The 64,965-nt window shown below is 35.5% G+C and overlaps 4 protein-coding genes, 1 long non-coding RNA gene and 1 pseudogene across 6 annotated transcripts; 4 read left to right on the plus strand and 2 right to left on the minus strand.

The window, feature by feature from the left end:
• The first annotated feature begins 13,854 nt into the window (after positions 1-13,854).
• LOC309840386 (olfactory receptor 5T3-like) lies at positions 13,855-14,383 on the plus strand (annotated as a pseudogene). Its single transcript has one exon. The product of its transcript is annotated as an olfactory receptor 5T3-like (transcript).
• Positions 14,384-15,884: 1,501 nt separating this feature from the next.
• On the minus strand, positions 15,885-16,871 carry LOC309840387 (olfactory receptor 5T1-like; the record flags this gene model as incomplete). Its single annotated transcript, XM_082682437.1, has 1 exon — positions 15,885-16,871. One exon carries the CDS (start codon positions 16,869-16,871, stop codon positions 15,885-15,887), a length of 987 nt encoding a protein of 328 aa, XP_082538563.1.
• A 13,424-nt stretch (positions 16,872-30,295) lies between these two features.
• On the plus strand, positions 30,296-31,243 carry LOC309872849 (olfactory receptor 8J2-like; the record flags this gene model as incomplete). Its single annotated transcript, XM_082747818.1, has 1 exon — positions 30,296-31,243. One exon carries the CDS (start codon positions 30,296-30,298, stop codon positions 31,241-31,243), a length of 948 nt encoding a protein of 315 aa, XP_082603944.1.
• A 984-nt stretch (positions 31,244-32,227) lies between these two features.
• Positions 32,228-41,440, minus strand: LOC309873046. Its single transcript, XR_014316171.1, has 3 exons — positions 41,394-41,440; positions 33,232-33,458; positions 32,228-32,306 (listed from the first exon to the last, which is right to left on the minus strand). It is a non-coding gene; the product is annotated as an uncharacterized lncRNA (long non-coding RNA).
• Positions 41,441-42,875: 1,435 nt separating this feature from the next.
• On the plus strand, positions 42,876-54,652 carry LOC309840388 (olfactory receptor 8K3-like; the record flags this gene model as incomplete). The annotated part of the gene is made up of 2 exons (XM_082682438.1): positions 42,876-43,740; positions 54,485-54,652. Exons 1-2 carry the CDS (start codon positions 42,994-42,996, stop codon positions 54,650-54,652), a joined length of 915 nt encoding a protein of 304 aa, XP_082538564.1. The 5' UTR covers positions 42,876-42,993.
• A 5,011-nt stretch (positions 54,653-59,663) lies between these two features.
• On the plus strand, positions 59,664-60,611 carry LOC309872853 (olfactory receptor 8J2-like; the record flags this gene model as incomplete). The annotated part of the gene is made up of 1 exon (XM_082747821.1): positions 59,664-60,611. The coding sequence occupies one exon, from the start codon at positions 59,664-59,666 to the stop codon at positions 60,609-60,611; it is 948 nt and encodes a 315-aa protein (XP_082603947.1).
• Positions 60,612-64,965: the final 4,354 nt, after the last annotated feature.

Genomic DNA, 64,965 nt, shown 5'->3' on the forward strand with positions numbered 1-64,965 from the left:
CAATTTTTAGGCATACCTTGTTCAACTAAATCTGCAATGGTATGGTTGCAGAGTGTGTATCTATCTGATGCATTAAATCTTTTGTATTAACTTGAAGTGTTAATTATATGTGAAAATGCATACACATGAAATATGGCCTCCAAATAGTATTTAGTTTGAATAAAATGAATAGACATTATAAAATCATTTTTTAAAGTAAAAGTATTTTGCAATTAATGGGTCTCAAACAGAATCAAAGTACTTCTTTAAGTTATACATATATTTATTACACCACACTAAATATATATTAAAATAACTATTCTATGGAGATTAAACCCAGTGAATCCCAATATTCTGTGCCGTAAGAAACTTTAAAATCCATGTCAGCCACTACTTTTTGCTTGTGGGCATGCCCCTAAAATAATACTCTGTTTACTCAAATTCTTCTGATATACTTCTCAATATGATACTCTAGTAATCCTTGATGTCTCTGCTCTCGCCTGTAGAATAAGAAAGTGTTCTATGAATGAAGCTATTTTTTATTCCAAATCATGTCCCATTAGAGCATTTACCTACTTTACTATAGGAAACTGGGGTCATGATAGAGAAAAAGTATGAGTGTAGTTGCTGCATCCAAACTGCTTTTCAAACAGGCATTTCCATTAAGCAGTATTTAGGAAAATTAGAACTAGTTGTGTTTATATCTTGCTGTTTCACTTTGGTAGAGGCCAACAAGACAAATATATAGATCCTAAATTATTAACAAAGCGTGATCAATCTGGAAGACTGAAATAAAATCAGTTCCCCAGCACTCGTGGTCAAAAAATATAAAGTACCAAACACTCATGGAAACAGTATTGCACTCAGCTCAGTAAGGAGGAAGACTATGATTGTAACTACCATGTATCCTTAACTGGTTACTAGAAGTTAGGAATTTTGTGCACATTTTCTGATACAATCTACATAGCAATCTACAAACCAAATAATCCATGTCATTTTATAGATTAGTAAATTCCCTATCTGGGCATACGACTTGACCGAGGTCATAATTTCTAAGACATTCAGGATTCAAGCCTAGTTTTCTCTGATTTCAGACTCTATTCTATTTCCACTTGACCATATTACAAATCCATTGTGAGATGCCATAATTCTGGAAATGTAATCACTTAGAATCCATGAGATGGCATCCTTGCACATTGGAATCTTTTTCTTTTTTAATCAATTAAGCTTGAATAAACCATGAAAAAAAATTGCTTCTAGATCAATTAGCTCACTAATAAAATAAATTAAAAATTTCTATCCCTCCACTAGAAAAGAAAATATATCGATTTCAAAGTTGTATATACACAATAGCTGGTTAATAATTTTTCTCCATTTAATACTTCCCTTAAATATCAAATAGAGCCCGTTAATTCAACTATCTCTAAATTGACCATAATCTTTCACCAAGAACATTAAAGCAAATTTCCTGTTACACCTCTAATGATCAAAATATGTGGGAAGTACTCTCTACCTTCCCTGCTGTATTCCCTGAAAGCCAAATGATTAGTTGTTAACATAATTTTGAGTTAACTAATTAACTATAATCTTCTTTCTTAAATACAAGTATGAAAGCATGCATTCTAGTTTGAAATTCAAATGTCCAGTAACCAAAATATTTTGTGAGTTACAAAAACCCTTCCTCTTACCTGTGGAAATGAACCATCTGTTCATGTACACTATGAATATAAATGCATTTAGACTCTTATACCATCTTGAGTTCTTTAAGTACACAGTGATGTCCCAAGAGGAAAATAAACTAATTCTTTTCTGGGACAGAAAACTATGAAGATGATTTGTTTTTTTTTATTGTAAGCAAGTCAATAGTTCTGGATAATGAACTACATGATGAAAATGATTACATAAACGCACTTTGGCCTCTAGTTTAAAATGATTCCTCAGTGGAAAAGAAAGCTAATGAAAGAACCGTCGTCTTGGCTCTAGTATTGAGTAACTCTACGTCACTAGGTTGATGACTTAACTTCTCTGAAATCCAGTTTCCTCCTTCTGGAAATATAAGCTGTTTACTTCCCTCAAAATCCTATAAACAGGGGCGCCTGGGTGGCTAGGTGGGTTAAAGCCTCTGCTTTTGGCTCAGGTCATGATCCCAGGGTCCTGGGATCGAACCCCACATCGGGCTCTCTGCTCAGCGGGGAGCCTGCTTCCTCCTCTCTCTCTGCCTGCCTCTCTGCCTACTTGTGATCTGTCTGTCAAAAAAAAAAAAAAAAAAATCCTATAAACATCAGGACACCTGGGTGGCTCAGTTGGAATCTGCAACTCCATCTCAAGATTGTGGGTTTGAGCCCCACATTGGGTATAAGGATTATTTAAGAAAACAAAAATAAATAAAATCTTTTAGAAAAAGAGGATTTTTGAAAAGAAGAATTAAATTGGAATATTCATACACGCCCAGCTAAATAATCAGAGATATTAAAAAGAGGCATCAATGTCAATGGAACAGAACAGTGTTAAGAAATAGATTTGCCTGGGGCACCTGGGTGGCTCTGTTAAAGCCTCTGCCTTCGGCTCAGGTCATGATCCCAGTGTCCTGGGATCAGGCCCCACATTGGGCTCTCTGCTCAGCAGGGAGCCTGCTTCCTCCTCTCTCTCTGCCTGCTTCTCTGCCTGCTTGTGATCTCTGTCTGTCAAATAAATAAATAAAATCTTTTAAAAAAAGAAAAGAAAGAAAAAAATAGATTTGCCAATAAACGCTCAATTGGTTTTTGTCAAAATTGCTAGGAAAAATCTATATAGGAAGGATTTTTTAGTGACATTTTATTTATAGAATAGCTTTATGCCACAAATAAACATTGACTCCTCATTTTCACCATATGTAAAGCTTTTCTCAAAATGAAACTTATACCTTAATATAAATTTTATTGCTATAATTTCCTAGGAAAACTTGGGCATCTATGTGACCACGAGTTAGTCCCAGATTTTTAGATAAATCTCAAAATATATGAACCATGGAAGTAAAAGGTGATAAATTATATTTCAACACAATTAAAATCTTTTGCTTTGACAGACATTGTTGAAGAAATAAACCAGAACGTTATACAAAATATTCGCTCAACAGTTATCCAATAAAAACTATGTATCCAGAATATATGAAAAACTCTGAAACAAAACAAAGCAAAACGAAAACCACAGCCAAAGGGCAATAGATTTGAATAAACATTTCACCACAGAAGACACACGGGTGGTAATTAAGCTCTTGAAAAAGTTAAACACAATTTGATATTAGGGAAAGAAATGCAATTTAACACAATAATGTGGTCCTATGCTATATACCTACCAGAATGAATCAAGTTTAAAGTATAGTAATAACTGATACTATATCATGTGTTTGGATGTCAGAAAGTAATATTTTTTGGCCAATCGGTAAGATTTTAATGGGATTTGATATAAAACATCTAGGAAAGCCTGACGGGCTCAGTCAGTAGAGGATGAATTTGATCACAGGGTTGTGTGTTTAAGTACCCTGTTGGGCTTGGAAAAACTTTAAAAAGCATGAATTCAGCTAATAGAATAAACTTACTATTGTATTTTACTAAGTTGTTCCTGGTTTTTTTTTTTTTTAATTTTCAGTTAATTTCTGGGTTCTCTTACTTGTGTCTTCAAATCCTTCCCATATCTAGACTTCTCATTTATAATATAATAATATATTTTGGTATTATATATTTTAATAAAAATTGAAATAAAATCACTGAAAAGTTATCAAATTAAGACAAAAGTGAAAGATAATAACCCCACAAAGCACTGCTCTTTTTTTTTTTTTAATTTAAATTCAATCAGTCAACATATAGTACATCATTAGTTTTTGGTGTAGTGTTCAGTGATGCATTAGCATATGACACCCAGTGCTCATCCCATCACATGCCCTCCTTGATGCCCATCACCCAGTTACCCCATCCTCCACCTTCCCTTCCACAACCCTCAGTTTGTTTCCTGGAGTTACTAGTCTTTCATGGTTTGGCTCCCTCTCTGATTTCTTCCCATTCAGTTTTTTCCTCCCTTTCCCTATGATCCTCTGCACTATTTCTTGTATTCCATAGGCTGAAACTAGATGATAATGGTCTTTCTCTGACTGAGTTATTTCACTTAGCGTACTATCCACCAGTTCCATCCATGCAATGTAAATGGTAGGCATTCATCCTTTCTGATGGCTGAGTAATATTCCACTGGAAATATGAACCACATCTTCTTAAGCCAATCATCTTTTTTTTTTTTTTTAAGATTTTATTTATTTATTTGCCAGAGAAAGAGAGAGGGAGCACACACAGAAAAAGTGGCAGGAAGAGAGAGAGAAGCAGGCTCCAGGCTGAGCAAGGAGCTCAATGTGGGACTCAATCCCAGGACGCTGGGATCATGACCTGAGCTGAAGGCAGCCGCTTAACCAACTGAGCCACCCAGGCATCCCTAGTCAATCATCTTTTGAAGGACATCTCAGTTCGTTCCACTATTTGGCTATTGTGGACATTCCTGCTATGAACATTAGGATGCAGAAGCCCCTTCTTTGCACCACATCTGCATCTTTGGGGTAAATACCCATTAGAGCAATTGCTGGGTCATATTTTTAATTTCCTGAAGGACCTCCATACTGTTTCCCAGAGTGGCTGTACCAGCTTGCATTCCCATCAACAGTGTAGGAGGGTTCCCCTTTTTCCACATCCTCATCAGCATCTGACTTCCTAATTTTAGCCATTCTGACTTTGTGGTTTTGATTTGTATTTCCCTGATGACAAGTGATGTAGAGCAATTTTTCCATGTGTCTGCTAGCCATTTGGATGTCTTCTTTGGAGAAGTGTCTTTTCATGTCTTCTTCCCACTTCTTGACTGGATTATTTGTGTTTTGGGTGTTGAGTTTGAGAAGTTCTTTATAGATCTTGGATACCAGCCCTTTGTCTGTTATGTCACTTGCAAATATCATCTCCATTTCCATACATTGCCTTTTAGTTTCATTGAATGTCTTAACTATTAATATAAGTTATTATTTTGATAAAGCTTTAATTATTTTTTTAAAAAATTGTTAACATTATTCTAAGATACTAAATTATTATATTAGTGTCTTACCTTATTATCTGATTTAATTAACTTTGAAACACTTTATTTTTATTCCTTCACAAATTATTCTTTCACACTACAGTCGACCCTTGAACAACATAGGTTTGGATTATGTGGGTCCACTTATGTTTGGATTTCTTTAGATAAATATAGAGATTTCCCAAATACCCTTTATCCCCATGCAGGGATGCATGGACACATCATAACTACCTGTAGTCTGCCATTCACCTTAAGGTTCAATCCTGATGTTGTATATTCTATGAATTTCAAAACAATGTATAATAACATGAATCCATCATTAGAGTCTCATACAGTGTGTTTTAAGTACTCCAAAATTCCTCTGTGCCCTGCCTCTTCACCTTCCCTTTCCAAACCACTGGCAATCACTGATCATTTTACTGTCACAGAGTTTTGCCTTTTCCACAATATCATATTTTCAGAATCATATTGCATTTAGTATTTCAGATTGGCTTCTTTCACTTAGTAAAACACATTTGTTCCCTTCTCATCTTTTCCTGGCTTGATAGTCTTTCTGTCTTTCTTTTCTCTCTTTTTTTTTTTCTTTCTTTCTTTTAGCACTGTGCAATCATTCATTGTCTGCAGTACCACAGTTTATTTATCCATTCACCTACTACAAGACTTCTGGATGCTTCTAGATATAATTCTGACAATTACAAATAAAGCTGCTATGAGCATCTGTGTGCAAGTTTCTGTGTGAACCTACGTTTTTGGCTCTTTGGGATAAATACCAAAGAATGTGATTGCTGAATCACATGGTAAGAACATGTTTTGCTTTTTAATTCCTTCTTCCTTTCTCTGTTACTGCTGGTCATACATTTCCCTTAAATGTAATCATACATAATCATGTATACATATAAGTTATATGCACAAGCATATACAATCGAGTACATTGTTCCTACTATCATTTCATTACTTTCTCTTCTTGTTGGATGTTTTCTGAGAAGTTGGATAGGATTCCTACCTGTATTCCTCCATAGGGGAGTTGTGTTTTTCTCTAGCTTCTTTCAGAAATTTTTCGTTTTTATGTTTTATTTGTATCCTTGGATCCTTTGTATCCTTGATTTGTATCCTTCATTTTATTTGTATCCTTGATTTTTATGTTTTATTTGTATCCTTGATAGTTTGAAAATGATATATCACTGTATAATTTTTATGGCATTTATCTCGCTTGGTGTCCTCTGAACCTCTGACCTGAATCTGTGGTTTGGTGTCTGAAATTAATTTGAGTAAATTTTTTATTATTATGGTTTCAAATTTTCTTCTTTCCTTTTCTACAACCTTTGGATATTCTGTTTTTTTTTTTTTTTTTTCAGTCTCTGTTCTTTTTGTTTTTCAATTTTTGAAGTTTCTATTAAGATATCCTGAAGTTCAGAGATTCTCTCTTCTGCTATAACTAGTCCTCTAGGAAGCCCATTAAAGGAATTCTTCATTTCACTTATAGAGTTTTGCCCTTCTAGTATTTCGTTTTGGTTCTTTCTTAAGATTGCCATTTCTCTACTTAGGTTGCTCATCTGTTCTTTGGTGAATTCTACATGATCCATTAGAATACTTAGCATGTTAATCATAGCTGTTTTAAATTCCCAATCTGATATTTAATTCCAATGCCCCTGCCAAACTTGGTTTTGCTTGTGCTTCAAAGTGCTTTATTTTGCCTTTTAGTATGAAACATACTATTTTTTTGGATAGTCAGGCATAAGGTACTGGGTAAAAGGAGCTGCTGTAATTGTACCATCAGCAATGATGTGGTGAGGTATGGGAGTTGCGGACATGCTCTATAGTCTCAAGATTGGAACTCAGTCTGTTTGTGAGGCTGTGCCACCAGATTATAAACTTCACAATTGTTCCTTAGTCTTTTTCTTCCCCCTTAGGTGGGTCTAGATGACTAGGTTAGGCTGGAGTTGGGTATTTCCTTCCCTCCTTGTTACTTAGGTTCTGATAATACACCAGCAGGCTATGCACTAGGTTATTAATTTCTCCTGAGGACAGGCTTTGGCATTATTTGACAACAGTTCCTTCTCTCTTCTCCTTCTGGAAGCAAAAGAATATTTTCTTCAATATTTACCGTGGGAACCTAGTCCTGAAAGTAAATCTCACAATATTGGAGTGGGGAGACCTTGTCTGGATACCTCTGAAATTTTTAACTCCCAGAGATGATCACACTCCACCTTCAACAATTTTTCAGTTATGGTTCGGGTGTTCTTCTCTAGGCGCTCAGCCCCATGCTGTTTTCCCCTCAGGTAAGATCTGACTCCCAGTCTTGGCCTCTATATTTCAATCTCGGAGGCTGCTACTTGCCCTGTGCTTCCTTCTCTTTAAGGATCCAACAAGAGTTACTGATCCTGTGTGTGTGTGTGTGTGTGTGTGTGTGTGTGTGTGTGTGTGTGTGTGTTCAGCTCTTTTACTTGCTGATAAGACAGAGTGGCATCTTCCAGTCTTCTCACCAATGGAGCTAGAAACCCAAAATTTCTAATTCTGTTTGTTACTTATTTCTTTTGTTCTCTTCCATAGTAGAAGATGTAGTCAGATGTCTGATAACTTATGTTGCCTGTCCGTTGTTACAGGAAGGTCACTAAAAGGAATTCTTAAGGTCATGTGCATCACTTCATTCAAATTCATTTCCAACATCAACATAGAGACATACTACACAACCTCTAAAACACTCCTCAGCCCCCTTTGTTGCTCTCATTTCATAGTAAAAACAGAATAAAATTTACCCTCTAGGCAGATTTTAAGTACACAATGTTGCTAATTATATGCCTACCCTTAGTTAAGTTGAGTAGTTAAAACATTGCATCCTTTGACCATAACCGCTCCTTTTCTCCCATCCTTCAACACCTAGAAACCACCATTATATTCCCTGATTCTACAAGTATCTCTGTTTTAAATAACTCACAGAAGTGAAATCATGCTTGGTCCCTCTGTGTCTGATCTATCCACTTAGCAAACATCTTTCAGGTTCATTCATATGGCTACAAATGACAGAATTTCCTTCATTATGAAGTTTGAATAATATTCTGTTGTACCTTTATACCACATTTTCTGTATTCAGTGTTTCATAAATAGATATTTTAAGGTTGTTTCCATATCTTGGGCATTGTGATTAATGTTGCAGTGAACATGGGACTGTTCTTCCCTGATCCTGATTTCAGTTCCTTTGGATACATACCACAAAGTGATTAAATGATTACTAGATCAAATGGTAGCTTTATTTTTGATTTTTTGAGGGCTCTCTATACTGGTCTCCATAATGATTATGCCAATTTCCATTCCTTATAAACAGTGCACAAGTTTCCCTTACTTCACATTTTTCTTCTTTTTTTTTTTTCTTTTTTTTTTTTTTTTTTTTACATAATAGCCACCCTAACAGGTCAGAGGTTATAACCAACTGTAGTCTTGATTTGCATTTGATAAAATATTCATACTATCTGAGGAAATCCAAAGATTCAGTGCAATCCTTATCAAAATACCAAAATACCAAAAGAAGTAGAAAAAAATTTCTAAAATTCATGAGGAACCAAAAAAAAAACCTCAAAAAGCAAAGAAATATTGAGCAAGAGGAACAAAGCTGGAGTGATCATCCTTACTGATTCCAAAATATATTACAAAGCTAAAGTAACTGATCTGTTTGTTATTGGTATAAAAACAGACATAGAAAGGAATGCAGCAGAGTGAAGAACCCAGAAATAAACCTGCACACATATACTCAATTGATCTTCAACAGAAGCATCAATACTTCACAATGGGAAACAGTCAGTTCAACTAATTGTGTTGGGAAAGCGGGATAACTACATCCAAAAGAATAAAATCCAACACTTGTCTTACACAATGCACTAAAGTCAAACTCCTAAAAGAACATGGGAGGGTGATGCTTCATGACATCGGGCATGGTAACAATTTCATGGATAAGACACCATAAACTCAGGCAACAAAAACAAAATCAGTTAAGTGGGAATACATCAAATTAAAAATCTTCAGCACAACAAAGAAAACAATCAACAGAGGGAAAGGACAGGTTACACAATGGGAGAAAATAGTTGCACATCAGTTGAACAGACATTCTCCAAAAAAGACATACAACTGGCCAACAGGCCAATATGAAAAAAATACTGAATGCTACTAATCATCCATTAACGCAAAAATAAAACATTATTATAAATTAGACACCAAAGAATTCTATGTATGCAATAAATAATAACATGTAGTGAATTATTCCAGACTCATTTTCTTCTTTATTAGTGAGTAAATCACCATGTATCTATTTTGAAAGAGAAGATAATTGGGACATATTCACCTTGGGGCATCTCCTGTGGTTTCAACAACAGTTGAGTTAGTGGATATAAGCAATCTAAGTTAATCATATTTGTGGTGCATCTAACCTTGAGTTTGCTTTTGCACAGATAAAAGAAAATTTCAGGTCCATTGCAGAATGTTTTTAGAGATGGGCTCTAAAATATCAAAGGTCAAACATCTTATGAAATCTCTAGTACTAAACCCTTTAGGTTGTTGCCTATTGCACAGGCGAATGAATACAACAAAGAAAATAGAAATTAATGAATTTATGTTTGTAGAGTTAAATAAGAGTGCTCCAAATTGAATCTATGTTTTCATTTTCCTCACAGAAAACAGCAGTTTAAAGCAAGAACAGTCAGAAAATGTGTCACTAGAGGCAAGAAAACATTGGACCTATTCACTTACCTGGGAGCTTATATTTAGCTATAATGAGAAAGAAAATCAATTATCTTTTTATTTTGCCTGCTTTGTGAGGTCAAAACCACCTCGAATTCATAATGTTTCTCTAGTCTTGATGTTTAGACATTATCTAAATATTTATCAAGAATCATATTTACTTCTACTGGAGGTGGCATGTGAGGAGGTCGGTTCCAGGATGAAGCTATGGTGTAACCAGAGATTGTGGAAAATGATGAAAAGTGCATGTATGCTGTGTGGCAGGTGGGAGTGAATCTGGGTTTTGAGAATTATTGACTGTGAGAATTGTGATAAGCCTGAAATAAAGTAATACACTCCAAAGTCTCTTCCTGCTACATGTGTTCAACACATAGTTGATACTTTTCTCTCTCCTGCAAACACTGTTTCAATGTTGAGCCAAATAAATTTGGAATCTTGTGCCCTCTTATTCCAGTCATATCTTTAAACGTGACTTTACCTTAATTTTGACAGTGGAAGGTGTATTAAATTCTTCAAGAATCATAGTCATTTTCTCTAGATAACTCTGATTCTTTTCAAGATATTCTAATATTGACTTACATATATCCAGTGTGAATTTTATTTAGACATCTAGTGGAAATCCCTGTTTCAAGAGAAATCTAGCTGAAGTTCTTAAAAGTATCATCTTTCCCTATCTTATCTACCCAAGTAAACTTAAACCCACAGTAATGTAGCTAATTGAATCATGGTGAGGTGTGTGCATTTTTGGTATAAGCAGATCCTACAATTCACAAAACTTTTTTACTCTCTAAGGCATAATCCACAGACTTAAAGAGTAAGAAAAAAATATTAAAATGAGAGTTATTGGTTTTAATCCTGAGACAATAATGATTTGTGTGTATTAAAAATAAAAAAAAGAATATATCATATGTAGCTGAAGAATGAAATAGCTGGCTTAGGGTTCTAGAAATGTTTATTTCCCAGTGATGATATAAAATATGAATTTCATGACACGATACTTGCTAATGTTTCAAAATAAGTCCATCTGATTACAAACATGCAATTATACAGCCATCCTATATTTGCTTTATGTATTTCTTGCTTTATACATTTAATTAGCCTGCCCAGCTGTATATTATTACATTATTTTGTCTGCTTCATCACTCAAGTGTATTCCTGTTTTGAAGAGGAGTAAAGTTTAGAAAGAAAACCTAACATCACACCTGTCTTTTAATCATGAGTCTGGCTGATGAACACACAGTTTCAGATTCTAAATCTTGTGTTGTTTTGAACAGGATATATGGTTGAACTGACGTCACGAACTGTACTGGGGCTGAAATTCTTCCAAGTTTGTATTTCATTTCTTTTGTTCGTAGGTTTTACCTCATAGACTCTTTTCACCCTTGTCTAAATAAACACTAGTCTCAACCTCTGTTCAGTTAATACTCAGGTCATGCTGTTCCTTATGGCTTTTTAAATAAGAATAAAAAAATATATGGTTTTCCCAATCAAGTTATTAAGACATTTTAATTAAAGTATGCATTTAAAAGAATCTTGTTATAGAGCCCCTCAAAGTATTCAGTTAGCGCATATAGCTTGTGGGTTCTGATTTATCAGTATTTTTATTTTTAATACATAAGATTTCATCTAAAATCTGTATTCTTTTTTTTTTAAATATTTTATTTATTTATTTGTCAGAGAGAGAGAGGGAGAGAGAAGGAGCAAGTGCAGGCAGAGTGGCAGGCTAGAGGCAGAGGGAGAAGCAGGCTCCCCGTCAAGCAAGGAGCCTGATGTGGGACTCGATCCCAGGACGCTGGGATCATGACCTGAGCCGAAGGCAGCCGCTTAACCAACTGAGCCACCCAGGCGTCCCTAAAATCTGTATTCTTGATGTTTTATTTCAGTACTTTTTTTCTTTGTCTTTAATCTTTCCAGTAACTCTATGAAAATGTTTTCTGCTGACACTGACAATTTTTTTAGGCTTTCCTGATTTTGTCTTTTTCAGAAGGTTGTTGTGCCTCCTTCTGCTTCCATCACTATTTCTAACCCAAACAGCACTTTCTCTTATTGACAGGATCCATGTCAATATATTGCAATAAGGGTTTGACATACATTATGGATTTAAATAGAGTACACATTTTTATTTTCAGTAGAGCATACGCTCTCAAGACTGACTTAAATTTCATATGAATGGGTATGTTATAAAAACAGGAGGGAAGGAAGGAAGGAAGGAAGGAAGGAAGGAAGGAAGGAAGGAAGGAACTGAAGAGTGACTCAACCTTAGGAAACAAACTGAGGGATGTTGGAGGGGAGGTGGGTGGGAAGATGGGGTAACAGAATGATGGGCATTAAGGAGGGCACATGATGTTATGTGCTCAGGGTGCTATACACAAGTGGTGAATTACTGAACTCTACATCAGAAATTAATGATATACTATGTGTTGGCTAATTGAATTTAAATTAAAAAAAATTTACCCTCTAACTTGTGAAAATAATTGGCTAATAATTGAAACTCTGGATTCAGGTATAAATTTGACTTCAAATTTTTTACAACTGGATTATCCAGGAAATATTTCTGCTGTTTCTTTTTTTCATTTTTTCCTACTTTTTTACTCTTGAATATTTTATGTCTTTGTGTAAACATTGTTTACTTCTGATGTTATATTTTATTTACTTTTTTTTAATGAGCAGCTTACTTGTAACACTTAGATAATAAATATATAGTTGTTCTTTCACCAGGTAATAAACAATAACTAGACAAGAATAATACTTAAAGAAATACAGATTTTCAGAATAATTCTTTCCCTTTTCACCCCAGTGTTTTTTTTTTTTTTTTTATTTGACAGAGAGAAATCACAAGTAGATAGAGAAGCAGGCAGAGGAGAGAGGGAAGCAGACTCCCTGCTGAGCAGAAAGCCCGATGCGGGACTCGATCCCAGGACCCTGAGATCATGACCTGAGCCGAAGGCAGCGGCTTAACCCACTGAGCCACCCAGGCGCCCTCACCCCAGTTTTTGAAGGAGTCAAAAATCATATAGAATTTAGATATCCAGAAGTGTTAAGTATGACCACCTATCCAAGCAAAACAGGACAATGGGATGTTAAGTATTTGAGAAATAGATCTGAGTGAAATATAAGTGGTCATATAATTGTGTAATTCAATCACATCCCATCATCCTGAAAAAAACATTGGTTTTGTCAGATACACTCAAGATGGTACAGAGTTAGAAAACTTTTAGAGATTAGCTCATGAAATGTTATCACTCAGAAGTTTGCTACTCTGTAGAACCAAATTAATTAACACATCCTATACTTTATGTAATTTTATTTTATTTAAAAGATTTTATTTATTTGTTAAAGAGAGAGAGACAGAGCACAAGCACAAGCAGACAGAGTGGCAGGCTAGAGGCAGAGGGAGAAGCAGGCTTCCTGCCAAGCAAGGAGCCTGATGTGGGACTCCATCCCAGGACTCTTTTTGGGATCATGACCTGAGCTGAAGGCAGCCGCTTAACCAACTGAGCCACCCAGGCCTCCCACTTAATGTAATTTTAAATATTCAATCTTATTAACATATTTTGTCTTTCAATATTTGCCCCAATATTGCAAAATAAATATCAACATTTCCATTCTACAGACAAGTAGTTTGTAGCAGATTATTTTACACAACCACCAAAAGGTCTAGAATGCTGGGATTTTATTTCAGTGTCTGTATGTTGATATACTGTTTCACATGTATAGATGTCAAAGGAAATTATTTTTAGCCAATCATACAGTGAATTTGAAAACAGATAATAAAATGCAGTGGCAAATTAACCAGTTGACCTGATAGTTTTAGCAATAAAAGGAATTCACCACTGAGTGAACACCTGTGTTTCCCCCTTGATTTTGCAGTAAGTGGCATGAACACTTGAGTATCTTGTCCTTGTCTGCTGATCCACCACTGGGAAATTGTATATTGCCAAAAAATAAATATAAGGATACACTGCCTGTTCCCTTGAGTTAAAATATTGAGTCACAAATTGTTTTTCTTAGTTAAGAGATTATAATTTTATGAACATCTTCAAGTCTGTTCCCTGAAGTGTCAACATGAAAAATGTCACTGAAGTTACCACATTTGTACTGAAGGGCTTTACTGACAAACCTGGACAACAGATGGCCTTATTCTTCCTGTTTCTGACAATCTACCTCTTCACCCTGATGGGAAATTTAGGACTGGTTGTATTGGTCATTGGGGATCCTTGGCTTCACAATCTGTGGATGCCTGCTATTCTTCAGTAATTACCCCAAATATGCTAGTAGGTTTTGTGTCAAAGAATAAAGTATTTTCATTCCTTGGTTGTGCCACACAGATGTTTCTTGCTGTTACACAGAATGCTTCCTCTTGGCTGCCATGGCTTACGATCACTACGTGGCAATTTACAACCCTCTCCTCTATTCCGTGAGCATGTCACCCAGAGTCTATGTGCCACTCATCGTTGCTTCCTACGTTGGTGGCATTTTGCATGCTTCTGTACACATGGTGACCACATTCAGCCTGTCCTTCTGTGCATCCAATGAAATTAGACATGACTTTTCTGAAATCCCTCCACTACTTGCCATTTCTTGCTCTGACACCCACACAAACTACATTTATATATATATATATATATATATATATATATATATATATAGAGAGAGAGAGAGAGAGAGAGACATATATATAATGCATATGTGTATTATATATAGGGTATTATGGTGTGTATATATAGTGTGCATATATATTCTATGCACATATATTTATATAATTAACCAGTTCTCTAAGTTCAACTTATTTGTTCTTCCTGAGCTTAAGTACATCAATAAATGCTCTATCTAATACTTACCAGTAAAACTTTTGGAGTTTCATAAATGGATCTTACCATTTCTGTGATTGAACAGTAGTAATGAGGAAAGATTTTGATAGTAGAATAAAAATACATATATGTTATAAAAAATAAAAAAATTAAAAAAAAATTTAAAAAAATACTAGTGTTGGGCCAAATAGTGAAAAAGTCATGGCCATTAGCCTTGATGGATTTTACTCTGAAAGTACATGAAGAGCAAATGAAACAATTTTCAGGAGGTCTGGCTGAGGGAACTCAGGATGGAGAAGTAACCTCATAACGAGTGGGAATGACTTTCTATAAACAGTGTGATGATGCGTCAATCTGTAGAACCCTGAGTACATAAGCTATAGTAGCACTGAGTGAAGAAAATTCCACAGTGACTGACAATAGCAATACACTTGCATCACCAAATACTTAATATGAATCAATTTGAAACACAGTAAAAGTAAATAGATGAACCCAGCAATTGCACTACTGGGCATTTACTCTAAAAATACAAACGTAGTGATCTGAAGGGGCACATGCACCTGGATGTTTATAGCAGCAATGTCCACAATAGTCAAAACATGGAAAGAACCTAGATGTCCATGAACAGATGAATGAATAAAGAAGATGTGATATATATTTATATATGTATATACATATATATATATAAAATATATGATGGAATACTATGCAGCCATCAAAAGAAATGAAATCTTGCCATTTGTGTCGATGTGGATGGAACTAAAGGGTATCATGCTTAGTGAAATAAGTCAATCAGAGAAAGACAATTATCATATGATCTCCCTGATATGAGGAAGTTGAGAGACAATGTGGGGGAATTGGGGAGAAGGAAAAGAATCAATGAAACAAGATGGGATCAGGAGGGAGACAAACTGTAAGAGACTCTTAATCTCACAAAACAAATGGAGGGTTGCCAGGGGGAGGGGCATAGGGAGACGATGGTGGGGTTATGGACATTGGGGAAGGGATGTGCTATGAAGTGTGTAAACCCGGCGATTCTTAGCCCTGTACCCCTGTGGTTAATAATAAATTATATGTCACTAAAAATTAACAAAAAATAAATATATAGATAATACAAATGATCATATTTGTAAAATACTATGTTGGAGGGCTGATAAAAGCTTTATTTGGAAATATTCTAGGATATACAGACAGTATGACTCACTAAAACCAAGACACTTTCTTTAGTTTCTGAACATAGAGACATAATTTGATATGCAACATTCCTTGCAGATTAACTCAGTGCTAATAATGTGTTTTACATAGGAACCAATTTCTCACAAACAATTTCTTCATTGCCTCTTTTACATCTTTGTTCCTTAAACTGTAGATGATGGGATTCAGCATGGGAATCACAATTGTGTAAAAGATCGACACGATCATGTCATAGTCCAAAGCATAGCTGGAACTTGGTCTCATATACATGAAAAAGATGGTTCCATAATAAATTGTCACTCCAGTTAGGTGAGAAGCACATGTAGAAAAGACTTTCCGCCTCCCCTCAGCAGAATGCATCCTCAGAATGGCCAACAGAATGAAACCATAGGAGATCAGAACAATCATGATAGTGACTATCTCAATAGTGCCCACAAAGTAGAAGAGCAGCAGCTGGTTGATGTGGGTGTCAGAACAAGAAATGGCAAGTAGTGGAGGGATGTCACAAAAGACGTGTCTAATTTCATTGGATGCACAGAAGGACAGGCTGAATGTGGCCACCGTGTGTACAGAAGCATTCAAAATGCCACCAACGTAGGAAGCAACGATGAGTGGCACGTAGACTCTGGGTGACATGCTCACGGAATAAAGGAGAGGGTTGTAGATAGCCACGTAGCGATCATAAGCCATGGCAGCCAAGAGGAAGCATTCTGTGGTCCCAAAAGTAACAAAGAGGAGCATCTGGGCTGCACATCCAAGGTAGGAAATGGCTTTATTCTCTGCTAGGAAATTGACCAGCATATTTGGTGTGACAACTGAGGAATAGCAGGCATCCAGGAATGATAACGCACTCAGAAAATAGTACATGGGATTGTGGAGCCGAGAATCCCCAATGACCAATATAACCAATCCCAAATTTCCTATTAGAGTGAAAAGATAGATCACTAGAAATAGAAAAAACAGGAGAACCTGAATCTCAAAATCATCTGTGAAGCCCTTCAATATAAACATGGTGACCTCAGTCACATTTTTCATCTGAATCCTATATAAATCTAAATCTGATGGAAACCCTGGCATTTCACTTTTTATTTATAAGTGCTAAAGGCAACATGAAAATAGTCTACCTAATTACATCCCCATATTTGTTTCTTAGCAGGGTACAATGATTTCCTTGGCACTGATAAAAATAGGCAGCAATAAAGATGTTGGTCCCCAGTCATTGCATTTTGCTGTTAAATAAAAGGAAGAAATGATTTTAATCAGTCATTGATTACACATATCAGGTTAAAAAATAACCTGTTGACTTAAATAGTTTATTGTCTATATCATTTTCTGTTCAATTCTTTATTGTCTTTTTGCATATCACATTAATCTTAAAATTCACAATGACGAAACAACATGAATATTTGAGTCTTAAAATATTATAGTGGAAAGTACACATCTGAATACTAGTTCTGAATTGGCTACAATGGACATGAAAGCCCTTTCTTTTATATTTGCAACTGTTTAGATGGGAGTAAGTACACTTCTGTCACAAGCTTGTGTTGGATTTTAATGAGAAATTCTAGGGGCAAGTAGATGGCTCTGTAGGTTGAACAAGCAACTCTTGGTTTCGGCTCAGGTCATGATCTCATGGATATTGGGATGGAGCCCTGCATGGGGCTCTGGGCTTAATGGAAACTCGGCTCAAAGGTTCTCTTTCTGCCCTTCCCCTGCCTTGCACATGAGCACACGCACACACACACACACATGCTCTCTCTCTAAAATAAATTGCTAGAGTAGTCAAGTAGTTTACAAAGACTCAATGAATAGTATAAATATGATTAATGCATTTTGGGGTATAAGCAAAAATAGATTGTTCTTTAAAAAAACTTCTATTCTCTCTCTTTCTTTCCCACACTTTTCTTCTCCTCTCTCACTCTTTCTTTCAAATCCATGGAATACATACAAAAATATTTACTAAAGAGACTCGGACACAAAACAGGAATTAAGCAGATAAGAATAAGTACAGCAAAAACAGAACATGCAAGCATATTTTGAAATATGTACCGATAGGCAGTATGCCACAGGCATCCACAACAAAACACATGTCGTCTGCTGATATATACAGGAGAAGGGTTAGTGACATGACAATTCTAACCTTCCCGTAACTAATGTGCCTAAGATAAGACAACTGTAGAAGGTTAAGAACATTATATTTGGAATCTAAAACCTCATATTACAGCGGTTCCTGGGAGGCTCAGTCAGTCAAGTGTCTGACTCTTTATTTTGGCTCAAGTCATGATCTCAAGACCCTCAGGCCCCAGTCAGGCTCCAAGCTCATCATAGAGTCGACTTGACCCCCTCCCTCTGCTCCGCCCCTTTCAAATCTTAAAAAAAAAAAAAAAATGGGGGCAACATTTTAAAAAAATTAATAAAACCTCATATGAGAACCTTAGAGTTTGCACCTGGTAACATTGTGAACTTGGAAAAGTTACTTCTTGTAACTCCAAAGAATAACTAAGATTGGCCCCAATTTTTAGACATACCTTGTTCAACTAAATCTGCAATGGTATGGTTGCAGAGTGTGTATCTATCTGATGCATTAAATCTTTTGTATTAACTTGAAGTGTTAATTATATGTGAAAATGCATACACATGAAATATGGCCTCCAAATAGTATTTAGTTTGAATAAAATGAATAGACATTATAAAATCATTTTTTAAAAGTTAAAGCATTTTGCAATTAATGGGTCCCAAACAGAATCATAGTGCTTTTTAAAGTTATGCTTCTGTTTGTTACACCACACTAAATATATATTAAAATACTGTTCTATTGAGATTAAACCCAGTGAATCCCAATATTCTGTGCCATAAGAAACTTTAAAATCCATGTCAGCCACTACTTTTTGTTTGTGGGCATGCCACTAAAATAATACTCTGTTTACTCAAATTCTTCTGATATACTTCTCAATATGATACTCTAGTAATCCTTGATGTCTCTGCTCTCGCCTGTAGAATAAGAAGGTGTTCTATGAATGAAGCTATTTTTTATTCCAAATCATGTCCCATTAGAGCATTTACCTACTTTACTATAGGAAACTGGGGTCATGATAGAGATAAGGTATGAGTGTAGCTGCTGCATCCAAACTGCTTTTCAAACAGGCATTTCCATTAAGCAGTATTTAGGAAAATTAGAACTAGTTGTGTTTATATCTTGCTGTTTCACTTTGGTAGAGGCCAACAAGACAAATAGATAGAACCTAAATTCTTAACAAAAGGTGATCAATCTGGAAGACTGAAATAAAATCAGTTCCCCAGCACTCGTGGTCAAAAAATATAAAGTACCAAACACTCATGGAAACAGTATTGCACTCAGCTCAGTAAGGAGGAAGACTATGATTGTAGCTACCATGTATCCTTAACTGGTTACTAGAAGTTAGGAATTTTGTGTACATTTTCTGATACAGTCTACATAGCAATCTACAAACCAAATAATTCAGTGTCATTTTATAGATAAGAAAATTCCCTATCTGGGCATATGACTTGACCGAGGTCATAATTTCTAAGACATTCAGAATTTAAGCCTAGTTTTCTCTGATTTCAGGCTCTGTTCTATTTCCACTTGACCATATTACAAATCCATTTTGAGATGCCATAATTCTGGAAATGTAATCACTTAGAATCCATGAGATGGCATCCTTGCACATTGGAATACTTTTTTTTTTTTTTTGTTAATCAATTAAGCCTGAAAAACCATGACAAAAATTTGCTTCTAGATCAATTAGCTTGCTAATAAAACAAATTAAAAATTTTTATCCCTCCATCAGAAACAAATATTGATTTCAAAGTTGTATATACACAATAGCTGGTTAATAATTTTTCTCTATGTAATACTTCCCTTAAATTTTAAATAGAGCCCGTTAATTCAATTATCTCTAAATTGACCATAATCTTTCACCAAGAACATTAAAGCAAATTTCCTATTACACCTCTAATGATCAAAATATGTGGGAAGTACTCTCTACCTTCCCTGCTGTATTCCCTGAAAGCCAAATGATCAATTGTTATCATAATTTTGAATTAACTAATTAACTATAATCTTCTTTCTTAAATACGAGTATGAAAGCATGCATTCTAGTTTGAAATTCATATGTCCAGTAACCAAAATATTTTGTGAGTTACAAAAAACCCTTCCTCTTACCTGTGGAAATGAACCATCTGTTCATGTACACTATGAATATAAATGCATTTAGACTCTTATACCATCTTGAGTTCTTTAAGTTCACAGTGATGTCCCAAGAGGAAAATGTACTAATTCTTTTCTGGGACAGAAAAGTATGAAGATGATTTGTTTTTCTCATTGTAAGCAAGTCAATAGTTCTGGATAATGAACTACATGATGAAAATGATTACATAAATGCACTTTGGCCTCTGGTTTAAAATGATTCCTCAGTGGAAAAGAAAGCTAATGAAATAGATGTAGTCTTGGCTCTGATATTAAGTAGCTCTATGTCACTAGGTTGATGACTTAAATTCTCTGAAATCCAGTTTCCTCCTTCTGGAAATATAAGCTGTTTACTTCCCTCAAAATCCTATAAATATCAGGACACCTGGCTGGCTCAGTTGAAATCTGCAACTCGATCTCAAGACTGTGGGTTGAGCCCCACATTGGGTATAAAGATTATTTAAGAAAACAAAAATAAAATCTTTTAGAAAAAGAGGAAATAATTTTTAAAAGAAGAATTAAGTTGGAATATTCATACACACCCAGCTAAATAATCAGAGATATTGAAAAGAGATATCAATGTCAATGGAACAGAACAGTGTTAAGAAATAGATTTGCCCATAAATGCTCAATTGGTTTTTGTCAAAATTGCTAAGAAAAATCTATAAAGGAAGGATTTTTTAGTGACGTTTAACTTGTAGAATAGCTTAATGCCACAAATAAACATTGACTCAACATTTGCACCATATATAAAACTTTTCTCAAAGTGAAACTTGTGCCATAAAAAAAATCTTATTGCTATAATTTTCTAGAGAAACTTGGGCATCTGTGTGACCATGAGTTAGTCCCAGATTTTTAGATAAATCTTCAAAATATATGAACCATGGAATTAAAAGGTGATAAATTGTATTTCAACACAATTAAAATCTTTTGCTTTGACAGACATTGTTGAAGAAATAAACCACAACATTACACAAAATATTCGCTCAACAGTTAGTTATCCAATAAAAACTATGTATCCAGAATGTATGAAAAACTCTGAAACAAAACAAAGCAAAACAAAAACAACAACCAGGGGCACCTGGGTGGCTCAGTGGGTTAAAGCCTCTGCCTTCAGCTCAGGTCATGATCCCAGGGTCCTGGGATCAAGCCCCACATCGGGCTCTCTGCTCATCAGGGAACCTGCTTCCTCCTCGTCTCTCTACCTGCCTCTCTACCTACTTATGATCTCTATCTGTCAAATAAATAAATAAAATCTTCAAAAAAAAATCTAAAAAAAAGAAAAAACCAACAACAGCCAAAAAGCAGTATATTTGAATAATCATTTTACCACAGAAGACACACTAGTGGTAATTAAGCCCTTGAAAAAGTTAAAAACAATTTGATGTTAGGGAAAGAAATAAAATTTAACACAATAATGTCGTCCTATGCTATATACCTACCAGAATGAGTCAAGTTTAAAGTATAATAATAACTGATATTATATCATGTGTTTGGATGTCAGAAAGTAATACTTTTGGGCCAATTGGTAAGTTATTAATGGGATTTGATATAAAACACCTAGGAGAACCTGACTGGCTCAGTCAGTAGAGGATGAATTTGATCACAGGATTGTGCATTCAAGGTCCCTCTTGGGATTGGAAAAATTTTAAAAAGCATGAATGCAGCTAATAGAATGCACTTAATATTGTATTTTACTAGGATGTTCTTGATTTATGTTTTTTTTTAAATTTCCGTTAATTTCTGGGTTTTCTTACTCATGTTTTCAAATCCTTCCCATATCTAGACTTCTCATTTGTAGTATACTAATATATTTTGGCATTATATATTTTAATAAAAATTGAAATAAAATCACTGAACCGTTATAAAATTAAGACAAAAGTGCTTAAGTTCACAGTGATGTCCCAAGAGGAAAATAAACTAATTCTTTTCAGGGACAGAAAAGTATGAAGATGATTTGTTTTTTTCATTGTAAGCAAGTCAATAGTTCTGGATAATGAACTACACGATGAAAATGATTACATAAATGCACTTTGGCCTCTGGTTTAAAATGATTCCTCAGTGGAAAAGAAAGCAAAGCACAATTTTTTTTTTTTTAATTTAAATTCAATCAGTCATCATATAGTACATCATTAGTTTTTGGTGTAGTGTTCAGTGATGCATTAGCATATGACACCCAGTGCTCATCCCATCACATGCCCTCCTTGATGCCCATCACCCAGTTATCCCATCCCCCACCTTCCCTTCCACAACCCTCAGTTTGTTTCCTGGAGTTACTAGTCTTTCATGATTTGGCTCCCTCTCTGATTTCTTCCCACTCAGTTTTTCCTCCCTTTCCCTATGATCCTCTGCACTATTTCTTATATTCCATATGTTGAAACTAGATGATAATGGTCTTTCTCTGACTGAGTTATTTCACTTAGTGTACTATCCACCAATTCCATCCATGCAATGTAAATGGTAGGCATTCATCCTTTCTGATGGCTGAGTAATAGTCCACTGTACATATGAACCACATCTTCTTTAGCCAATCATCTTTTGAAGGACATCTCAGTTCCTTCCACAATTTGGCTATTGTAGACATTGCTATTATGAACATTAGGATACAGAAGCCCCTTCTTTCACTACATCTGCATCTTTGGGGTAAATACCCACTAGTGCAATTGCTGGGCCATAGGGTAGCTCTATTTTTAATTTCCTGAAGGACCTCCATACTGTTTCCCAGAGTGGCTGTACCAGCTTGCATTCCGATCAACAGTGTAGGAGGGTTCCCCTTTTTCCACATCCTCATCAGCATCTGACTTGCTAATTTTAGCCATTCTGACTTTGTGGTTTTGATTTGTATTTCCCTGATGACAAGTGATGTAGAGCATTTTTTCCATGTGTCATTCTGCTGAAGGGAGACAGAATGTCTTTTCTACATGTTTCTCACCTAACTGGAGTGCCAGATTTCATGGTACAGTTCTCCTCATGTATGTGAGACCAAGTTCCAGCCATGCTTTCGACCACGACATGATAGTGTCGATACTTTACATGATTGTGATTCCCATGCTGAATCCTGTCATCTATAGTTTGAGGAACAAAGATGTAAAAGAGGCGATGCAGAAAATGTTTAGGAAAAATTGATTCAATAAACTGTATTTTTATAGGAAAAAATTGAATTTAAAAACTGAGAGTGACATTCTGTACTTCAATATCAAGGAGCTATGATGAAAATGTTTGCTTTAGCTTATTAATGTATTTCTGTTCTCCCTGGATATTTTATTTTATTTTTATTTTTGTTTTTTTTGAAATAACATTCATGGATATTTTAAATATCTGGATATTTTAAAATAAAGATCATAATCAATCCTCTACTCACACTGTTTTCATAAATAGAAAATGTGTATCATCCATTTGCTTTTTCATGTGCTCCTGCTGATATATGTATACACACACACACACATATTCATATACACACGTATGTTTTTGTACAAGCCTTACTGATGGATACAACATGAATGCACACAAAGGCATATATGTATGCAACCTTTATTTTAGAATGTTGTAAGTTATTTTCTTTCATCTCCGTATTACTTGAATGCATAGGTTACAATATTTGCAATTGTAAATAACATAATTATATCTGATTAACTTGATCAACTATCACCTAATTGGTAGCACAGCCATATCTCATATAATCCTAATCCAGTTTCCGTGGAGTGTTTGGTTCAGACTCTACTCCAACCCTAGATCCACACATTGGCATCAAATCCCAGACTGTGGTTCAAGGATCACAGATAATATGTTCAAATCCCTGGAGTAACTAACATGCTGCTTGTGAGAGTGTATTTCTCCCCTTTTTGCTTTTGTCCAGAGCATGGGCATTAAACCTGCTTTAATTTCTTATAGAAAACAAAGTCTAAGCATTAGCATGTATGAAGATCATACTTACACTCAAGAATGGCAATAAGAAGCACAATTTAGAAATTAAGGCATAATTGGCTGACACATTTGGTTCTTCCCCCAACTAAACCCAGCTTATCCCTATGGAATCCTTGAAAGCTTGGTCCCAGCTCAGCTTTTAGCTCTGTTTTCCTTCGACCTTCACCCTCTGATGGCTTTGCAGATGCCACGACTCAGTGCCCAGGACCAAGAACCAAGGTACAGAAAAGAGCACCTTCTGTTGCTTGCTTTGTCTTCCTTTCAGCAGACGTCATTGTCATTGCAAAGATGTCTCCTTCAAGGACAAATTTTATGTTGTGATGTTCTCCCTTCTTTCATTTTTATATATATTTTTTATCATTATTTTGTGAAAACTCTTTTTTCAAGGAGTGTCTGTATTTTATAATCCCAATGAGACCATCTCCTTAGAATTCGAGTCCTGCTTAAAGATATTTCTCTAAAGTGGGATTATTAGGTCTAAATGACTGCTCACTAGTTCTTATACAAAGCATCTCTTATCATCGTATATTCCCACCTCAATTTTTCTGCATTTATTTTCTCCTGTTTACAAGGCTCTTTCTGCTGCTCTTCACATAGTTCCTTTCTCTAAATTCAAAAACTAAACTATAGCTACTGATATTCGTTATCCTTCCATATCTGAACCATGCAAATGAAGAGTTACTTTGTGTGTGTGTGTGTGTGTTTGATTCAGCATTAAAGAGACCCTTAAACACAACTTATAACCACAAAAATAGATTTTATGATTTTTAAAATTGTAAAGGTCTAAATGAAAAAAAAAAATCACAAATATAGTGAAAGAAATAACCGTAAACTCAAGGAAACAAATGTAATTATGTATCTGGTTGAATTAATAAAGGACTAAAATTCCATAGAATAATGAACAAAAACTATACACAGATAATTACAAGAGAAGAAAATTCTTCAGGCCAATGAATATATGTTACCTTAATAACAATTAGGAAAATGTGAATGTAAAATGATATAAAAACACTTTTACACACTCATATCACTGACTGACATAGAAAAGTCTGGGACTGTCAAGTGATTGTGAGCACATAAAGGAAACATTAGCATTCTGCTGGTAAGAACATGTGTGAGTGCCTTTCCTACAAATATTTGAAAAGGTGAAATTTTGTGATCCAGTAATGGTCTTATTCTGTCTTATAATTTTATCTACTTGACCGAAGAATGTTTTTATATAGCATAGTCAGAATTTAGGGTACAGAAAATATATGTTGTACAATAAATAATAAGGTTCAAATGAGAGATTAACTGTAAAATAAAGCATTAATAAAAATGGAAAGTGTAAAACTAATTTTTTTTCAAAAATGGAAAGTGTGAAACTATTTTTTTTTTATTTTACAATGATACAGGAACACTAAATAGATGAGGAATTTCACAGAACTGATGAAGGAATGAAAGTACTGTTAACTGAGCAAGGTTCAGACTATCTTTAAAGCAACAACACAAGCTTCATGTGAACACTTGGACCCTAGAAGGAACCTTAAGGATTTCAATTCATTCTCATAAGTAACATAAGTTGTATAAAAATCTTTTGTATTTACTCTTTACGATCCACAACTTGTCTGTTACTTCTAAAATGTACCACACCCATGTTAGATTTTAGGAATACCAGAATGAAGGAACAGTGTGTCCTGCCCTAAAGTGTGAATATTCTAGGGAATGATAACCAAGCTGTCACTGTTTCTCTATCAAAGTTAAAATCACATTAAAGATATATGACACAGCTGAAGACAAGACCTCATATTTTATTGCAGAATATGGATAGTATATTCCCTCATTCACTTATTCTTCATTCATTGTCTCTGTCAGCAAGTCACCAAATATATTTTGAACACCTACTCTTTCTTGGGTATTATTTTACAAGCTATTAATACAAAGACAAATTATTTAGACATACCTTTTTCACTTATAAAACATACAGACCAGAAAATCTGACACAAGAAGTAAAATAAAATGTTATCAATATTTAATTGCAATATTTATACATGCGTGAGGAACGATCAAAAGATCATATGCAGGAGCACCTGCGTGGCTCTGTCGGTTTGGTGTCTGCTTTCAGCTCAGATCACTATCCTGGGGTCCTGGGATCCAGCCCTGCGTGGAGCTCCCTGTTCAGTAAGGAGCCTGCTTCTCTCTCTCCCTCTGCCACACCCCCTGCTTGTGCTCTCTTTCCCTGTCTCTCTCTGTGTCAGATGGATAAATAAACTCTTTTTTTAAAAAAGATCATATGAAAAATGCATTTTCTATCAAATAATTTTAATTAAAAGCCAGCAATAAAACCAGATATATGATGGGTACCTTCAAATTTCAATAAAACAATTGATAGTCTTCTTACAATAATGCACATTTTATGTTTATCGTGGAAATCATATGACAAATACATCAGGGTTTGTTCTTGATCAGAATGCAAGCTTTGCCTTCAGGTCTATTCCCAACATTCACAGGAAAGTGGAACATTGGGGCCAGAATCCTGGGCTTTCCAACTGTTGGATTTTCTCCACCCCAGGGTCAGCAAGCACACTTCCCAAACATTACAGGGGACAATTCAAAAGAAACAAACACCCAAAGGGTGGAATCATTGCACAAGATTGTTCCTCATTGGATCATCTAAGCAAATCCTAGGCTGGCCCCACATTTTCACTTTCTGGGTGCAGTTCTTGTGTGGAAACCTACGTAATTGGTATTTCTTTCTCTGGGGAATCAGAACTTTGTCTGGGAATTCCTGTTTCTATGTGTAGGGACTGAGCCCATAAACAAGCTTATTCCTGTGTGCAGGTCTTCAGGGACATCAGACCAGGTAAATTTCTTCAGCGTGCCTCCTGAAGAACCTCCACAGTGGGTCTCAGCAGATCTCTGGACAGGTAAGTTCACCCCAACCATTTACTTAGTACTCATCCGGGATGTGAAGACTACATATCTAGGGAACTTTATGGATTCAAATCAGACTCAGGAATAAAATATCTTTTCTGCTTTCTTCTGGGGACTTAACTCCCTGTTCTCTGAAGCCTCAGTGGAAGGGACAGAGAAATGACTCAAAGCATGGTCCCCAGCACCGCTTCTGGTAAATTAGACAGTGTGAGCATTTCTGCAGATAAATGAAGAGTCATTATGAGGATTCTATTCCACCTTAGGATGATTTCTGTGTTAGAGATGGCAGAACTGATATTTTAGAAAGCCCTCTCTACAGACAGGAAGCCTCTTAAGTGATTTGAAATATTTGATTTCTCGGGACGCCTGGGTGGCTCAGTTGGTTGAGCAGCTGCCTTCGGCTGAAATATTTGATTTCTTCTCCTAAACAGACCTACTAAATTGTTTAACATCAAGAAAAATAAGTGTCTCCCCTCCTGGATGTTCACATTGTCCAGGTGACAAACCCTAAGATGGAAAGATTCCCTGATGCTGACTGGTGGGCTTGCAGATGCTGGTGCTGACTGGTGGGCTTGCAGATGCTGGTGCTGACTGGTGGGCTTGCAGATGCTGGTGCTGACTGGTGGGCTTGCAGATGCTGGTGCTGACTGGTGGGCTTGCAGATGCTGGTGCTGACTGGTGGGCTTGCAGATGCTGGTGCTGACTGGTGGGCTTGCAGATGCAGGTGGACATCTAGGGCACTAGCTCCTGTCACGGTGCAGTTTGTCGGAACACAACTCAGGTTTAAATAAGTTGAGGACAAGTTGTCCAGGTAGAGATCAATAGAATACCACTTGAAATCATTTCAGAAGATATTTATATTTTCACTCTTATTCTTCAGCCTAATTTTAATATAAATGATTAATATTAGATAAATATTTTTATTTATTTATTTATTTGTTTGTTTGTTTGTTTATTTATTTATTTATTTATTTTAGAGAGAGAGAAAGCATGAGTGGGGAGAGCAGAGGGAGAAGGAGAGAGAATATCGATCAGACTTCATGTTGAGCACATAGCCCCACTCAGAGCTTGATCTCAGGAACATAAAATCATGACGTGAGTTGAAACCAGGCCCCTCCACATTATGTATATCTTTAAATTTCTTTTTGACATGTTATTATTTGGTAGGCTTATAAAATATTTCTTTTCAAAAACAAACTTGAAAAAATATGTGTAAGAAACTAACATAGCTTTATCAGAAACAAGTCAGAAAATTTCTGAGTAAGAGAAAAAGTCTTTATTTCAGTAGCATACTTACCAAGATCAAACAAAACAAAACAAAACAAAACAAAAAAAGCCTAAGCTTTGCTGTTAGTGATATTTCATTAGAAGAATGAATTAATAAAAGAAATAACTGGTAATGATATATGCAAATATGTTTTTTCAAAGCTAATTGTATGATTTCATAATACACAATCCACAGTTACTATTGTTGGTACTTTTTGTTTTCTCTTGTTAAATTAAGGATGTTTATTGAGTATGTTATATCTCTGAGTGAAATATGCACTGAGCTGCTTTATGTACAGAAAACAAACCAGTAATGTTTTGTGTAAAGTCAGTGTGACCATTCCATTTTCTACCATGAACTTACCTGTAAATTTCTTTTCAGATGTGGTGGCAGGAGAAAAGAGATATAGGATATCTAGTGCAACACAATCATATAACCTCATCAGACATGTTTGATGTATGGAATAAAGTATCTTAGATTCAGCAATCACCATACATTAAAGAAAGAATCAGGTTGTGGGAGAACATAACCTGCATTGTTTGTTAAATATATAGCCAGATATCACGTGTCCCAGTTGCTTAAATATGCAAAATTATAATACACTTGTTATTTCACATTTCAACTATGAAACTTAGTGAGATAAAATGAGTAACTGGGACACAAACAGGAAACCACATTTAAATATTATTCAAAACATGCTAATAAGAACAGCTGGAACCAATTATCCTGCGTTCATTGTTAACAGGCTCTGTACTAACGCATGTTTGTATATTGTTTCATTACAGTCACACAACACAAGAATATAAATACTTGATAAAAATCACACAGCTAATAATTGGTGGCCTAACATCCAATCAACCAAGTGACCAAACAAACAAAACACATAAAGCAAAACTGAAAAACCATAGCATTAATCAATATTGTACACAGACTCTTTGTATGACTTAATCTCATCAAGCCTCAACTGTCTCATCAGACATATAAATAATTATGTTCATCTTGTAGGACACTCCTGGGAGATAATGAGAACTTTATTTTGAAATGGCTAACATTGTTCTGGGCCCAGAATGCCTCACATAGCAAATAATGTTAACAGTCTTCTCTATGCCTTTCTCTGAATAAGGAAAACAAAATGATCAAACTTGAGCAATTCAAAACTACAGGTAATATTTTTCAAAACATCAAAACAGGTTTTAAACAATTTAAAGAAAATATCTATAAGATGGATGAAATAATAGAGAACATAATAATAGAGAAGTGTCTGAGCAGGTAGAGGTCAGAGGTAGTGGCAGGAGAAACATAATTATTTAAAAAAAAAAAAATTCAGTTTCTGGATAACCCTAAAAAGGAAGACTAAGGAGGTAGAGTCTCTTGGTAGGCAGCTGAAATAGCATAGTGTGATAGAAACTGTTACAGAAAACCCAGCATTGTCACAGTATTTCATGCAGAAAAATAAAATTTCCAAGCGTGGTGATAAGATGTGGATTGAACAGACAGCCACTGGCAGCTAAGTTAAAAATAACTGAAAGTCACCGGAAGTCACTCTGGTTCATCAGCTTCTTATATGTATCTATCATTTATCATGGGAAACCAACACAGAGGCATGAATGTGTATATGTAAATATATATTCATGCAATATTATAATTAATATGTTTAATATACATATAAATATTAATGTAAATACTATAGTAGATTAAAATATATTCAATGAATATAAATTATATTTAAAACACAATTGAAAAATTAATATCTTGTTACAACTGTTCTATTAACCTGAAACTGAAAAGATAGGGGTTGGGAGGATGGGTGAACTTGGTGATGGGTAGTGAGGAGGGCACGGATTCCATGGAGCAATGGGTATTATACACAAACAATGACTCATGCAACACTACATCAAATTAATGATGTGCTATATGGTGACTAACATGAGAAAAAAAAAGAGAAAAAAAAAAGTAAAAAAAGAATTTTTTTAATGAAACAGGACTTTAAAATGTTTGTATTTCTCAATTTTGTTAAAAGATGTGGAGAAATACAATAAGGTCTAACATTTTTTTTTTTTAATTGTGAACAAAAATAATCTGATTTAAACGAGACAGTCTAAAATCTAGCATCTACCAGGAAAATCAACCTCATCATCTACTAATCTCCTCTCATTTTCCCCCCACAAAAAGATGAGAACAACAAAATAAATGGCCTCAGAAAATCTCACCCAGGTGACTGAGTTCATTCTCATGGGAGTCTCAGATCGCCCAGACCTCCAGATTCCACTCTTCTTTGTTTTCCTGCTGATCTATGGGCTGACCATGGCAGGGAACCTGGGCATCATCACCCTCACCAGTGTTGACTCTCAGCTCCAAACGCCCATGTACTTCTTCCTCAGGCACTTGGCTATCATCAATCTTGGCGATTCTACTGTCATTGCCCCCAAAATGCTGGTAAACTTCTTGGTTACAAAGAAAACCATATCCTACTATGGATGTGCAGCCCAGCTGGGGGGGTTCCTAGTTTTCATTGTCGGGGAGATTTTCATGCTGGCTGCAATGGCCTATGATCGTTATGTGGCTATTTGCAACCCTTTGCTCTACATGGTGGTGGTCTCTCCACAGATGTGCATACTGCTGGTGTCCCTCACTTACCTCTACAGTCTGACCACAGCACTGACTGTCTCCTCCTGTGTGTTCTCCATGTCATACTGTTCTTCCAATGAAATCAACCATTTTTACTGTGATAACGTCCCTTTGTTGGCATTGTCCTGTTCTGATACCTATCTTCCAGAAACAGCAGTGTTTACCTTTTCAGGGACCAATTTGTTTTTCTCTATGATTATTGTTCTAACATCCTACTTCAACATTGTCCTTGCCATTTTGAGAATACAGTCCTCAGAGGGCCGACGGAAAGCCTTTTCCACCTGTGCCTCTCACATGATGGCTGTCACTGTGTTCTATGGGACGCTTCTCTTCATGTATTTGCAACCAAGGACCAACCACTCCTTAGATACTGATAAAATGGCCTCTGTCTTCTACACCTTGGTAATACCAATGCTGAATCCCCTCATTTACAGCCTAAGGAACAAGGATGTGAAGGATGCTTTGAAGAGATTTCTAAAGAACCCTTGTCAGGCTTTCAAATTAATGTAAATTTAAAGCTTCAATGGTCTTCATTTAAGACAATCTCAGAAAAGTTAACCTGCTCCCAAAAAACTAATCTCTGTTAAATACAGAGGCAATAGTTAAAAATTACATGGATTTCAAAGGGAAGATCTTAACCCTTTCTATTCTGTCCTCAAATATCCAACTTTCCCCAGCACAAAGATGTGTTAGTTGACCAAGGAAAGTATACTTATTTAAGTAGTAAACAGTAGTTTCAAAATAAATACATTTTAAAGTGTAACACAACTTGCTACTGAGTTTTTGTAATTTCTAGCCTTGGATGAAAAAGTCTGAGACCCGAGGAAGGAATGTGAGAACACTTCTTGGACTATTGTTGAGTGAGGTCATCCTACTTGCCATAGATCTGTTCTTTTCAACTATTAAAAGTTTTATTTTTCCTTTTTGGTGTATTTTGTGTTTCAATTTCTTAACTTTTTTGAATCCACTTTTACCTTGCACTTAATATAAATTTGAATAACAGAAAAAGAAGTCTTCGGGTCAGAAGAAAAACTAAATAATGCTTAGGGGCACCTGGCTGGCTTGGATGGTTGGGCTTCTACCTTCAGCTCAGATCATGATCTCCTGGTGCTGGGATTGAGCCCTATGTCTGGCTTTCAGCTCGGCTGGAAGTCTGCTTCTCCCTCTCCCTCTGACTCTGCCTCTCCCCTTGCTTGTTCTCTGTCTCTGTCTCTCTTTAAATGAATAAATGGAATCTTAAGAAAAAAAAGCTTATACATAAACTGAAATAGAACATTTAGCAAAACAGAAAAAGAAAGCATACAAATGAGGATTCTACTTTTTAAATGCTCTCATGTGCTATATGTACACAAAGCAAAATGTTGATATTTATCATGATATGATATAAAATTAATATTCTCCATGTCATATTATCATAGCAAACACTATGGTATAGAGGTAATTGTCTGTGTTATGGATTCATAACAGCAAATTTCATTACTTTTAGCATTTTTATTTAGTGTGTTTTGGAGTAAAGTGTTATTAGAACAAAAATAAACCATTGTCTTCAAAGTGACACCAACTCTCAAGGACACTGGGATCAAAAAACAGAAAAAAGTTAACAGTCATCATGTGCCATAGCTCCTTCTGTACATTTAAAATGCTCCTAATTTATAATAGAGTAAGGGAGACTAGTCAAGGCATGCAAGCCAGACAATATCTGGAAATAAACTAGGTGTGAAATTTTCAGGGATTCTAAAAGAAGGCAGATATAGGAACTAGGACACTCAGATCCATGAATCAATTTCTAATTTTAGTCATAAATAAACAGCAAAGCTGAAAAGAAAGTCACACTATAGGATAGACACTTCTGGTCTCTTTTTTCTATGAAAGGCAGCATGTTCACAGTTCTGGGGATTTGGACATGGGCATCTATGGTGGGTAAGTGAGGGCACATTATTCTGCCTAAAACATCTACATTTATATTGACATATATTCTATAGCTAGGCAATCTAAAATCTTGCACCTGTCTCATTCATGAGTACTCCATGGGATATTCTCTCAAAAACTTGCATACTATATACCCTTTCTACATATATTAGCTACAAAACTTATCCTAAACAAACTATACACAAAGTCCTCTTTGATTGAAGGATAAACTAAAATCATTTGGTTCAAAGGTAACAAACTGTAGGCACACATACACAAGTGCTTGCATATCACTAGAACACATTTATCAGAAATAAATCAGCCCAATCCACCAATCAGGCAGGCACATCAACCCAGTACTAGTTGTCCATGGAGTAAGACAGGGAAGATAATTTATATGGCAACTTTGATCTCCAACAGATCAAACTTACCCTGTCAGATGTTAAGGCACCTGTACTTCTAGCTTATCCCTGACTAACTGCTCTGGAGGTTGCATGGCTTTTGTTTCCATATAGTGACAACAAAAGTCCCCTAGTGGTGAAGGACAGAGAAGATGCATGGCATAGCCATAAAGCAAGGTCTGAAAATACCTGTGAAAGTTAGGGCACTTCAAACAGGACCACAGGACCAGACAGAAGCAGTCGCTTTGACCTGATTCCATGAATAGGGATATTCAGTTGGTTAAGTGGCTGCCTTCAGCTCAAGTCATGATCCTAGCATCCTGGGATCCAGTCCCACATTGGGCTCCTTGCTTAGCAGGGAGCCTGCTTCTCCCTCTGCCTCCATCTGCCTGTGCTCTCTCTCTCTCACTCACTCTCTGAAAAATAAATAAATAAAATCTTGAATAAATAAATAAATAAAATATAAATACAAAAATATCTTCTTCTTGAAAAACATATACAATGTAGACATTGCTGCTATAAACATTCAGGTGCACGTGTCCCTTCAGATCACTACATTTGTATCTTTAGGGTAAATACCCAGTAGTGCAATTGCTGGGTCGAAGGGTAGTTCTATTTTCAACATTTTGAGGAACCTCCAAGCTGTTTTCCAGAGTGGCTGCACCAGCTTGCATTCCCACCAGCAGTGTAGGATGGTTCCCCTTTCTCCATATCCTCGCCAGCATGTGTCATTTCCTGATTTGTTAATTTTAGCCATTCTGACTGGTGTAAGGTGATATCTCATTGTGGTTTTGAGTTGTATTCCCCTGATGCCGAGTGATGTGGAACACTTTTTCATGTGTCTGTTGGCCTTCTGGATGTCTTCTTTGCAGAAATATCTGTTCTTGTCTTCTGCCCATTTCTTGATTGGATTATTTTTCTTGGGGGGTTGAATTTGATAAGTTCTTTATATATCTTTGATACCAGCCCTTTATCTGATATGTCATTTGCAAATATCTTCTCCCATTCTGTCAGTGACTTGTGGTTTTGTTGACTGCTTCCTTTGCTGTACAGAAGCTTTGTATCTTGATGAAGTCCCAATAGTTCCTCTTTGCTGTTGTTTCCCTTGCCTTTGGGGACATGTATAGCAAGAAGTTGCTGTGGCCAAGGTTGAAGAAGTAGCTGCCTGTGTTCTCCTCAAGGATTTTGATGGATTCCTGTTTGACATTTAGGTCTTTCATCCATTTTGAGTCCATTTTTGTATGTGGTGTAAGGAAATGGTCCAGTACCATTCTTCTGCATGTGGTTGTCCAATTTTCCCAAGACCATTTGCTGAAGAGATTGTCTTTTTTCCATTGGATATTCTTTCCTGCATTGTTGAAGATTAGTTGACCATAGATTTGAGTTTCCATGTCTGAGTTCTCTATTCTGTTCCATTGATCTATGTGTCTGTCTTTGTGTCAGTACCATACTGTCTTGATGATTATAGTTTTGAAATATAGCTTGAAATCAGGCATTGTCATGCCACCAGCTTTGGTTTTCTTGTTCAACATTCCTTTGGTTATCTTTTCTAGTTCCATATAAATTTTAGGATGATTTGTTTCAGTTCTGTGAAAAAAGTTGATGGTATTTTGATAGAGATTCCATTGAATCTGTAGATTGCTCTAGGAAGCATAAACATTTTAACAATATTTATTCTTCCAATCCAAGATTTTTCTATTTCTTTGTGTCTTCCTCAATTTCTCTCATGAACATTCTATGGTTTTCTGAGTACAAATCCTATGCCTCTTTGGTTAGGTTTATTCCTTGGTATCTTGTGGTTTTGGGTGCAATTGTAAATGGGATTGACTCCTTAATTTCTCTTTCCTGTTTCATTGTTGCTGTATAGAAATACAATTGATTTTTGTGCATTGATTTTATACCTTGCCACTTTATTGAATTTCTGTATAAGTCCTAGCAATTTGGGGGTAGAGTTTTTTGTTTTTGTTTTTTTTTTCATGTCATCTGCCAAAAGTAAGTTTGACTTCTTTGCTGATTCAGATTTCTTTATTTCTTTTTATTGTCTGATTGCTGAGGGTAGGACCTCTAGTACTATGTTGAACATCATTGGTGATAGTGGACATCCCTGCCATATTCCTGACTTTAGGGAAAAAACTCAGTTTTTCCCCATTGAGAATGATATTTGCTGTGAGTTCTTCATAGATGGATTCATGATATTGAGGTATTTACCCTCTATCCCTACACTGTGAAGAGTTTTAATCAGGATAGGATAAACAAGAAAGGATGCTGTACTTTTTCAAATGCTTTTTCTGCATCTATTAAGGGAATCACATGGTTCTTGCACTTTCTTTTTTTATGGAGTGCATGATATTGATTGATTTACAGAAATTGAGTCAACCTTGCAGCCCAGAAGTAAATCCCACGTGGTTAAATTGAAAATCCTTTTATTCTACTGTTAGATCCTATTGTCTAGTATTTTGGTGAGAATTTTTGCATCCATGTTCAACAGAGATATTGGTCTGTAATTCTCCTTTTTGGTGGGGTCTTTTTCTGGTTTGAGGATAATGTTGACGTTATAAAATGTGTTTGGAAGTTTTTCTTCCATTTCAACTTTTTGTAAAGATTCAGAAGGAAAGGTATTAATCTTTAAATGTTGTGGTAGAATTCCCCTGGGAAACCGTTTGGCTCTAGGCTCCTGTTTGTTGGGAGATTTTTGATTACTGCTTCAATTTCTTGCTGCTTATGGTTCTGTTCAGGTTTTCTATTTCTTCCTGGTTCAGTTTTAGTAGTTTATATGTCTCTAGGATTGCATCCATTTCTTCCAGATTGCCTAATTTGTTGGTGTATAGTTGTTCATAATATGTTCTTATAAGTGTGTGTTTTTTTCATCAATGTTGGTTGTGATCTTTCCTCTTTTATTCATGATTTTATTTAATTGGGTCCTTTTCCCTTTCTTTTTGATAAGTCTGGTCAGGGGGTTATCAATTCTATCAATTCTCTCAACTAGGAACCAGCTCCTAGTTTTGTTGATTTGTTTTACTGTTCTTTTGGGTTTTATTTCATTGGTTTCTGCTCTGATCTTTCTTATTTTTCTTCTCCTGCTGGGTTTAGGTTTTATTACTGTTCTTTCTCTAGCTCCTTTAGGTGTAGGGTTATGTTATGTATTTGAGACTTTTCTTGTTTCTTGAGAAATTCTTGTATTGCTATACACTTCCTCCTTAGGACTGCTTTTGCACCCCAAAGATTTTGAACAGTTGTATTTTCACTTTCATTTGTTTCCATGAATTTTTAGATTCTTCTTTAATTTCCTGCTTGCCCTATTCATTCTTTAATAGGATGCTCTTTAGCCTCCATGTATTTGAGTTCTTTCCAAATTTTCTCTGTGATTGAGTTCCACTGTCAAAACATTGTGGCCTGAAAATATGTAGGGAATAATCTCAATTTTTTGGTACAAGTTGAGACCTGGTTTGTGACCCAGGATGTGATCTTTTCTGGAGAAAGTTCCATGTGCACTCGAGAAGAATGCATATTCTGTTGCTTTAAATAAAATGTTCTGAATATATCTGTGAAGTCCATTTGGTCCAGTGTGCCATTTAAAACCCTTATTTCCTTTTTGATATTCTGCTTAGATGATCTGTTCAATTCAGTGAGGGGGTGTTAGAGTCCCCTACTATTATTGCATTATTATTGATGTGTTCTTTACATTTTGTTATTAATTGGCTTATATAATTGGTTGCTTGTGCATTAGGAGGATAAATATTTGCAATTGTTAGATCTTCTTATTGGATAGATTCTTAAATTATTATATAGTATCCTTCCACATCTCTTATTACAGTCTTTGGTTTGAAATCTAATCTGTCTGACAAAAGGATTGCCATCACAGCTATCTTTTGATGTCCATTAGCATGATAAGTGGTTTTTCACTCCCTCACTTTAAATCTGGAGGTGTCTTTGGGTCTAAAATAAGTCTCTTGAAGACAGAATACTGATGGCTCTTGTTTTTGTTTGTTTGTTTTTTAATCTAATCCAATATGCTTTGTCTTTTGATTAGGGCATTTAGCCCATTCACATTCTGGGTAACTATTGAAAGATTTACACTTAGTGCTATTGTATTGTCTGTGACTGTTACTGTATATTGTCTCTGTTCCTTTCTATGTTACTTTTGGGCTTTCTGTTTACTTAGAGGACCTCTTTCAATATTTCTTGTAGGGCTGGTTTGGTAATAATAAATTCTTTCAGTTTGTTTGCACTTGAACTTTTTTCTTACTCCGTCTATTTTGAATGACATCTTATCTGGATAAAGTATTTTTGGTCACATATTTTTTCTAGTTTAGTGCACTGAATATATCATGCCAGTCCTTTCTGGCCTGCCAGGTCTCTGTGGATAGGTCTGCTGCCAATATAATATTTCCAACCTTGTAGATTATTGACCTCCTGTCCAAAGCTGCTTTCAGGATTTTCTCTTTGTCTTTGAGAATTGAAAGTTTCACTATTATGTGTCAGGGTGTTGACCTATTTTTATTGATTTTGAAGAGGGTTCTCTGTGCCTCCTGGATTTTGATGCCTATTTACTCCCCCAGAATAGGGAAGTTCTACACTATCATTTGCTCCAATATACCTTCTGCCCCTCTCTCTCTTTCACCTTGTTCTAGGATCCCAATTATTCTAATATTTTTTCACTTTATGGTGTCACTTATCTCTCAGATTCTCCCCTCATGATCTATTAGTTGTGTACCTCTATTTTTTCTCAGCTTCTTTATTTACCATCTTTTGGTTTTCTATATAACTAATTCTCTCTTCTGTCTCACTTATCCTAGCAGATAGAGCTTCCATTTTTTATTGCATCTCATTAATAGTCTTTTTGGTTTCAACTTGCTTTGATTTGAGTTCTTTTATTTCTCCAGAAAGGGATTCTCTACTGTCTTCTCTGCTTTTTTCAAGCCCAACTAGTATCTCTGTAATCATTATTCTGAACTCTAGTTCCAATACCTTACTAATGTCCATATTGATTAGGTCCCTGGCAGTCAGTACTTCCTCCTATTCTTTCTTTTCTTTTCTTTCTTTCTTTTTTTTTTTTTTTTTTGAGGTGAGTTTTTCTGTCTTGTCATTTTGTAGGAAGTGGTTGCTTTTCTATTCATAGAGTTACAGCTATTCTCTTCTTCAGTCTCTGGTTGGGTTCTCAGGTGTTCAGAAGGTTTGATAGCTATCTAGCTGAATTCCTGGGACCAGACAAAATTAAGATTTCCTACTCTTCTGCTATCTTGGACTCCTGCCCTGTTCATGTACCTTTAAACAGACAAAATTTAAGTACTTCAAATAAATCATACCATATCTATTTCCCCTTGGTCCCTATTACTTTGTCTTTCATTCATAGTCAATGGAGGTAGAATCAGATTCTAGCAATTTTATTAAAATAAAAGTTAGCAAAATATTGGTATACATGTAGTAAAATGAATAAAATTCAAAAACATATAGTAGAGTGAGAACATTTAGATATCAAAATGATCTATACAAAATGTTGTGTATTTTAAAATGTATATCATATTTACTTTATAAATTACATTCCATATTAAGGACATATTTTAACTTTTGAAAAGAGATTCATACCTATTTAAGGAAAAGTAACAGAAGTAGACATGGGAAATTAGTACTGAGCATGCACATGGGATGTGGAATTAGGGTATCATTAACTCAATTTAGTCCCTTAGTTTAGAAAAAGAAATAAAAATAGGAGCTACACATATATTCATAATTTTTATCCCTTCTGAATCCTCTAACATACTATAGGACATATTTAAAAGTTTTGTTTTTAATCCTCAGATATAAAACATGGAAGAAGACTTTGTGGAGATTCTGAAAGTTTATGTGATTTATAGATGATTAAGGCATATAAGAAATAATCTACTTAAATCCAGATATTTGAATGAATACAATAAAAATAACAACTGGGGAAAGCAGGTGAATTGTTTATGTAAAAAGACATTTCCTCAACAGGGGAATCAAAGTTACTCTGAATAATTAGTAAAGACCAGTGACATCATTTCCTACTGTCAGATGATTTGGGAATAACCAAGAATTGCTTTCAAGTTCCCAGGGGGAGTGTCTCAAAGGGAGGAGATGTTCATAAACTCTTCTGACAGCGTCAAGCTGGTAATCACACAAGGGAACACAAAGGCAGTCCTCACTTAAGGTTAGTAGATGCTACTGATTGTAATGATCACTAGATTAGTTGCAGTGATGATTATTGATAACTACCTTCCATTTAAAGGACAGTTATGAGTATAGTCATCAATGCCAGACTCAGTACATTACATTATGCATAATAATCTTCTCTTTTAATAACTAGATTTTCTGGAGTAACTATATAGGTTTACCACTATGAGTATGTTCTTTGAAGGTGGTAAGTGACCTCATTTCTATTTGTTACTATTTCTACATTTATATAAAGAGTCTAGAGAATATATATGGTGAAGGGAGAGTAAGCATTTTTGCAAACTCAACTTAGAATCCTCCTCTTCCTTCCTTCTCTGCCTTTCTCTCTCCTTTTGATAAGAGTGAAATGTTCTCAATTTGACCAACCTATTTATTCAGTTGAGGTTATTTACAAAATGTTATAGAATATTTAGTTGAGATTGGGTGTTTGCATTTGCACAAGAGACATCCTTGGTTTTCATGTCCATTCCCTAGGTCCTGCCACAACTCTGGAGTTTCTGCTTCCATTTGAGAAGAGTCAGGTTTGATGCTTATTTTGTTTGTTTGTTTGTTTCCAGGAAGTGTTTAGGAATGACTGATGGGGATCAGTGCCACATAATATTCAAATGAGTTTAGAAAGAATGCCAGGGATTTGCAAAATCACAATAAAATGAATGTTAGAATGAAGAGGTTTACCAAACTGTCCAAACTGCTGTGGAATAGTAATTTCTTTGGGTATCATTTTTGTAGCGTGAGTTATTTGACTTTGTCATTTGTTTGGCTGCTGATAATGAATATTTGTTATTGCTTTGCTATAAATATTTTGTTAATTTTTTTTTTTTTTTTTTTTTAAAGATTTTATTTATTTATTTGACAGAGAGAAATCACAAGTAGATGGAGAGGCAGGCAGAGAGAGAGAGAGAGAGAGGGAAGCAGGCTCCCTGCTGAGCAGAGAGCCCGATGCGGGACTCGATCCCAGGACCCTGAGATCATGACCTGAGCCGAAGGCAGCGGCTTAACCCACTGAGCCACCCAGGCGCCCAATATTTTGTTAATTTGAATAGATTTTTGAATAAAGCAAATTTATGTAATTTTATCTGCCAAATTAATGTTGGATTTCTATTCTATGTTTTGTTTCTGTTTATTTAAGGAATCCAGAGATTCCAGTTTTTGAGTTTATGAAAGTTTAACACTTTCCTATGACATTAAATACTTAACCAGTCTAAGGTTGATTTTTGTATAGATGAATGAAACATCCAATTTTATCATTAGGGATAGGGATAATCACTTTCTCAGGCTCACTAAGTAGACCATTTTTTAATACTAAGGACATCCTAACATGCCACTTCTGTCTTACACTGCAGTTCTATGCATTCATGGGTCCTTTCCTGAGGTCCTTGTTCTTTTCCATTGATGTAAGTATGCCATATTGTCTCAAGAACTCCAGGTTTATAAGTTTTATTATCTAGTTGTACAGGTCTTTTCAAAAGTATCTTTCTTCTTTACAGTATGCATTTTCTAAATGCATTTGAAATCTGTTAAATTCTACCAATTTCCTTAGTGAGTTTTGATTGTAAAGGCATTGAACAAATAGACTAAATTCAGCAGAAGTGATATTTGGTCACACTAAATTGTGCAATCCAGGAACATAATATTTCTATCAATTTATTTAGGACCTCTATAATGTTTCCCCAAAAAAGTTTTTTTTTTTTATTTTTTAAAGTAGGTGCAGTCAGTTTTTAGAAGATATCCTATCACAATGAAATTTCCCTTTTTTTCTTAATTTTTGTCACTTTTGTCTATTCTAAATAGCACTAATATTTATTCAAATATTTATTTTTTACTAATTCATTCTGATACTGTGTAGAATCCATATTACAAATCTTCCAAAACTAAATGTCTAGCCAAAAATGGGATTAATGCAATTTAAACAAGTTTTTTATAATTCTTACACATTTTAAAAATTGATATCAAAGATATATTACTATTGTGTAGGGTTATACATCTAAAATAAAATTATAGGCCTGTATATATAATGGGTTTTTAAATATAAATATTTATCTTTAAATCAGAATTTTAGGCCTTGTAGAATGAGTCACAATGTAGTCATTTTTTATATTCCAGAAAGTTTATAATAAAATTAGATAATTTTTTCCCATGAAAAGTTTGGAAGCACTTACCTTTAGAAGCAATCTGGGGGAGAAAGGAGATGAAAAAGTAGAGGTAGGGACGCCTGGGTGGCTCAGTTGGTTAAGCAGCTGCCTTCGGCTCAGGTCATGATCCCAGCGTCCTGGGATCGAGTCCCACATCGGGCTCCTTACCCTCCGCAGGGAGCCTGCTTCTCCCTCTGACTCTGCCTTCCACTCTGTCTGCCTATGCTCACTCTCACTCACTCTCTCTCTGACAAATAAATAAATAAAATCTTTAAAAAAAAAAAAAAGAAAAAGTAGAGGTAGATGAAGTGCAATCCTTCAGTAAAATACGTTAAAACATTTCATGTATACTTGACAAGAGAAAAAATAAAGGTGTAAGAACAGAAGTCAATTAAAATATAGTAAATGTACTCCATTTCTCTCAATGCCATTCCCAGCTTTATCTGGATCAGATAATCATTCGTCCTTGCCCATATAATTTTTTAAAATAATTAAGTATTTTTAATGAATCTTGCCTTATTTCTTTCCCCTCATTCCTTAGTACTTTGTCTTTCATTCATGTACTTCATGCAGTGTTATTTGCAGCCTCTAATGCATTTGAGATAACACTCCCTAATTTGGAGTGATATTTCTCTTTGTTGTGTAAATATATTTATAGCAGTTTACTCAACAATTATAGGAGATACCTTAAGAAATACATTTTAATTTATTTGCCTTAAGTATGCTAGAATAGTATAACCACATTAAGTCTATATCAAAGATATTAGCAGTAAGGTCAAAGCAAATGTGGGAATGACAACTAATTGTTTTTTCTCATATTTAATAACTTATATATATAGAGAGAGAGAGATGCAGGCCTTACTTGGTATGTAACATAGCAATAATCATAAGCTGAAAATGATCGACATCTGAGTGCTAAAGTTTCACATTCACGACTCTACAGAAAATAAAAGTTTATTTATGTGCATAAGAACGCATGAGTTAGGGACTTCTGCATAAGACCTAAATTATTGTCCAGCATTATAAAAATATCATAAACACTGTTTAAAACTCATACAAGCATAGTGGAATTAAAAATACAGTTTTAAAAATGAAGTGAATGGTAGAATGAGAATGCTATTAGATATGTAGAGTTATAATAAGAAAAGTAAGTCAAAGACTACTAAATGACTTTTCATTGGAGGTTGGGACAAAAGTTGAAAGGACAAGAAGCAGTGGGCTATTACTTTTATTACAATTCTTTCTTAAGTATGAAATGGCTTAACCAATTATAGGTAGCTTAAGTAAAAACCATTTCTAAAAAAATCAGTATTTCCACTCAAGACCAAACATTACTAATAATACATTGTTGACAGACCATAAAAAGATTTCATTGACGTGATGATGATAGCCAGCATGTGGTACAAAAAATAAAATGGTTACCATACACCTTAGGTTGTAACACATTCATCATTTGTTTCCAGGTTCAGTGATGGAGGTGAGTCTTATTTTAATTAACCCATCTAAAAAATTGGATTTTTCTTACCCACAATGGCTTTGCCTCCTAAAATGTCAACAAATGTTGTCTCCTGAAACCCAGTGACTCTTGTGATGGTTGTTCCCACAGCAATTTTCCTTAACAGCCTGGATGAACAAACAAAATCTAACAGTGCTAACAGAATTCATCCTAATGGGAATCACGGACCTTCCGGAGCTGCAGGCTCCCTTCTTTGGGCTCTTCCTCATCATCTACACAGTCTCCGTGGTGGGCAACCTGGGCATGATCATCCTCACCAACATGGATTCCAGGCTCCAAACACCCATGTACTTCTTTCTCAGACACCTGGCTTTCATTGATCTTGGTTATTCAACTGCTGTGGGACCCAAAATGTTAGTAAATTTGGTAACTAACCAAAATACAATCCCCTACAACTGGTGTGCCACACAGCTGTCTTTCTTCATCTTGTTCATCATCAGTGAGCTTTTCATTCTGTCCGCAATGGCCTATGACCGCTACGTGGCCATCTGTAACCCTCTGCTCTACACAATTGTTATGTCACAAAGGGTGTGCTGGATTCTGGTGGCAGTCCCTTATGTCTACAGTGCTTTTCTTTCTCTGATAATTACCATAAAGATTTTTATGTCATCCTTCTGTGGCCATAATGTCATTAGACATTTTTACTGTGACAATCTTCCCTTGTTAACTTTGCTTTGCTCAAGCTCACATGATATTGAGTTGATAATACTGATCTTTTCAGCATTTAATTTGGTTTCATCCCTTCTGATAGTGCTAGTGTCTTACATCCTAATCCTTATGGCCATCCTTAGGATGAACTCTGCAGAGGGAAGGCACAAGGCCTTCTCTACCTGTGGTTCTCACCTGACAGTGGTTGTTGTATTATATGCAACACTATTCTTCATGTACGTGCAACCCAAATCCAGTCATTCTTTTGATACTGATAAAATTGCCTCTGTATTTTACACTCTGATAATACCTATGCTGAATCCCATGATCTACAGCTTGAGGAACAAAGAGGTAAAAAGTGCCCTACATAGGATTTGGAAAAGTCTGCACAGACTACCTACGTGGAATGCAACATAGATTATGTATTCAATAAATTAGGTTATACACTGCTTTTTATCATTTGACATATGTCTTATAAAGGAGCAATGTGTAAAAGTCATGGACACCTAGAAATATTTTTCTTGTTATCAGCTTATAGAAGTTTCACTAGTGATCATTCTTCTGATATAAACATTAGTTTCAGTGCAAGAGGCTGAAGTTTGGACCACTGTTCTCACATTGCCAAGTACTTATGTTGCAAATGAAGACAAGTTTTGGTTTGTTGTGTTTTAAACACACCTCTGCTTAGATAATATTTTTTAAAAGGCTTTTTTGTATCTTTATTAAATATTAAATAAATACTAGTGCCTACCATACTGAATAGGGCATAGATAGATGGCACTTACTGTTTTTGGAGAAGGAATATATGTATAAATGAATAATCAATGCTACCTGTTTGAATGGCAATTTAACAGTCCCTTGTGGTGGAGAACATCTCCGAATTTGTTAAATGATGATATGTGAGCCTATATATGCTTTAGAAAGCAGAAATAAGTGTGATTATTTTCAGGTGGCTTACCTGCATACAGTAAAAATTCCAAAATACTCTTCATTCTGAAACATTAGAAATAAAATGTCAATTTTTAAAGAGTGGTGCATAAGGCCAGCATATAAGAGATCAGTGGGTTTCTTTTGTTTTTGTTTTGTTTGTCTTCTGTTTGTTTGTTTTTGCTATACACTGGCAAAAAAAAAAAAAAAAAAACCAGGAAAATATAATTTTATTATTTTAATTTTTTTAAAGATTTTATTTGTTCAATAAATAAAGAGAGAGAGCATGAGCAGGGGAGAAAGGCAGAGACAGAGGAGAGAACAGACTCCCTGCTGAGCAGGGAGCCCAATGCAGGACTCGATCCCAGGACCCTGGGATCATGACCTGAGCCGAATGCAGATACTTAACCATCTAAGCCATCCAGAGGCCCCAAGGAAAAATATCATTTTAAACTATTGCTTTTACTAGAAATAAAAACTGAAATACCAAGGGAAAATTGTAGTGAAGGATTTGCATGATTGTTTCCTAAAAACTACAAAATCATTGTTGAATTATTAAGGAAGACATAAATGTAGCATATACCATCCCATTGCTTGGATGAAATAGATGTTGTGTGATGGGGTTCATCCTCCCTAAATTATTCTATGCTTTTAATGCAGCAACAATCAAAAATCCAATAGTATTTTTAATATGCATTGACTTTAAGAATTATGTGGAAATGCAAAGGGTCTAGAATATCTTTGAAGAATAAAGAACACAGAGGTTTCCAATAACAGATATCAACTCCTTTAATATAGTTAGATGATTTTTTAAAACAATTCTTCCCTTGTTCATTCTTTGTTTGTCTTTTCTTCTTCCTTTTAGAGTGATGGAAGCTGATTCTAAAAGTTACTATGCAAGGCAAAATGATAAAAAGTTAAAGACAGTCTTATAGAAAGAGTATAAAGTCACAGGAGTTACACTTCCAGATTTCATGACCTATTAAAAAGCTGTAGTAATTAAGAAAACATAGTCCTAATTGATAAAGGCCCTAAGGAAGAAGAATGGATGTTCCTCTAAAAATTAAAAATAAAATACCATATGATCCAGTAATTTCACTACTGGTTATTTACACAAAGAACATGAAAATATGAATTCAAAAAGATACATGCACCCTTATATTCATTGCAACATTATCTGCAGTAGTCAAGTTACAGAAGCAGCCCAAGTAGCCCTTGATAGCTTGATTGATAGATGAATAGATTTTATATATATATATATATATATATATATATATATAACATTAGCTGGCCATTAGAAAGAATGAGCTCTTGCCATTTGTGACAACATGGATGGACCTAGAGGGCATTGTGGAAAGTGAAACAAGTCAGACAGAGAAACACAAATATCATGTGAATTCGCTTATATATGGAATCTAAAAACAAAACAAACAAAAAACCAGAAACAGACCCATAAATACCAAGAACAAACTGATGGCTGCTGGAGGGGAAAAAAATACAGGGAAGGAATAAACAGGTGAGGGGGACTTCCCATTATGGAATCAGTGAGTAACAGGATAAAAGGTATAGCATAAAAAATATAGTTGACGGTATTGTATGGTGACAGATGGCAGTTACACTTGTGGTGGACATGAAAGAATGTATAAACATGCTGATTCACTATGCTGTGCCTCTGAAACTAATGTAATGTTGTGTGTCTGCACTTCAACTGCACTTCAATAAAAAAAGAAAGAAAACAAGTTACAGAAGTCAGACTAATTGATCAATGGACTAGACTGGATGACAACAGACACAGATCCACACGTATATTGTCATTTAACATATGATAGATGCATCATTATTTTCTAGAAGTGAAAGAATGATCTTTTCAATAAATGTTATTAGGGTAATTTTTTCTATTTGTTTTAGGGAAAAAAAAATCTTGGCACATACTCAGGTCCTATACAGACTCAATTCTACTTGAATTAAAGGTCTAAATGTGAAATGCAAACAACTTTAAAAGGAAAAAATAGTGGGATGTCTTTATGATATAGAAATATATACAACATTTTAAACAGAATGCACAAAACAATAGCTATCTAAGATTTAAAATGACCCACTGAACTGTTTTAAGAAATTCTGTTCATCAGGGCACCTGGATGGCTCAGTGGGTTAAGCCTCTGCCTTCGGCTCAGGTCATGATCTCAGGGTCCTGGGGTTGAGCCCCACATCGGGCTCTCTGCTTGGCAGGGAGCCTGCTTCTCCCTCTCTCTCCCTGCCTCTCTGCCTACTTGTGATCTCTGTCTGTCAAATAAATAAATAAAATCTTAAAAAAAAAAGAAATTCTGTTCATCAAAATTAATAGTGTGGAAAGGAAACTTTCATAGTAGGAGAAGATAGTTTTATCAGACGTACAGAATCAGACAGAGAGCTGACAAGGGACTCATGCAAAATATAAAAGTAACTCTTACAAATCCATAAATAAAATAGTTAACATGATATACAATGCAAAGGTGACAAAAGATATTAACCACCATGTTTCAAAAAAAAATCTCTAAAATGGCCATTAAACATATAAAAAGTGTCTCAATTTCATTTAGCATTAGAATAATACAAAATAAAATCACAATACTAAAGTCCCATATACATTATCCTCAAAGGTAAGGAAGAAAATGTCGGAAAATACTGTCTTTTTTTTTTTTTTTAAGATTTTATTTATTTACTTGACAGAGATCACAAGTAGGCAGAGAGGCAGGCAGAGACAGAGGAAAGGAAGCAGGCTCCCCACTGAGCAGAGAGCCCAATGCAGGGCTTGATCCCAGGACCCTGAAATCTTGACCTGAGCTGAAGGCAGTGGCTTTAACCCACTGAGCCACCCAGGCACCTGGGAAAATACTAAGTCTTAACAAGGCTATTGAGCAACCATGACTATTTGCACTGTTAACAGGTATGTGCATTAAAACAACTGCTCTGCAATTGCAGGGTCATAGGGAAGCTCTATTTTTAGTTTCTTGAGGAATTTCCATACTGTTTTCCAAAGTGGCTGCACTTTCCCTATGACCCTGCAATTGCACTACTGGGTATTTACCCCAAAGATACAGATGTAGTGAAAAGCAGGGCCATCTGTACCCAAATGTTTATAGCAGCAATGGCCACGGTGGCCAAACTGTGGAAAGAACCAAGATGGCCTTCAACGGACGAATGGATAAGGAAGATGTGGTCCATATACAATATGGATATTATGGCTCCATCAGAAAGGATGAATATCCAACTTTTTTAAATTTATTTTTTATTTTCAGCATAACAGTATTCATTATTTTTGCACCACACCCAGTGCTCCACAATCCATGCCCTCTATAATACCCACCACCTGGTACCCCGACCTCCCACCCCCGTCCCTTCAAAACCCTCAGATTGTTTTTCAGAGTCCATAGTCTTTCATGGTTCACCTTCCCTTCCAATTTCCCCCAATTCCCTTCTCCTCTCTATCTCCCCATGTCCTCCATGCTATTCGTTATGCTCCACAAATAAGTGAAACCATATGATAATTGACTCTCTCTGCTTGACTTATTTCACTCAGCATAATCTATTCCAGTCCAGTCCATGTTGCTACAAAAGTTGGGTATTCGTCCTTTCTGATGGAGGCATAATACTCCATAGTGTATATGGACCACATCTTCCTTATCCATTTGTCCGTTGAAGGCCATCTTGGTTCTTTCCACAGTTTGGCCACCGTGGCCATTGCTGCTATAAACATTGGGGTACAGATGGCCCTTCTTTTCACTACATCTGTATCTTTGAGGTAAATACCCAGGAGTGCAATGGCAGGGTCATAGGGAAGTTCTATTTTTAATTTATTGAGGAATCTCCACACTGCTCTCTAAAGAAGCTGCACCAACTTGCATTCCCACCAACAGTGGAAGAGGGTTCCCCTTTCTCCACATCCCCTCCAACACATGTTGTTTCCTGTCTTGCTAATTTTGGCCATTCTATCTGATGTAAGGTGATATCTCAATGTGCTTTTAAGCTGATACTGCAGGAAATATTAAGGGGGCTTCTTTAAAGGAGGAATACCCAACTTTTGTAGCAACATGGACAGGACTGGAAGAGATTATGCTGAGTGAAATAAGTCAAGCAGAGAGAGTGAATTATCATATGGTTTCACTTATTTGTGGAGCATAACAGATAGCATGGAGGACAAGGGGAGATGGAGAGGAGAAGGGAATTGGGGGAAATTGGAAGGGGAGGTGAACCATGAAAGACTATGGACTCTGAAAAACAATCTGAGGGTTTTGAAGGGGCGGGGGGTGGGGTTTGGGGAACCAGGTGGTGGGTATTGGAGAGGGCACAGATTGCATGGAGCACTGGGTGTGGTGCAAAAACAGTGAATACTGTTATGATGAAAAGAAATTTTTAAAAATTAAAAAAAAACACTAAAAACAAAACAAACAAACAAACAAACAAACAAAAACTGCTCTGAGGGGCACCTGGGTGGCTCAATGGGTTAAAGCCTCTGCCTTCAGCTCAGGTCATGACCCCAGGGTCCTGTATATGTGGCTCTTTGCTCAGCAGGAAGCCTTCTTCTCTTCCTCTCTCTGCCTGCTTCTCTGCCTACTTGTGATCTGTCTGTCAAATAAATAAATAAAATCTTAAAAAAAAAAAAACTGCTCTGGAAACTCACTGGACAATATTTACTAGTGCTGAGTGTGTGAATCCTATGACTCAACAAGTTCAGCGTGAAGGATATACCCAATAAAAATGCTTTCAAGATTAAGCCAGTCTAGATTAAATATTGGCGTGGATGTGAAGGATGTAGTAGTAGCTGTTTTTAAATGCCATTTTCAGAAAATGTTTCTGTATATCAGAGGAATATTTTTTATAAATTGTAAATGATTCTTTTTCATAAATACATGACAAAAATCCAGGTTTTGTTGTTTTTTTTCTTTAAGATTTTATTTATTTATTTGGCAGACAGAGATCACAAGTAGGCAGAGAGGCAGGCAGAGAGAGAGAGGGGGAAGTAGGCTCCCTGCTAAGCAGAGAGCCCCATGTGGGGCTTGATCCCAGGACCCTAACATCATGACCTGAGCCGAAGGCAGAGGATTAACCCACTGAGCCACCCAGGTGCCCCTCAGAGCAGTTTTTTTGTTTGTTTGTTTATTTGTTTTGTTTGTTTGTTTGTTTTATAATCCAAAGATGTGAAAAAGAATGTTTTATGTTGTTGATCAAAACATCAGATGGAATGGAATGTTTATGTCACTAGTCATAAGCCTGCAAATTTGAACCAATTCTAACATTGATGATAGCACAATGAGTAACTAATTTGTGGTATATTCATAAAAATATGCACAGCTGTGAGAATGGGCAATCTAGAACTACCTATAACAACATAATAACTGAAGGAAGCCCCACCAAAGCAATAACACATATAGTATTTTTTTTATAAATTAACAAAAATAGGTAAAAATAACTTATGCTGGTAGAAGACAGAATAATGGTTATTCCTGTGTGTTTGTGTGTGTGATAGGAGAATGAAGGATTCTTCTGGGGTCTTGACAATGTTTTATTTTTGTTATTGTCATAGCTCTTTAATCTGGATTCTGATCACATAGTTGTGTTTGATTTGTAAAAACGTGTGATGTATGCATTTTTAATATGTGTATTATGTTTCAATAATAAGTTTAAGCACTAAAAATAAGGGAAAACAGCTTTCCTGTATGTTGTTACTACTTGTAAATTAATTTTAAGGTGCAGTAAGCATCATTCAAACATCTTCATTCTGTCCCCAGACATAAAGTTAAAAAAGCCACTGTATTAAAAGGAGATAATTTGGGGTTAGAGAAAAATGAAAATACCGTTCCTACAGATACAAAGTTTCAATTCCAGATCTGGGTTATAGTAGAAACACTTAACCAGAAGATACCATGGAAAGTTTTCTAACAGAACTTTATTTGTAGGGGAATATAAAGATGTTCTATATAATTAGTAGATACACCATGACTTCCTTTGAGGCTTTTGAAATCTTTGATGTAATTAATGTGCAGGAAAGACACCCATATATCCTCCCTGGGTGTGTTAGTAATGTATGGGAGCACAAAAAGATTCCCTTTCAACCCTTCAAAGGTGAGTGAACTGAACTGCACCTGTCCTGTGACTAACTCAGACCAGTAACTCTTCAGAGACCCATTAGGGTCTGATACCCTTGGTGATTTAGCCATCTCTTTAATTATCTGCCATGATAACTGAAGTCTCTGGGTGAATACAAGGTTGTAAACATCTTTCTTGCAATTTTTGGTGAAAGCTAGACATTTGCTATGATGCAGGAAGTTTGTACTCTTTTTTTTTTAAGATTTTATTTATTTGACAGAGAGAGAGATGGTGAAAGAGAGAACACAAGCAAGGGGAGTGGGAGAGGGAGAAGCAGGCTTTCCACTGAGCAAGGAACCTGATGCAGGGCTCCTAGAGCCTAGGACCCTGGGATCATTTTCTGAGCCAAAGGTAGATGCTTAACAACTGAGCCACTCAGGCATCCCTGTACTCTTTGAATAGTAAACAAACAAACAAACAAACAAAACAAAACAAAAACACCACAATCTCTGAAAAGGGATTTTTAAGAAAATTAACAAGAAAGACCTGAAGATTGTCATGATTATTTTCTTTCATTTGGATCCTTAAAAAAATGTCAAAGATGATATTGTTATACATAGTTATTTGGATGTTTTTCAGAATTCTTAAACTCAAATAATAACACATTTCCATAGCGTTTTCCAGCTACTTCTCAAGTAAAAGGATTATCTCAGTATGTTTATAATACTTGCAATTTGTTTCCAATATGCCATGTGTCTCCCAAATGTACCAATATCTTTTACAAATTACCACTTTTAATTGGAAGTGAGGCAAAAACAAATGATTACAGTCTTGCTATGTCTCTACCACACCACAAAGTCTGATTAGTAAGGGGACTGCGCTGCTTCCTTACCTACAAGCCATGGAAGAGTTTCTGAAATGCCATGAGATTGTCCCTTGAATGACTCAATGCATATCTAATGGAGATTGGAGCTAAGATTAAAAGATAAATAGAATTTAGGCAAATAATTCTTGCAAAATTATAAAGCAGTAACATGCATTTTGCCTAAATTTAAGATTTCTTTTCCACTTACTTAATAGCTTTTTCCAAAACTCTCCTTATCCCCCCTTGAAAATTACTTCAATGTTTAAATATGTGAATTTAAGTGCCTATTTTGTTGATCTTTCATTGCAGAATATACTTAGTGTCAATTCAGTTTAGAGAACTGTATTTGGCAGTTGGAGGGGCAGGACGGGGGAATGGTTTAATTCTCTCACCTCTACACTGAGGGTAGATTTTTATGAAGGTCCAGTGTTAATCTCATTGTATTTTTTACATGTTTGTATAGTCTTGAGAGGGAGGGAAAAAACAGATTTAAAAGGTAAGAACAAGTTTACCTTTAGTAATCAAATAAAGTGTTGTAAGTATAAATTGAACCATGTAAAACAAAGAGTTCAGTGCTTTACATAGAACTCTAGAGATGATGAGAAAAACATCTCATATCTTTTCATATATGGGGGACAGGTATTTATTAGCTTGGATTTGAACAGAGTGCATTTTTTAATATTTTCATTTATTCCATGAGATTCATGATATTTTTTATATCTACCAGAAAGATGTCCTTACCTGTATTGTCTCCTGAGAATTAATTTAGTGTTTCTAATAAGCCACAACTAATCTGCTTTCTATCTCTGTGGATTTATCTCTTCTGGATATTCCATGTAATGGAATTATATAAAATGTATACTATGTGCCCTTTTATACTTGGCTTATTTTGCTTAGCATAAAGTTTTAAAGACACATACATGTTGTACCATATACCAATACTTCTTTCCTTGTATGGTATAATAATATTCCATTGTAGATACAACACACATGTTATCCATTCACCAGTTGTTGGACATTTGGGTTGTCTCTAAGTTTTGAATGTTATGAACTATTATAACTATTATGAATGCTCTTATGAACGTTTACAAGCAAAGTTTTGTTGGACACTTGGGGTTGTCAATACTCCTGAGTACATATCCAAGAATGGAATTACTGAATCATAATGATAATTTTATGTTTAACTTATTGAGTAACCATCAATGTGCTTCCCTAGTGGCTGTGCCATTTTACTTCCCCAATAATACATGAATATTCTAATCTCCACACTATTGCCAGTTCTTCTTTCTTTCTTTCTGTCTGTCTTTCTGTCTTTCTATCTATCTTTGTTGTGTGATGTGAAATGGTGGTTTATTAAAGCATTGGGACAGGACCCAAGGGCAGAAAGGGCCACTGCACCTGGGTCTTGAGGAGTGGTGATTATGTACTCCAAAGTTGGGGGAAGTAAGGAAAAAGGAGGTTTCAAAAGAACTTTCATATGCTAAAGAGGGCCTGGCTGCAAGATACCTACAGGATACCCACGTCTTGCCATTGCCTTGTCTTTTCTTTTCTAAGTCACTCTAAAGCAGGTGAAGTGGCAGCTCCCTGTGGTTTTGATTTGCATTTTTCTAATGACAAACAACTCAAATAGTTTTTCCTGAGCTTAGGCCATTTGTATATTTTCTGTGAGATACGTCTGTTCAAGTGTTTTGCCTGTTTTTTAATTTGGGTAATTTTTCTTTGAGATATTGAGTTTTAAGTAGCCTTTGGATATTTTATGAACAAGACCCTTACCAGATATAAGATTCATAATTTTTCCATTATCTATATAATTTTGTCCATTATATCCAATAAATTTATAATTTATTTCCATTATTTCCAACTTTTCATTCTTTAATAATTTCCTTTCATCCATAAAATTCATTTTTTTTCTATTTTGATAAAGTCCAAATATAGAGATTTTCCTTTTGTTTTTTGTGCTTTGCTGTCATCCCTGAGAAAGCTATAAAGAGGGGCATCTGGGTGCCTCAGCTGGTTAAAGGACTGCTTTGGCTCAGGTCATGATCCTGGAGTTCACAGTGGGCTCTCTGCTCAGTGGGGAGCCTGCTTGCCCCTCTGACCTTTCCCCTTTCATGGTCTCTGCCTCTCATTCTCTCTTTCTCTCAAATAAATAAATAAAAATAAAATCTTAAAAAGAAAGAAAGAAAGAAAGAAAGAAAGAAAGAAAGAAAGAAAGAAAGAAAGAAAAAGCTATAAAGAGCTCAACCTAAGCCAGAAGAGAGAGACTTGAGCTGCCAGCTAGCAAGATTTCAGCCTTTAATCACTTATTACAATGGTCATCTCAGTCATATGTCATGCAGGTTCATGGTTATTTTTTTATTTATTCCCAAGGTAGGTTTCCTGAATGACCTGGATGGACAAACACAGTATAACACTGTGGAAAGAATTCATTTTATTGGGAACCACAGGATCCCCTGAGCTGCAGGCTCCATTGCCTGGACTCTTCCCCACTATTTACCTGGTCTTGGTGATGGGTTCTCGAGCTTGAGCTTCCTCACCAAGACAGACTCTGGGCTACAAACATTCATTTACTTCTTATTCAAACTCCTGGCTCTCACTGATCTGGGTAATTCAACCACTGGGGAACCCAAAATGTTTCATGTGTTGTGGAAGCACATACGATCTCCTATTATTTGTGCACCACCCATGGGGCTTTCCTGTAAGCTATGTCCTAGGAGCCCTACCATGGCCATCTGTAACCTTCACCCTGTCATCATGCCACCAAGTCTAGATCAGATGCTGGTGGTAATCCCCTATCTCTAGGACACATTTGTGTCTCTTACAGTCACCACCAAGGTACTTAGTTTATCTTTCTGTGGCTACAATATTGAAAATCATTTCTATTGTAACAGCTTCCCCTTGTTATCTTTGCTCTGCTCTAATATGCACAAAATGGAACTGATGATTATGATTTTCTCAGTTTTTAATTTGATTTTATTGCTTCTGATAGTTCTTGTGTCTTACCTGCTGATCCTGTTAGCTATTGTCAGGATGAACTCAGCTGAAGGAAGGTGCAAGGCTTTTCCCACCTGTGGGTCCCACCCAACAGTGACCACTATGTTCTATGGGACTTTGATATTTATGCATGTTCAACCTAAGTCCAGTCATTCTTTTAATATTGACAAAGTGGTGTCCATATTTTATAGCCTCATTATTCCGATGCTGAATCCTTTGAGCTATAACTTGAGGAACAAAGATATAAAATATGCAGGACAAAGGATGTAGGAAAAATTATGCAATATCTTCTCTTAGTTGATTGTACTGTGTTTCCTATCAACATTAAACACTGTTACATGTCCCTTCAGAAGGAAAAGCAAAGATAGATGAGTTCAACATACAGAGATTGACTTCTATTTACCTGTCATACTCCTAAGTGAACTTGCAGAAAGAGACATTCAGTATATAATTTACAGTAATTTAAATGTCTGAAAAATTATAGCATTTTGTTAAGAAGTACATTCATATATAGTTAACCAGTAAAAACTTGCATACGTAGGACACAGTGTAGATAAGATCTATACATGATGAAACAGATAGTGAGATAGGATAAGACCAGGATTAATAGAAAGATGAAGGGCGTATAAAGGAGATTCAGCTTTGTAAGAAAAGGCATTTTTATTATAAAAGTCCAACTAAAAACTGGCTAATGTGAATATGTAAAGTAAATTATATTCAATAGGAATGAAGCATCACTTATTCAAGATGATTAAGATGTAGAGGCTTGTTATAAAACATTGTGCTATAATCAGCTTTACTGTATTGTATGTTTAAATATTGGTCAGGAGTGTTGATCTCATGATATGTTTTCTTATCACCGTAAAAAATATATAAAGATTTGGAAAAACAGAAAAATATTTTATACAGATATTAACTACCTAGATGAGGTAGAGGGAATGGGAATGGAGAAAATGGATTAATGCCTATTCAGCTTATATGTAATTAAATTATTAATTTAAAATAATGAATAATAGTGGTAGAGTATGTGCTATGGTGAGTGCTGTGAATTGTGTAAGACTGATGAATCACAGACCTCTGCCCCTGAAACAAATAATACATATATGTTAATTTAAAAAAATTTAAATAAAAAAGTAAAAAATAAAGTAAAATAATGAATAATGTAAGATAGAGCTATTCTTTCAGGTGGGCAATGGAAATAATATGGGGTTTATAACATCATTTTATGTGTGTGTGTGTGTGTAAGTGACATACATGTGTGTTTCTTATAAATGCTTTGAAAGGTGAAATTTTGTGATCCAGCATGGTCCTGTCCGATCTTAGAATTTTATCTTCATGACCAAAGTAAGTTTATTACATATTGTACTCACAACTTAGGAAATGGACAATATCTCTGTGCAATAAATAATAACCTTTAAATGAGAGATCCAACTGTAATATAAAGCATCAATAAGAATGGAAATTGTAAAAGTGATATTTTTTTATTTTTTTAATTTTACAACACTGTGGGAATGCTTAATAGATGGGGAAGTTGGCAGAGCTGAGGAGGGGTTCAAGTCCTGTTAACCGAACAGGGTACAGACTATCATTGGTCACATGACTGACAATTGACAAATGAATTCACAGAGGAAGCAAACACAAACTTCATGTGGATACTCAGACTTTGGAAAGAACCTCAAGGATTTCAATATCTTATCTTGAATAACTTAAGATGTTTAAGAATCTTTATTATTTCCACTTTACAGTCCACAACTTGTTACTTCAAAAATGGTTGAGCCTAGAATGTGCCACACCCACATTAGATATTAGGAACACCAAAATGAAGAAGGAACAGTGTATCCTGCCCTAAAGTAGTGAATATTCTAGAGAATGATATGCAAGTTGTTACTGTTTCTTTATCACAGATAAAATGATACTAAAGCTAGATGACACAGCTAAAGATGAAATCTTCTACTTTACTTCAGATTTTTAAAATGGGTATTATATTCACTCATTCACTTATTCATCCTTCATTGCATCAATCAGTAAGTCAGTATATTTTGAACACTTACTCTTTCCTGGGTATTATTTTAGAAGTTAGTAATGCAAAGACAAACTATTTAGACATTCCCTTTTCACTTATAAAGCTTACAGACTAGAAAATTCCTCACAAGAAGTAAAATAAAAATGTTACCAACATTTAATTACAACATTTTTACATGCATGAGGAAAGATCACAATATCATATGAAAAATGTATTCTCCATTGAAAAATTTTAATTTAAAAACAGCAACAGTACCAGGTATATGATGGGTTCCTTCCAAATGTCACTAAACTGATTGAAATTTAGTCTTTTTACAACCATGCACATTTTTAGTGATTTTTATGCCAAATACAAGAGGGCTTGTTCTTGACAGCAAAATGGAGGCTTGGCATTCAGTTCTATTTCCAATATTCACAGTAAAATGGAACGTGAGGGCCAGAATCCTATGCTTTGTAATTGTTGGATTTTCTCCACCCCAGAGCCAGCAACTGCACTTCTCAAACATTACCAGAGACAATTCAAAGCAAACACACAAAGGATGCAATCATTGCATGAGACTGTTACTCCATAGGATCATCTAAGCATGTCCCTAAGCTAACCCTGTATTTTTGCTCTGTGGGTGTAATTGTGTGGAGACTTGAATAATTGGGTTTTCTTTCCCGGGAGAATCAGAACTTTATCTGAGAATTCCTATTTTCATGTATGGGGCCTGGATCCATAGACAAGCTTATTTCAGTGTGCGGGTCTCCAGGGACTTCAGACACTTGTAAAACTCTTCAGTGTGCCTCTTGCAAAACCTTTACAGTGGATCTCAGCAGATCTCTGGACAGGTAGGTTCACTCCAACAATTCGTTTAGTGCTCATTCTGGATGAGAAAACCATGTAACTATGGAGCTTTATGGATTCAAATCAGACTCAGGACTGAAATGATATCTTTCCTGTTATCTTCTCCTGGGGACTCAGAAGAAGATGCAGTTTGTCCCTAACATAGCCCATTTTTAAATAAATTTAAGACAAAATTCTTTGTTAGAGAAAAATGGAATATACCCTTAAAATCATTACAAAAGATATTTAAAAACTAATATGCATATTATTTCTCAAATTGTACCATAAAATGATTCACATGAAGTATATTTTTAAAGGTCTTTTTTTTTTTTTTTAATGAGAAATGAGAATTGCTTATTTTGGTAGAGCTATAAAATACTTCTTTTCAGAAACAACTTGAAAAAACCCTATGGGTAAAGATCAAAACAATATTAGGGACATATACTTACCAAAATGAAGAAAAAACTTACTTTTTCCAGTAATAATATTTCAATAGGAAAAGGAATTAATAATAATTAAGGAAAATATGCAAATATATTCTTTTCAAAACCTGATTGCACAAATTCATAGACCACAATCTATAATTACTATTGTTGCTGATGTGTTTTTTTTTTTTTTTTTTGCTTTTGTTAAATTAAGGATACATGTGTTGAATACATGATATCTCAGAGTAAAACATTCACTGAGCAGCTTTCTTCAGGAAATACTTTTTTCTAAAGTGAGGGTTGCCACAATGATTTTTATCAGAAGCTTACCTGGGCATTTCCTTTCAGAGGCAGTGATACTGATACTGATATGCATCTCATGAGACATGAGATACCCAGTGTAACATGGTCAGATAAGCTCATTAGACATATATTTGATGTTTGAAAAATTAAAACCACAGATTAAAGAAACAATCAGTTTGTGGGAGAACACAAACTGATTTGTTTATTAAATAAATAGCTAGATTTCATGTGTTCCAGTTGCTTGAATAGGTAAAATTATAATTTCCTTGTTACTCCCATTTCAACTATGAAACTCCTAAGTTAGGTAGAATGAGTTACTAAGACTGAAAAAGGAAACCACATTAGAATATCATTTAAAACATGCAAATAACAAGAACTGATGGTACCAATTATTCTGCATTCATTGTTAACAAACTCTGTATTAACACTTGCTTGCCTAGTATCTCAATACATTCATACAACACAAGGATATAAATGCTTAATAAAAAAGACAAAGATAGTTATTGGTGGCCTAACACCCAACCAACCAAGTGGCCAAACAAACAAGCAGACAAAACACATAAAGCAAAGCAAAACCATAAAACCATACCATTCACCAATATCCTATACAGATTCTTCACGTGACTTAGGCACATTAGCCTCAACTGTCCAATCAGACAGAGAAATAACTACATCTACCTTCTAGGACACTCCTACAGAATAATGAGATCATTATTTTGAAATGGCTAGCATAGTCCTGGGCCCAGAGTTCACTACATATTGAAAAATGTTAGCACTTTTCACCTTATAGTTCTCTGCATGAGGAACACAAGTGATCAAACTTGAGCAAATCAAAGCTACAAGTAATATTTTGTAAAACATCAAAACAGGCTTTGAACAATTTAAAAGAAGAAAGTACAAACTGGGGAAAAAAAAAAAGAAAGAAGAAGAAAAGAAAGGGCTGCCAGAAGGCCATGATAAAGCAACATACGAGAAGGCGGAGGTAAGAGTGATAGAAAAGACTAGTTTATTTGGCAAAAGAAGGGATATGTGATTAAGACAAAAAATCAGTTTCTGAATGACACAAATAAAGACTACTGAGACATAATCTGTTGCTGGGCAGTAGAAGCAGCATGGCAGGGTAGAAATTGATAAAGAAAACCCAACATATTCCAAGTATTTCCTGCAGAAATACTGAAACCAAGGATGAAGACAATGTATGAGCTGAAGAGTCTGTGGCATCAAAGGAAAAAATAAATGAAAGTCAATCTTGGTCATCAACTTCTTATACGTAGCTATCTTTTGTCACTGGGAATATACAAACATACAAAAAGGAATGTGCAGATATATGTAAATATATACTCATGCAACATTACAATTAATATGTTTAAATATGCACATAAATATTAATGCATATAATATAGTATATTAATATATATTTAACTAATATAAATTATATTCAATATTCAACAGAGATATGAAAATTTAACGGCTTGGTATAACAGTTATAATAACCTGAAATTGGCCTCCAGAGAGCTTGTATTTCTGAATCTTGTTATAAGATTGGGAAAAATACAATTAAAATCTGACACTTTTACATGTGAACAAAAATTATCCAATTTAAATGAAACAGTCTGTAATCTAGCATCTAACAGAAAAATTGACTTCACCCTCTACTAATCTCCTCTCATTTTCCCCCAACAAAAAGATGAGAACAACAAAATAAATGGCCTCAGAAAATCTCACCCAGGTGACCGAGTTCATTCTCATGGGAGTCTCAGATCAACCAGACCTCCAGATTCCACTCTTCTTTGTTTTCCTGCTGATCTATGGGCTGACCATGGCAGGGAACCTGGGCATCATCACCCTCACCAGTGTTGACTCTCAGCTTCAAACGCCCATGTACTTCTTCCTCAGGCACTTGGCTATCATCAATCTTGGCGATTCTACTGTCATTGCCCCCAAAATGTTGGTAAATTTCTTGGTTTCAAGGAAAACCATATCCTACTATGGATGTGCAGCCCAGCTGGGGGGGTTCCTGGTTTTCATTGTCGGGGAGATTTTCATGCTGGCTGCAATGGCCTATGATCGTTACGTGGCTATTTGCAAGCCCCTGCTCTACATGGTGGTGGTCTCTCCACAGATGTGCATACTGCTGGTCTCCCTCACTTATCTCTACAGTCTGACCACAGCACTGACTGTCTCCTCCTGTGTATTCTCCATGTCATACTGCTCTTCCAATGTAATCGACCATTTTTACTGTGATAACGTCCCTTTGTTGGCATTGTCCTGTTCTGATACCTACATCCCAGAAACAGTAGTATTTACCTCTGCAGGAACCAATTTGTTTTTCTCTTTGATTATTGTTCTAACATCCTACTTCAACATTGTCCTTGCCATTTTGAGAATACGGTCCTCAGAGGGCCGACGGAAAGCCTTTTCCACCTGTGCCTCTCACATGATGGCTGTCACTGTGTTCTATGGGACCCTTTTCTTCATGTATTTGCAACCAAGGTCCAACCACTCATTAGGTACTGATAAAATGGCCTCTGTCTTCTATACCCTGGTGATACCAATGCTGAATCCCCTCATCTACAGCCTAAGGAACAAGGATGTAAAGGATGCTTTGAAGAGATTGATAAAGAATCCTTGGGAGGCTTTCAAATTAATGTAAATTTAAAACTACAATTGTCTTCTTTTAAGCGTTTGTAATTACTCCTGAAAAGCTAATATCTGTTCAATGTAAAGAAAATATACAGCTACAAATTCTTTGACTTTCAATGTGAAAATCTTAGCCCTTTCTACTCAGATCTTAAATACCCAACTTTCCCTAATACAAAGATGTATTAGACCAAAGAAAGTACACTTATTTAAGTAGTAAACAATAATTTCAAAATATATACAGTTTAAAGTGCAACACAACTTAGTACTGGATTTTTCTAATTTCTAGCCAAGGGTGAAAAGTCTGATACCTGAGAAAGGAATGTGAGAACGATTTCTTGGAATATGGTTGAGTCAGATCACCCTACTTGCCATAGATCTGTTCTTTTCAACTATCAAAAGTTTTACTTTTATTTTTTCCTGTATCTTATCGTTCAATTTCTTAACCTTTTAGAATCCATTTTTTCTTGTACTTAAATAAATTTATATCAAAGAGAAAATTTTAGGTGAAAATGAAAACTAAACAAAAAATGCTTAGGCACACATGGAAACAGACCAGGGAGCAAAACGGAAGAAAACGTATGAAAGGGGATTCCACTCTTTCATTCCTTTCATATGGTATATGTACACAAAAGCGAAAGCTGATATTTACCCAATGTGATGTAAAATTAATTTCCTCCATATCATATTCTCCCAAGAAGCACTGCTGTGTAGAACTAATTATCCGTGTTATAAAATTGTAACAAAGAAAAAATCACTCCTTTTAGTGTTTTTGTATAGCGTTTTGGAGTAAAATGTTAATAGATAAAAATGGGGGAAAAAAAAAACACAGTGTTTGCTCTTAAGGTGATACCAAATCTCAAAGACACAATGGCAAATAAATAAATAAATAAATAAATGTTTATTCTCATTCTGTCCCCTGTTTTGGTCTGTACATGCAAAGTGCTGTGAACATACAATATCATGAGGGAGATAGGGAATACCATGCTAGCTAAGGCAATGCCTGGAAATAAAGTAGATTTATGACAGTTTGAGGGAAGTCTGAAATAAGGCAAATACAGGAACTTTGACACTCAATTTTATTAGCTAATTCCTTGATATAGTTTTCAATAAGAAGAATAGTTAGCTAAAAACAGAAAAGTCACACAGACAAAACTGGCAATAACTTAATAGCAATAGCCCTAAAGATTTTATGTTTTATTCCTTATAAATATATACAAGTATATAATATAATTTATTGTATATTTATCTATTGTTTCACTTTCCTGTGGCTCTATTTGACTGCAACAGCCTACATACGTGCAATGAGGGAAGTATATTTCCTGGCAGAAAGGCATTCTCCTTGAGCCTAGTTTGGTGAACAGAATTGGAGCAACGGGGATAAACTCACACTTACATGCCTATCGATGTTGTGAATTTTATTGTGAATCACAGTCAAGAATGATAGCTGTAGTGCTTTATATTTATTAACTTGATTTAAATATATGTATTTTCTAAACTTAATTATGTTGTCACTTGTATCAGTTTCCTACTGTTACTATAACACATCACCAATGACTCAGTGGCTTGAAACAACAGAAACTTATTATCCCACAGTTCTGGAGACTGGAAGTTTAAAATGAGTCTTGCTGGGCTACAGTCAAGATGTCAGCAGGCTGTGTTCCTTCCTGGACTGCTAGGGAAGAGTCTGTTTCTTTTTCTCTTCCGTCTTGTAGAGGCAGTCCTCATCCCTTTCTTGGCAACCCCTTCCAAGCAGTGATCCCACTACCCTGACCTCTGCTTGTGCTGCCACCATCTCTTTCTGACTCGGACTCTCTTGCCTCTCTCTCTTTCTTGGGACTACGTTGGTCCATCCAGATAGTCCAGGACAGCCTCCAAATTTGGAGGTCCTTAACTTAATCACACCAGCAAATCTCTTCATGTGGATGGAACCACCTTCACAGTTCTGGGCATCTTTGGCAGTGTGGGAGACCACTTTCTGCCTCAAATATCTACATCTATATTGGTATATTTTTTGAAACTGGGCAATCTAAAGTCTTCATGTCTCATTGGCTAGTATTCATTGGGATAGTTTCACAAAAGCTTACACTAGTTACACTTTCTATATTACTGTAAAATTTGTTCTAAACAATCTATGCAAAAATCCCTTTGAATGATAAGTAGAAAGTATTTTGGCTCGAAGTTTCCAAAGTGTATACACACATACACATGGGCTTACATATTACTTGTCCACAATTAGGAACTGTAAGGTTTTCAATGGAGATTTTCTAGTCCCATAAGGTCTACAAAAGTTTGGTTTGAACTGCCAATGCCATCTCCCTGCCTTCACCAGATGTCTACATGCCATGGGTCATATCTATCATCTGATTTCCAAATGGCTATTTCTACATGCTACCTCCATGGAAAGGAAAAAATCCTTTCAAGGAAGCCATTCAAAAGAGAAGTAGACATCCCTGAAGATACGGGTAACAGGAGATAAAACAGAGTTTACATATGCTTAGAAAAGCTAAACTACTCTACCACAAAACAATTCTCCACTGAATTTCTTATATCTCCCATATATATTGGGTCTTAAACTAATACTGGTGCTTTTCTCTTCCTCATTCTCTTTATCTCTCCTTACTTTTTTCTGTGCTTCAGTTAAAAGCTACAGATTTTTGTTCCTTTTATTAAACAGAACTATTACTTATAAAAGCCTAAGACCCTTCCATAAATAATGCCATCAGTTATTATCCTCTATTCTACATACCTGTCCAGAATTGGTTTTGACTCTTTCAAAACATAAAGGTACTCGTACAAACAACAACCATCTACAAGGTTGGAGAAGTTTTGTTGACAAAAAAGTTGTTGTCAAGCTTCAATAGCAAAATCTTACATCATCTCATGAAATGCACATGACTTTGGGTTAACTAAATGTAAATACCAAAATATCTACTACTTAATATCAAACCACAAAAATAATTTGAGCTATAGTTGTCACAAGAAGTAAGTAATGATTTAAAAAAAAAAACACACTGAAATTCACATTTCAAATAGATAACTGAATGATAAAGATTAATGTTTATCCAATCACAAAGTGATTAATTTAAGACATGGACTCAGATTATATGATATCAATTAAAACCCATATGAAATATTATGTAAAAAACATCCATGTTAAGATATGGTTGCTTAAAATATTGCCTTGAGATTGATGCATAATCAAAAAGGGTGCAAATCAACAATTCCTGAATAACTATGGCATCTTTTCTTAGTAATTACTAAGAAAAGATGCCGTAGTTATTCACTATTCTCTTTGTTTGCTTCCTCTCACCATTTTTCAGCATTCTATCTTCATTTTGTGTTTTGAACATTGAGAAAACTCTGAAAGGACAAGCACAAAGTAGGGTTGGAGCTTGGCTGCCCACAGGGAGGGGCTGTGCCTCCATGAGGTGGGAGACTACAGCTCAGCAACTTCTCCAGAGTTGCCAGGAGGGTAAGAAGTCAGCTAGCCAGGTGCCCAGGAGGAGGAAAGCAGGATTTGGAGATCTCTGCACTCCCCACACTACTATGTGGTGTGTGTTGGTGTTTTGTCACTTCAACATCTACTTCATCAGCATTATCAGCTCTATAGACATTCAAAGCATTATATTAAAATTAATGTCTGTCTCTTTTGTAATTTCTGAACTTCTTTTTGACATGGATTATAGGGTACTTTTCCATTTCAAATCATGACAGATATTTGGATTTTTTAATTCTTTTTTAATTTTTTTAAGATTTTATTTATTTATTTGAGAAAGAGCCAAAGAAGGGAGAGGGGCAGAGGGAGAGGAAGAAGCAGACTGTCGCTGAGCAAGGAGCCTGATGCAGGGCTTGATCCCAGGACCCTGGGATCATGACCTGAGCTGAAGGCAGACTGACTGAGCCACCAAGGAACCCCAGATATTTGGATTCCTTTAAAATATAATGTATTAAAGCAAGGAAAATAGGGGCACCTGGGGTGGCTCAGAGGGTTAAGCCTCTGCCTTCAGCTCAGGTCATGATGTCAGGGTCCTGGGATTGAGCCCCACATCCGGCTCTCTGCTTGGCAGGGAGCTTGCTTCCCTCTCTCTCTCTGCCTGCCTCTCTGCCTACTTGTGATCTCTGTCAAACAAATAAATAAAATATCTTAAAAAATTCAAGGAAAATAGTATTAGCAATGTAAAGTATATCTGATTTAATTATTTGCTGTAGACTTAACCATTTCTTAAAGGGGTACATATTCATAAGTTGGATGTTCACAGTATGAAGGCATGTAAATGGATAAAAGAAATCTTGGAATAGATCCATCTTTATGTAAATAAGTTAAATCTGCTCTATTTATCCCAAAACAGGGTCTCAGGTGATAT

The sequence above is a fragment of the Mustela nivalis genome, assembly GCF_964662115.1.
Source record: "Mustela nivalis genome assembly, chromosome: 9".
Lineage (NCBI taxonomy): Eukaryota > Metazoa > Chordata > Mammalia > Carnivora > Mustelidae > Mustela > Mustela nivalis.